A 72,089-nucleotide genomic window follows, 5' to 3' on the forward strand; every position below is an offset into this window, starting at 1 on the left:
TTTCACTAAACATTTAAGGATGAATAACACATTTGTAGATTGAAGACTCTTGACTATTATCCATGGAATGAGGGACATGTGGTTATATTTACATTCACATCACTCTCCATTATTAAATCAGACATAATTGAGAGCATATAAACTCAAATATTGACTGCAATGTCAGTACAGATATTTAATCTTTCCATCTAATTAAGGCTACCTAGCATAATTCAGCAAATGTATTTACTGTATTTTAAAGGATGCATATGTCACATTAGGGAAGATGTCTCAAGTATAGGAGCATCCAGATAATCATTAGTATGAAATTCTGAGAATTATGAAAGAAAAAGCGAGTGTTCCATCCAGGTGCAATATTCTAGAACATGTTTTATTCCATGAACCTGGTCATATATATCAGTATGGTCACTCAACTGGATGATTTGAAAGAATTCCAGAGTAAAAATTATTGATGGTCTTTCAGAATTTTACCTCACTAAAATTATGTGGTGAAAAACTCTAATCACATGCCCCTTGCGACAGAGGTATGTAAAAAGCCTCCAAGGGATATAGTTTTTGGAAAGGACTTCCTCATCTTTGCAAAGACAGAGTTCAGAAAGGATCCTCTGTTACTATTTTGAATCATTAGAAAAGGACAGATCGCTGGATAACAAGAGGAAAGGAAAATGTTGATGTTTTCTAACCCTTGTACATTATGTCTATAACTTACATAAATGGTAAAGCAGCTGTTGGTCCAGTGAAAGAAAAAAAAGCAGATGACCAGTGCCAAAATGGTGTGGGTTGCCTTAGTTTCTGGAGAGGAAACTGGGTAAAGACTTGTCCTATGGACATACTGGACTGTCTTGCGATGTGTGAAGAGCATTATCACCATGTACCCACTGGTCCAGATCATGATGAACAAACAGAGGAAATCTCGTGCAAACCATGCCCCCTAGAAAGGCAGCTGACTTAAGCTTATCAGGGTCTCTAGCCATACAGTAGTTCAGAGAATATGCTTGTTCTGCCCCAGAGATATTGTAAGAGGCCTTAACACGTTGGATGACCCGGACGTAAATCAGCATGTTGATGAGCCAAAAAAAAGAGAAAGCAGGAAAAATGTATGAGGAAACTTTGGATTTGAACCATGCCCACCTAGAGTTGCTGGGAATAATAATCACAGCCTGAAACATACTCAGGAAAGACATTGTACAGAGGGAAAGATCCCGACTGACTCTGTACATGTATAGAACTGCCTTACAACCTATGTCATACAGAAAATTTCTCAGTCCAAAGAAATGTACTATTTCTGGAATTCCACTAAAAAGAATCGTCATGACATTAGCTAAAATTAAATGGGTGCGTATCAAAACTATAGGCTTCTTCTTATGGGGTTGAAATATGAGGGTTTTGATGTGTAACAGGAACAGCAATGTATTCCCAATAAAACCAATCCCAAACTGAGCGATAAAGAATATTCCCAAAGTATCTTCTGAAGTTATTTTTTTCATTGGTTTCTTATACTTCGGATAGATCTTCCACAGCCTAAAAATAAACCCAAATATTTTGTAAACTTGATAGGAATAACAAGTGTCCGGACAGTACACAATGTATTATCACTCTCCACAGTTGGATATGATAATGCTCTACAACAGCATGCAGGAAATTAAGAATTCACTTTAAAGGCATGTTAAGTATTACTGGGAGGAGTATTACAGTTGAGATAAGGCACACTTTATTTATAAAAACATTAGTGTAATCTATTTCCTGCAAAATGATTGACTATCTTGGACAAATTTTTTCCATTGAAAATAATATTTTAAATTTATAAAGATTTTATTTAAGATTCTGTTAGAAAAGAACATAGCTTTATATTCTTTACCTAGGTTTGGAAGGGAAAAGGGAGGAGGGGAGGAAGAAGATCTGTATATTTTTTTAAGGACTACTTTTGCACGTGATGGTGACCATAAGAAATTCTGTGCATCATCATGTCAAATGAGAGGGCCCAAAGTGGAATTTTCACCCAATTCACAGCACAATTAGCCAAATTATCATAATTACTATTTTTCTTTTCCTACCAAATCCAAATGCTTATCTTTCTTATCAATTCTGAGAAAACCCAATGTTTTTGAACCATTCTTTAGGAGAGACAAGAACTCTGTTAGGACGTTTACATATTTATAGAAAAAGCAAATCACAAATATCCAGTTCTCTGCCTTATTTCTTTTAAAGGTTTATTCAAGGTTGTAATAACATATTCATGGTCAGAAAAAGTTTACATTCACTCTGATCAAGAAAATTTTTAAGAAAGTAAAATTTTTAACTTTTTTAAAAGATTCTATTTAAGTGTATATATCTAAGTATATATATATATAAAATATTCTAATTAAGTGTATATATTCTATTTAAGCATATATTTTATATACATTGTATTTTGATATATACTTTAAAAGTATCTTTATATAAATATACATAAAGTATATACATAAAGTATATGCATATTTTATATATATATACTTAAACATATATATATATATAATTTGACATTCATTTTGTCATTATTATTCATACACTAGAAAAAAATCCTAGCCCCAGAGTTACAGAAGACCATCTAGCTCCATAAAATCTTTTGTGGACCTTTTCCTTCACTCTCCCCCATTTCCAGTCCCATACATATGAATATCACATCAGCTCATAGGTCAGTGCACTGCATCCTCCATCTCTGCTCTGAAAACTCATTTCCTCTCTTTGCTCTACCCCGAAGTCACAGCTTTTCTTGACATTCCCTGAGATAGTGGAATATTTCTCTTCCATAACCCTTATACCATCAGTTCTGAAGTTAAGAATATCCTTTTTGATCTCCAGCATACTTCCAGATAATTCTCCATCACCCTAGCTTGGAAACATTTATTATCAATCTTTAGTATAAATAATTGACTTTGTGGCAATCGTCTCTGACCTCAAGTGACTCCCTTCCATAGCTGCTGTCTCACTGTGACACTCTCCAACTCAAATCCTGTCATGATATTGGTGATTGTAGTATTCATTCAGATAATATATCTGATAGAAACATCAGCTTCTCACTTTTCTGATTTCCTCTTTCCAACACTCTTGCCCCCATCTGGCTCATCCATTCTTTCCGCTGCGCTATACCAGAGATTAGCATTACCAATAATTCTAAACTCATTATATTTCACTTTCAAACTCTCATTCTAGCAGAAATTGGTATAACATTGTAAATAAATTATACTTTAATTGAAAATGAATAAATAAAGCATTTCACTCTCTTATTACCAGTTGTTACCAGCTTACTCTATCTTATTATTTGATTCAAAATTAATTTGACATCATCAGGAGATAGAAAATATTAATATCTTTATTCTCTATAGTTGTCTCACAGCCTTTCTTTACTCCTTACCCAGACTCTCATAATACTGCACTATAATCACTCCCTGCAAGAATAACTGATTAAATTGATTTTCGTTTTTCTAGTTTATAGTACTCACCATATAGTACTCACCAAAAATTTTTTAAATTAATTAAAACAAATATCCCACCAGTTTATGGGAACCTGCTCATATAAACAAGGCTAAAAACAAGCACCAAAAGACATTAACTGAACTTAGATCAAATTCCTCACTACTATGTTCAAATGAGATTTTATTTGTAGCCAGGAATCATGCAAAATTATTTCTGTAAATGAAAAAAGTGCATATATATATATTTCACAACTTTTAATAAAAACTAAATCCATTAATATGTCAAAACTATGATTTTACCTTTATGTAAGATAGCCAATATAAACATAGAACAAACATATAAATTATGGAAATGTATAATTCTCTCATAAATCAGAAATGTAAGCAGCATATCATTTGTAATTTTCCCATTTTTATTACATTATATCTCTGACCATATATGGTATAGACCAGAAAATTAAGAAATCTAAAAAGAAAAAAATATGATTGTTAGTACTCACTGGTGATAAGACTGTCTATACTTGAAATAATGATTTTTTGGTTGTCCTACAGTTTATTGAATTTGTGGTCCAGGGACTGAATCCTAGCTGGAGTTGTGACTTACGCTACAGGTGCAGCAATGTCTGGTACTTAACCCACTGCACTGGGCCAGGGAGCAAACCTGTATCCCTCCTGCTTCAGAGTCACCATTGATAACAACTGTGCCCCAGCAGGAACTCTTGAAAATAATGTTTAAACTTTGGAGCCAAGCATTATAATAGGTAACAGCACATTTTAAATTTAAAAAAAAATATTTCCTTAATTAGATATGTAATTTTACAAACTATAGGATTTACAAACACTAATACTATGAGATAACCTCAAAATTTTCAAGAATCTCTTCAACAAAATTATATGAATCAAATGAAATATGTTTAAAGAAATAGAAATATGTAGAACACATAAATCAGAATATACCCAGTATCATGAGGAGGCAAGACTCACTAATATTTAAAATTTAATGCAACATTCAACAAAATCTGAAACCTTTGTTGCATTGAACATGAAAAGTTGTTCCTAAAATTTTGTTTGTTGGATCAAAATAGCATGAAGATCCTAGACATACAAATAAGAAAAAACAAGGCAGTATATGGAGAGAAATTTTAAAATAAATGGTGGAGGAGGTTCAAGAGAATAAATGAGAAATAGAGTTGAATTCAAGAAACAATGTTTAAAAATGGGGAAAGAAAAAGGCAATAAATATGAAATATATGTGAAATTAGAAAGGCACAGGAAGATGAATGTAGTGACAGCAGAGCAGGAAAACCAGCCAAAGGAAATGAGGAGCAAAAAGAGGGTAAAAAAAAAACAATTGGGTACAGGCAATAAAATAAGGAAAATTGTGTAAATGAAAAAGATACAGGTGCAGAGTACAGATTATGAAGAGTAGAGAAGCTAAATAAGAAATTTTAAAAACTGGAGTTCCCTTTGTGGCTCAGCAGTTAACAAACCTGACTAGGACACATGCAGATGCAGGTTCAATCTCTGGCCTCACTCAGTGGGTTAAGGATCAGGCATTACCATGAACTGTGGTGTAGGTAGCAGATGCAACTTGGATCCCATGTTGCCGTGGCTGTGGTATAGGCCAGCAGCTGTAGCTGTGATTCAATCCCTACCCTGGGAACTTCCATATGCCATAGGTTCATCCTTAAAAAGCAAAAGAAAAAAGAAAAAGAAATAGAAAAGCTATTAGAATACATATGTCTGTCAGAATAAATTTAAATGTAAAGAATGGAAGGGAGTGTAGAAAACAAAAAAACCTTTTCCAGAGGCATTTGTTTTCTGAGTAAAGAATTACTCACTGAATAGATAAGATTGTTGGGGTCTGCTTGAACTCCCAGAGATAAAAATTATTTTAAACCAAAGTCATTTTAGAGTCAACAGATACAAAAAGAAGCCTTCTTGGAGTTTTCCTTACCTCTATAAAAGCAGAAACTTCTTTGAATGAAACTATTATCAACTCCGTTCAATAAGAGAGTTTTATAGACTTGAAAAAGATGGAAAATACTACTCATCCATGCATAAATATTGACTTTAACAAACTATTCTATCTATTGTTTGTTCCCTTATGTTCGTTCTCCATTTCTTCTTCCCATAGAAGCCTCTTATCTCTCCTACATTTTCTTTGTAACATTAGGTATAAAAGCTTCTAATTTTAGTCATTTGCTATGTACTTCTGTGAACTCTCATATGTATACGAATAAATTTGGGGTTTTTTTTTTCTCATGTTATTCTGTCATATGTCAGTTTAATTACAAGCCCCCATATAGAAATATCAGAGCTTAAAGTAAAAGTGTTTTCTCCCCAAAAGCATCAATGAGAAAACTTAAGATTCAAAAAAGATAAAAACTTGTACACTTCACATATCAGAAATCACTTACAAGTGAGGGGAATAGAATGAAAAAGCAATGGAAATAGAAAAATATCCACAAGAAAATAAACAAAAGACCAAGTAAATGGAGAGAAAGCTTTTTACATTATATGGAATCAAATGAAATGAATTAAAAATCAAAGCACCAAATCAACACAAAAGGTTGTGAAAATAGAAATAGGGTGAATTAAGTGAACTTGGAAAGCAAAAAGGTTAAAACACTAATAATACAAGCAGGGAGTTCCCATAGTGGCGCAGTGGTTAACGAATCCAACTAGGAACCATAAGGTTGCGGGCTCAGTCCCTGGCCTTGCTCAGTGGGTTAAGGATCTGGTGTTGCCATGAGCTGTGGTGTGGGTCGCAGACGCAGCTTGGATCCTGAGTTGCTGTGGTGTAGGCCAGCGGCTACAGCTCCGATTAGACCCCCAGCCTGGGAACCTCCATATGCTGCAGGAGCAGCCCTAAAGAAGGCAAAAAGACAAAAAAGAAGAAAAAAAACACTAATAATACAAACAAAAGACAAGTGAGGAGGAAACTGCAATACTTGGAGAAAAAAAGAAAAATATGGAATATTAAAAAATAGAATATTGTAAAAATAATTTTAGACTAAAAAGTTAATAGATAAATGGATAAAAGTAATTAAATTGGATGGGGAAACATTTTAATACTGGAAGATGGAAAAATGAAAAATTAAATAACTGATGAATAAATTGGATAAGAATAATAAGGCAATGAAATTTTAAAAATACAGTCTCAAAAGCAATACAATAAGGACAAAAAATGACACGATGCAATCACAGAAAGTATAGAGTTATTAAGGTTATAAACAATTATTAAAAAGTTGGTAAAATTATGGAGATTCCTCAGAAAACTCAAAATAGAACTACCTTTTGATCCAGCAATCTCACTCCTGGGCATCTATCCAGAGAAAACCATGACTCACAAAGACGCATGTACTCCGATGTTCACTGCAGCACTATTTGCCATAGCCAACACACGGAAACAACCTAAATGTCCATCAACAGAAGAGTCAATCCAGAAGATGTGGTACATATACACAATGGAATATTACTCAGCCTTTAAAAGGAATGAAATACTGGCATTTTTAGCAACATGGATGGACCTAGAAATTATCATGCTAAGTGAAGTCAGCCATACCATGAGACACCAACATCAAATGCTTTCACTGACATGTGGAATCTGAAAAAAGGACAGACTGAACTTCTTTGCAGAACAGATGCTGACACACAGACATTGAAAAACTTTTGGTCTCCAGAGGAGACAGTTTGGGGGGTGGGGGGATGTGCTTGGGTTGTGGGATGGAAATTCTGTGAAATTAGATTGTGATGATCATTATACAACTACAGGTGTGATAAATTCATTGAATAAAAAAATTGATAAATTAAAAAAGAAGTTGGTAAATTAAAAATAAAACAAATATCAATATAAGAAGTAAGTTTTAAAACTACAAAGTTAAAGAAAAATAATTACCATTAGAGCAATGAGAATTATAGATGAAGAGAAAAGATAGAGGAAAGACAACAGAATAAAAACAGAAAATAAAAGAGAGAAAACAGAAAAGAGAGATTAGAGAAATTGAATAGAAAACAAATGACAAGGTAGAGTATGGGTGTCTGAACACAGTGAGAAAAGACTTTAAGTGGAGGTAAAGTGTTTAGCACAAGAATTTCAAAACAAAAAATAATTGGGGAAAATAAATTATTGCAAAAAAATGGAAAGTTCTCTCCCTTCATGTAAAAACGAGCAGCAGGCAGGAATGCGACTTACTGAATCTGATCCTTCAGTGTTCAGAGCACACCTCTGAAGGGCTGCAGCTGAATGCGGGGAGGTTCCTGGTTCAGAGTTAAAGGAGGTAGACTTCCCCATGGACTGTAAATAGGTTCCTGCAGGGTGAACTCTGATTTGTCTAGAGAAATAACAAATTACTCTTAGTTGGAGATGGTGCTCTGGATAAACTTATGAGTGTTTTTAATTAAAATCACCACCTGAGGTCACAAATATCTCTTCCTAAATCTTATTAAAAGTGATTCTATAGAGAGCTATATCAGCAGATGATACACTCAGAGTATTAATTATATCAATTGCTAGAAAACAAAAGTTTTGTATTGCTGTAATGAAAGTAGTGCCATCCAGAGAGGAATTTCTTTCTTCTGAGGCTGCTATTGATGCTATTTATCCATAACCTATATTGGAGCATCTGATTCTCCATTGATTTAATTTAAAAGGACTATAAATGTTAGCATCCAGTGTTAAAAAATCAAAACTGAATTTTAATTGAATATTAATATATAGTAAGTGCTACAATGAATACAAATTAATGATTTAAGTAATTTTATCTATGGCTTTTATTCTTTCTTTTTGAAATTTGTATAGATATCAAAATGTTATATTTTGTAGTAAACCAATGAGCCTGTAGGTGACCTTAAATTAAGGATTTCCAAGGCCATTTCCCAGGTTCCAGAAACAGCTGCAGTCATGCAGTAGACAGTTTTTCCCAAGCTCAAAGATCACAGATCAAGAATCTTTGCTTTAATCCTGAGAAACAAAAACCAAGCAGGAGGCATAACTCTCCCAGACTTCAGGCAATATTACAAAGCCACAGTCATCAAAACAGTGTGGTACTGGTATCAAAACAGACAGACAGACCAATGGAACAGAATAGAGAACCCAGAAATAAACCCTGACACCTATAGTCAATTAATCTTTGACAAGGGAGGCAAGAACATAAAATGGGAAAAAGAAAGTCTATTCAGCAAGCATTGCTGGGAAACCTGGACAGCTGCATGCAAAGCAATGAAACTAGAACACACCCTCACACCATGCACACAAATAAACTCCAAATGGCTGAAAGACTTAAATATACGACAGGACACCATCAAACTCCTAGAAGAGAACACAGGCAAAAAACACTCTCTGACATCAACCTCATGAATATTTTCTCAGGTCAGTCTCCCAAGGCAATAGAAATAAGAGCAAAAATAAACCCATGGGACCTAATCAAACTGACCAGCTTTTGCACAGCAAAGGAAACCCAAAAGAAAACAAAAAGACAACTTTCAGAATGGGAGAAAATAGTTTCAAATGATGCAACCGACAAGGGCTTAATCTCTAGAATATATAAACAACTTATACAACTCAACAGCAAAAAAGCCAATCAATCAATGGAAAAGTGGGCAAAAGACCTGAATAGACATTTCTCCAAAGAAGATATACAGATGGCCAACAAACACATGAAAAAATGCTCAACATTTCTGATTATAAGAGAAAGGCAAATCAAAACTACCATGAGATACCACCTCACACCAGTCAGAATGGCCATCATTAATAAATCCACAAATAGCAAGTGCTGGAGGGGGTGTGGAGAAAAGGGAACCCTCCTACACTGTTGGTGGGAATGTAAACTGCTACAGCCACTATGGAGAACAGTTTGGAGATCCCTTAGAAATCTATACATAGAACTTCCATATGACCCCACAATCCCACTCTTGGGCATCTATCCAGACAAAACTCTACTTAAAAGAGACACATGCACCCGCATGTTCATTGCAGCACTATTCACAATAGCCAGGACATGGAAACAACCCAAATGTCCATCAACAGAGGACTGGATTCGGAAGATGTGGTATGTATACACAATGGAATATGACTCAGCCATAAAAAAGAACAAAATAATGCCATTTATAGCAACATGGATGGAGCTAGAGAATCTCATCCTGAGTGAAATGAGCCAGAAAGACAAAGACAAATACCATAGGATATCACTTATAACTGGAATCTAATATCCAGCACAAATGAACATCTCCTCAGAAAAGAAAATCATGGACTTAGAGAAGAGACTTGTGGCTGCCTGATGGGAGGGGGAGGGAGTGGGAGGGATGGGGAGCTTGGGCTTATCAGACACAACTTAGAATAGATTTACAAGGAGATCCTGCTGAATAGCATTGAGAACTTTGTCTAGATACTCATGTTGCAACAGAAGAAAGGCTGGGGGAAAAATGTAATTGTAATGTATACATGTAAGGATAACCTGACCCCCTTGCTGGGAAAATAAAAAAAAAATAAAAATAATAAAAAAAAAGAATCTTTGCTTGCACCCAACCAAACTGCCAAGCTTTTACACAACAAAGGAAACCATTAAAAAAAGACAACTTACAGAATGGAAGAAAATGTGTCAAATGATGCAACTGACAAGGGCTTAATCTCTAAAATATACAAACAATTTATACAGCTCAACAGCAAAAAAGCTAACAACCCAATGGAAAAATGGGCAACAGACCTGAACAGACATTTCTCCAAAGATAGACAGATGGCCAACAAGCACATGAAAAAATGCTCAACATCACTGATTATTAGAGAAATGCAAATCAAAACTACCATGAGGTACCACCTCACACCAGTAAGAAAGGCATCATTAATAATCCCACAAATAACAAATGCTGGATGGGGTGTGGAGAAAAGGGAACCCTCCTGCACTGTTGGTGGGAATGCAACTTGGTACAACCACTATGGATAATAGTATGGGGGTATCTTAGAAAACTATACATAAAAATACCATATGACCCAGCAGTCCCACTCTTGGGCATATGTCCAGAAAAAACTTTCCTTGAAAAAGATACATGAACCTGCATGTTCATTGCAGCACTATTCACAATAGCTAGGTCATGGAAACAACTTAAATGTTCATAAACAGATGAATGGATTAATAAGATGTGGTATATATACACAATGGAATATTACTCAGCCATAAGAAAAGAAGAAAATAATGCCATTTGCAGAAACATGGATGGAACTAGAGACTCTCATACTAAGTGAAGCTAAGTCAGAAAGAGAAAGACAAATACCGTATGATATCACTTAAGTCTGGAATCTAATATAGGACACAAATGAACCTTTCCACAGAAAAGAAACTCATGGACTTAGAGAACAGGCTTGTGGTTGCCAAGAAGGAGGGGGAGGGAGAGGGATGGACTGGGAATTTGGGGTTAATAGATACAAACTATTGCGTTTGGAAGGGCTAAGCAATGAGATCCTGCTATATAGCACTGGGAATTGTATCTAGTCACTTATAGTGGTGCATGATAATGTGAGAAAAAGAGTGTATACATGTATGTGTGACTGGGTCAACTAACTGCAGTAGAAAACTGACAGAACACTGTAAACCAGATATAATGGAAAAAATAAAAATAATTATTTTTTAAAAACTAGATTTTAAAAATAAGCAAAAAAAAAGAATCTTTGCTCTCACCTCTCCCCCACCTTTATAAGACCCTCTTTAAGACAAACTTTTAACTTTTATTGTTAATATTTTTCTTTCTTTTTGAATTTAATTACATATTTATTTATTTATTAGGAGTATAATTGATTTTGTGTTGTGTTAGTTCCATGTGTACGGCAGAGTGACTCAGTTATACACATATTTATATATCTATTTTTTCAGATTATTTTCCCTTATAGGTTATTACAAAATGTTGAGTATAATTCCCTGTGCTAAGTAGATCCTTGCTGGTTATCTATTTATATATAGTGGTGCGTATGTGTTAATCCCAAACTCCAGTTTATCCCTCCCTCTCTTTTTCCCTTCAGTAATCATAAATTTGTTTTCTACGTCTGGGGGTCTGTTTCTGTTTTGTAAAAGTTCACCGGTATTATTTTAAGATTCCACATACAAGGGATATTACATGATATTTGTCTTTGTCTAGCTTACTTGGTATGATCATCTCTAGGTCCATCTATGTTGCAGCAAATGGCACTGTTTTATTCTTTTCAATTGCTGAAATATAAATACACCATACCTCCCTTATCTGTTCATTTGTCAATGGACATTTAGGCTGTTTCCATGTTTTTGCTATTGTAGATGGTGTGGCAATAAACATTGAGGTGCATGTATCTTTTTGAATTATGGTTTTTTCCAGATATACGCCCAGGAGTTAATATTGCAGGATCATATGTAGCTCCTTTTTCACATTTATTTAATGTTTTAATGAACTATGCCTGTCTCTATCCTTCTTCCTCTCACTGAGTCTCCATTGTGGGCTTTTTTTCCATCCTGTGTCTTGCTCAATTAACCCTAAATTTCTCAGCAGGTCAAGCACAAGTCCCCTTATGTCAGTTTATGAAACCTTGGCCATGTTAACTGATCTGACTATTGGTTGTCTAGATAGTACAAAAGAACCTGAACTGGTCCTCATTTCTGCCTGTTGAACACCTGGTGGACTAAATACAAAATATGGATAAATGACAGGGTATGGATCCACAAGTAATAAACAATTGTTCTGCTGCTGCTTCTTATGGTGAGTTATTTGAGCATTGGAAAATGTCTCTGGAAGCTAAAGGATTGTCCCTTGACCAGATAAAAACAATAAATGAAAAAAAAAATTCTCTTTGCATTGAAAGAAAACATGACACTGGACCTTTCCTGGGTTACATAACAGGACACCATTGCAATCGAACTCTGTGGTTTGATTCCACAAGTGGCATCTTCAAACCTCTCAAGGAGGTTGTAATTCCAGTACTGTGCTTTTTGATACAAATGTCCACCAAATCAAAAATATTTGGATGGCTTGCAGGCCACTCTTGAATAACTTCATGTATTGCATCTGCTTGTCTGATTAAGCTGCCAAATAACACAAACTACATTGGTTGGGACAAAATTCTGGACTTACTCAGCTAGGAGATATAACCAAGGTTTATAGCTGCCAAAACCAGAAGCCAGGCTCCTATACCAGCTATTTCCCAACCTGTTCTTCTCTCACAAATTGACAGAAGCACATAGAAAATAGAGTTATGTGGCTAGTAAAATACCGTTGGCACAGGTCATGAAATATTCCACAGTCAAGATTATATGTTCCTCTCTAACCTTCTTTGTAAACAATATTCGTGTTTTTATTTTATGTGGAAAATATATATATATAAGCTTTGCATGTATATCATCAGGACGATGTGGACTTGGATACCTGATTTCTTCTGCCACTAACCCATGCCTCCACAGTGACCCAAGTCACTGAAGTTGGATTCTTAACCCTCTGCACCATAGTGGGAACACCAAGGTTTCCTTCTTTTTTAAGGCTGAATGATATTCCAGTAGAGATATACACCATATTTTTTTTCACTCATCTGTTAATGGACATTGGTGTTGATGAAATTTCTTGATTATCAGAAGAAAACTGATGTGCAGCCATCTATTTGAAATACTGCTTTCAATCCTTTGGGTATGTGGAAGTAGAATTGCCAGATTGTAGAGTAATTCTATTTTCAGTTTCTTGAGGAACCACCATATTCTTTCCAATAGAGGTAGCACCTTTTCATATTCTTACCCAACAATGTATAATTCTCCCTCCCAACACATTTTTATTTTCTATTTTTTGATAGTAGCCATCTTAATTCATTGGGGTGATATCTCATTTGGGGCTTTGATTTGCATTTCTTTAATGTTATATTCAGCATCTTTTCATATCCCTGGTGGCCATTTGTGTATGATTTTTAGAGAAATGTATAATCAGGTCATTTCCCATTTTAAAAATCTATTATTTTTGTTGTTAAGTTGTAAAATGTAATACATTCTAGATGTTAACCCATATCATACATATGACTTGCATATATTTTCTCCTATTTAAAGGTTGCCATTTCATTTTTTGAAACTGTTTTCTGATGCAGGGAAGTTTTTTAAGTTTGACGCAATTCTATTTGTCTGTTTGTGCAATGTTTTCTTTTGTATGTGGTCTAATATCCAAACATTCATTGCCAAATCAAATGTCATGAAAGTTTTCTTCAATGTTTCTTCTAGGAATTTTAGAGTTTGGGGACTTATGTATAAGTATTTACTCTCTGATGAGTCTGGCTAAAAGTTCATCTATTTTGTTTTTTAAAAATTAGCTTTTCATTTCATTGATCTTTTCTATTGTCTTCTTTGTATCTATCATTTAATTCTGCTCTGATTTTTATATCTTTCATTCTATTAACTTTGGAACTTGTTTGTTCTTCTCTCTGTAATTTCTTTAGATGTAACTTTATGTTGTTTAATTTATACTTTTCTTCTTTCCTAAGGTAAGATTATATTGCTATAAACTTCCCCCTAAGAACCACTTTTGTTACATCCCATAGTTTTTTCTTATTAAAGTATAGTTGATTTACAAAGTTGTGCCAAATGCTGTGGTACGGCAAAGTGACTCAGTCATACATATATATATATATACATACATTCTTTTTTATATTAGCTTCCATCATAGTGTATCCCAGGAGACTGGATATATCGCCCCATGCTATATAGTAGCACCTGATTGCTTATCCATTGTAAATGTAATAATTTGCATCTACTAATCCAAAACTCCCAGTTCATCCTAATCCCTCCCTCCTCACCCTTGACAACCATAAATCTGTTCTCTGTGAGTCAGTTTCTGTTTTGCAGATGTGTTCATTTGTATCATATTTTAGATTCCCCATATGAATGATATCATATGGTATTTTTTTTCTCTTTCTGACTTACCTAGTATGAGAACCTCTAGTTGCATCCATGTTGCTGCAAATGCCATTATTTCATTCTTTTTTATGGTTGAGTAGTATTGTATTTTATATATGTATCATTAATCTGTCAATGGACATTTAGGTAGTTTCCATGTCTAGGCTATTGGGAATACCCAATATTGTAATGAACATTGGGAAGCCCGTGTCTTTTTGAATAAAAGTTTTGTCTGGACTTATTAATGGTGGCCATTCTGACTGGTGTGAGGTGGTACCTTATGGTAGTTTTGATTTATATTTCTCTAGTAATCAGTGACTTTGAGCATTTTTTCATGTGCTTGTTGGCCATCTGTCTATCTTCTTTGGAGTAACGTGTATTCATGTCTTTTGCCCATTTTTCCATTGGGTTGTTGGCTTTTTTGCTTTTGAGTTGTGTAAGTTGATTTTATATTCTTGTTTGTATGTTTTAGAGATTAAGCGTTTGTCTGTTGATAATGTGAGAAAAAGGAAAGTATACATGTATATGTAACTGGGTCACCTTGCTGTAGAATAGAAAATTGACAGAACACTGTAAACCAGCAATAATGGAAAAAATAAAAATCACTATGCAAATTTTTTTAAAAAGTTTTGTCCAGATATATGCCCAAGAGTGGGAATGCTGGATCATATGGCAGTTCTATATTCAGTTTTCTGAGGAACCTCCATATTTTTCTCCTATCAACAGTGTAGGAGGGGGTCCATATTCTCAGCACCCTCTCCAGCATTTGCTGTTTGTAGACTCTGTGATGATAGCTATTGTAACTGGTGTAAGGTGGTACCTCACTGTAGTTTTGGTTTCAATTTCTCTAATAATTAATGACGTTTCTCATATGCCTAGTGGCCATCCATATGTCTTCTTTGGAGAAATGTCTATTTAGGTCTTCTGCCCATTTTCAATTAGGTACCTTGGTTTTGTTTTGTTGAATTGTATGAGTTGTTTGTATATTTAAGAGATTAAGCCCTTGTTGGTTGCGTCATTTGCAACAATTTTCTCCCATTTCATAGATTGCCTTTTCATTTTGTTTATGGTTTCCTTTGTTGTGCAAAAGCTTATAAGTTTGATTAGACCCCATTGGTTTATTTTTGTTTTATTTCATCCTTGAAAGACTGACCTAGGGAAACATTTATATGGTTTACATCAGAGAATGTTTGCCTAGGTTCTCTTCTGGGAGTAATATGGTGTTATATCTTATGTTTATTTTGGGGTATAGTGTGGGGGTGTCTGTTTCATTGATTTGCATGCAGCTATCCAGTTTTCCCAGCACCAATTACTCAAGAAACTTTTTCCCATTTTATATTCTTGCCTCCTTTGTTAAAGACTAATTGACCATAGTTGTCTGGATTTATTTCTGGGTTCTATATTCTGTTCCATTGATCCATATATCAGTTTTTGTACCAATACTACATTCTTTTGATTACTGTACAATGTAGTATTGTCTGAAATCTGAGAAAGTTATGCCTCCTGCTTTGTTTTCTTTTGCCTCAGGATTCCTTTGGCAATTCTGGGGCTTTTATGATTCCATTTAAATTTTTGGATTAATGGAGTTCCCATCGTGGCTCAGTGGTTAACGAACCCGACGAGTATCCATGAGGACATGGGTTCAATCCCTGGCCTCGCTCAGTAGATTAAGAATCCGGTATTGCCATAAGCTGTGGTGTAGGTCTCAAACACAGCTCGGGTCCTGCATTGCTGTGGCTGTGGTGTAGGCCAGCGGCTACAGTTCCAATTGAACCCCTAGCCTGGGAACCTCCATATGCCATGGGTGTGGCCCTAAAAAGACAAAAGACAAAAAAAAATTTTTTAATTAAAAAAAATAAAAAATAAAAAAATAAATTTTTGGATTATTTATTCTAGTTCTGTGGAAAATGTCATGGGTGGTTAATTTTACAATGACCACATTAAATCTGTAGATTGCTTTGGATAGTATGGTTATTTCATTTATTTATTTATTTTTACTTATTGCATTCTTTTGTGTTTATTAGCTTCTTAATTTCCATGATGTACAGTATGGTTATTTTAATAATATTAATTCTAATCCAGGAGCATGGGGTATATTCCCATTTCTTTGAATTCTCTTTGATTTCATTGATTAATGTTTTATAGTTCTCAGAATGCAAGTCTTTTACCACCTTGGTCAGGTTTATTCGGGGGGGGAGGATTTGGTGCAATTTTAAAAGATATTTATTTACATTCTTTTCTGATATTTCATTGTTAGTATACAAAAATGCAACAAATTTCTAAACATTAATCTTATATCTTGCCCCTTTGCTGAAGTCACTTATCATATTAAGTAGTTTTCAGGTGGAGTCCCTAGGTTTTTCTGTATATAGTGTTATGTTATCTCCATATACTGATAATTTTACCTTTTCCCTTCCAATCTGGACAATTTTTATTTTTTTTATTGTATGATTTCTATGCCCAGGACTTCCAATACTATGGTGAGTAAAAGTGGTGAGAATGGGCATTCCTATCTTATTCCAGATTTTAGCAGAACGGCTTTCAGCTTTTCTAAATTAAGTATTATTTTTCATTATGGTTTTCTCATAAATGGCTTTTATTACATTGAGATATGTTCCTTCCATATCCACTTTGTAAAAGTTTTTATCATTAATGGATGTTGAATTTTGTCAAATGTTTTTCCTGCACCTATTTAGATTATCATGAGGTTTTGAATTTTCTTTTGTTCATATGCTGTTATATATTGATTAACATTAAGGATTGTTGAACAATAAGGATTGTTGAACAATAAGGATTGTTGAACAATCCTTATGAATTTGGGATGAATCCCACTTGGTCATGGTGTATGATCTTTTTTATGTGTTGTCGAATTTGGTTTGCTAAAATCTGGTTGAGAATTTTTGCATCTATATTCATCATATGTATTAGCTTATAGGGTTTTATTTTGGTAATATCTTTGTCCGCTTTGGGTGTTAAGGTAATGGTGGCTTAATAGAATGTCTTTAGGAGTATTCATTCACCTTTGATCTTTTGCAAGATTTAAGGATTGCTATAACTTCTTTGTATGATTAGTATAGTTCCCCTGTGAAGCCACAGGGGAGTGTTTTATTACATATTCAATTTAATTATAGGGAGTGTTTTATTACATATTCAATTTCACTTTTGTCGATCAGTCTGTTCAAATCACCTATTTCTTCTTCTTGATTCAATTTTGGTAGGCTATATGTTCTTAAAAAGTTGTCCATTTCTTCTAGGTTGTCAAATTTGTTGGCATGTTCATAATATTCTCTTATGGTTTTTTGTATTTCTGAAGTATACATTGAGATTTCTCCCTTTTCATTTCTTATTTTGTTTACTTGGGTTCTCTCTCTCTGCTTCCTGGGGTGTCTGTCCAAAGCTTTGCCAATTTTATTTACCCTTTCAAAGAACCAATTCATGGTTTTATTGATTTTTTTCTATTTTTATAATCTCTTTTATTTATTTCCTCTCTGATCTTTATTATTTTCTTCCTTCTACCGATTTTAGGTTTTGTTTGTTCTTTCTTTTCTTACTCTTTTAGGTGGTAGATTAAGCTGTTGACAAGAATTTTCTTGTTTTTTGAGGATGGTCTGTATCACTATGAAGTTCCCTATAAGCACTGCTTTTGCAGCATCCTGTATATTTTCTATCATTGTGTTTTTAGTCTTTTCTCCAAAGGTATTTTTAAATTTCCATTTTGATTTTCATATTGACCCATTGGTTATTTAGGAGCATGTTGATTAGTCACCATGTAGTCAGTTTTTTTCTCATTTCTTTTCCTGAGGATGATTTGCAGTTTCAAGCCACTGTAGTAAGAGAAGATACTTGAAATAATTTCTACAGTCAAATTTGAGGTTAGTTTTGTGCCCCACTATGTGCTCAACCATAGAGAATGTTCCATGTGCACTTGAGAAGAATGTGTATTCTAAGTTTCTCGGGATGTGATGTCCTGAAAATGTAAATTAAGTATAACTGTTCTATTGGATCATATATGATCTCTGTTGCCTTATTAATTTTCTGTCTAGAAGATATGTAAATTGATGTAAGTAGGGTGTTAAAGACTCTAACTATTATTGTATTTCCATCAATTTCTGTTTTTAGGTATGTTAGTATTTGCTGTATATATTTTGGTGCTACTATATTAGGGGCATAGGTATTGACAAGTGTAGTACCTCTTCTTGAACTTATCCATTATAATTAAATAGTGTCCTTTATGTTTCTTTATGGCTTTTGTTTTAAGGTCTATTTTGTCTGAGTATTGTGATTCCTGCTTTGATGTCATTTCCATTCATATTTAATATCTTTTTCCATCCCACTACTTTCAGTCAATGTGTATTTGCCTTAAGGTGGGTGTCTTGTAGGCATCATATTGTAGGCTCTTGTTTTTTATCAAGTTTGCTCTCTATGTCTTTTTATTACAGCATTCAGTCCACCAACATTTAATGTCATTATTCATACATATGTTTTACTCATACATATGTAATTATTCATACATATGTTTAAACCTTGTTTTACAGGCGATTCTATGTTTATTCTTTGTTCCTTTCTTTTTCTTTTTGTGCTATGATGATTTCCTTTTATTGTATGCTATGTCCTCTTCTTTTGGGTTTTTGTGAATCCATTGTTTGTTTTTATTTCTGTTGCCATATTTTCAAGTATGTTGACCTCTTCCTATATCTGCTTGCTTTAGACTGATAGACATATAAGTTCAACACATTTTTAAAGGAATCTATATTTTATTACTCTATTTCTGCACATTTTAAAACTTTGATATCCTTTCTTACATCTTTACGTTTGTCCTTTTGCTGTTCCTTGTGTTTACCATCACTTTAACAAATAGGTTTTTTCATTTTCATCTGTATACTGGCTTAAGTGATAACTTTCCAATTGTGATTTCCTCCATCCTATATCTTCTTACTTCTTTCCTCTTTAGAGGACCCCATTCAATTTCTTTTAGGATAGGTATATAATTGCTATATTCTTTTAGTATTTCCTTACCTTAGAAATACTCTATTTACCCTTCTATTTTTTAATTTTTATAGTTATAGTTGATGTACAAAGTTCTGTCAATGCTGCTATAAAATGGCACAGATATATATGTGATTTGCATTTCTCTAATAATTAGTGATACTGAGCATTTTTTTCATGTGCCTGTTGGTCATATGTATGTTTCTTTGGAGAAATATCTATTAAGGTTTTCTGCCAATTTTTCAACTGAGTTGTTTGTTTTGCTGTTGAGTTTGCATGTGTTCTTTGTATATTTTGGAGACTGAGCCCTTGTCAGTTGCATCATTTGAAAACATTTTCTCCCATTCCAGAGGTTGCCCTTTTTTTGGTAGTGGTGGTTTCCTTTGCTGTGCAGAAGCTTGTAAGTTAGATCAGATACCACTGGTTTGTTTTTGTTTTCAATTCTATTGCTTTGTGAGACTGAACTAACAAACATTTGTAAGTTGATGTAGGAGCATATTTTATCTAGGTTCTCTTCTAGGAATTTTGTGGTGTCTTGTCTTATGTTTAAGTACTTAAGCCATTTTGAGTTTCATTTTGTGCATGGTGTGAGGGTGTGTTCTAATTTCATTGATTTACATGCAGGTGTCCAGGTGTCCACTTGCTGAAGAAATTTTTTCCAATTTTATATTCTCTCTTCCTTTGTCTAACATTAATTGACCAGAGGTGTCTAGGTTTATTTCTGGTTCTCCATTCTTTTCCATTGTTCTGTATGTCTGTTTTAGTACAAGTACCACACTGTCTTGATTTCTGTGGCTTTGTAATATTGTCTGGAGTATGGGAGGGTTACACCTCCTGCTTGGTTTTTGTTCCTCAGGATTGCTTTGGCAATTCTGGGTCTTTTATGTTTCATATAAGTTTTTGGATTATTTTTTGTAGTTCTGCGAAAAATGTCATGGGTAATTTGATAGGGATTGCATTGAATATGTATATTGCTTTTGGTAGTATGGCCATTTTAATTGTATTAATTCTTACAATCCAGGAGTTTGGAATATCTTTCCATTCTTTTGAATCCTCTATAATTCCTGTGATTAATGTTTTATTTTTCTCAGCATATGTCTTTAACCTCCTTGGTCAGTTTTATTCCCAGGTATTTAATTTTTAGGGTGTGATTTTCAAAGGTATTGTATTTTTATATTCCTTTTCTAATATTTAATTAATAGTATACAGAAATGAAACCAATTTCTGGATGTTAATTTTGTATCCTTCTACTTTGCTGAATTTGTTGATCAGTTCAATTAGTTTTTATGTGGCATCCTTAAGGTTTTGATACATAGTATCATATGATCTGCATAGAGTGAAAAATTTACCTCTTCCCTTCCATATTGGATATACTTTATTCCTTTGTTGGCTGGTTGCTGTAGCTAGGATTTCCAATACTATGCTGAATAAAAGTGGTGAGAGTGGGCATCCTTGTCTTGTTCCAGATTTTAGCAGGAAGTCTTTCAGCTTCTCTACATTGAGTATTATATTGGCTGTGGGTTTGTAATATATGGATTTTATTATGTTAATGTATGTTACCTCTATACCCATTTTGGTAAGAGTTTTTATCATGAATGGATATTGGATTTAGTCACATGTTTTTTCTGCTTTTATTGAAATGAACTATAATTACCTTTTGTGGGAGTATCTTTGGTGATGGTGGCTTCATAGACTCTTTGGGAGTGTTCCTACCTGTTCAATCTTTTGAAAAAGTTTAAGGAGGATGGGCATAAGTTCTTTTTTGTGTGTTTGATAGAATTCAACTATGAAGCCCTCTAGTCCTGGACTTTTGTTTGTAGGAACTGCTTTTGTTACATATTCAATTTCATTTCTAGTGCTCAGTGTTTTCAATTGATCTATTTCATTCTGATTCTGTTTTGGTGGACTATAAGCCTCTAGAAATTTGTCTGTTTCTTGTAGGTATTCAAAATTGTTGGCATACAATTGTTCATAGTATTCTCTTATGTTTTTTTATTTCTGCAGTATCTGTTGAGATTTCTCCTTTTTCATTTCTTATTTTGCTTATGTCAATTCTTTCTCTCCTCTTCTTGGTAAATCTTGCCAGAGGTCTTTCAATTTTGTTTGTCATTACAAAGAACCAGATCTTGGTTTTATTGATTTTTTTCTATCATATTTTGAATCTCTATTTTATTGATTTCCTCTATGATCTTTATGATTTCCTTCCTTCTGCTGACTTTGGGTTTTGTTTTTTCCTCTATTACTAATTATTTTAGGTGGTATGTTAAGTTGTTGATTTGAGATGTTTCTTCTTTTCTAATGAAGGCCTGTTTCACTATGAACTTCCACTTAAACACTGCTTTTGCAGCACCAATGGATTTTGATTTTATTAATGATTTTGTTTTATATTATATTTGATTTATAGTGTTCTGTCAATTTTGTACTGTACAGCAAAATAAGCCAGTCACACATACATATATACATTCTTTTTCTCACACTAACCTCCATCATGCTCCATTGTAAGTGACTAGATATAGCTACCAGTGCCATACAACATGATCTCATTGCTTTTCCATTCCAAATACAATAGTTTGCTTCTATTAACCCCATCTATCTAATTTTGGGGGGTGATATTTTAAAAGGTATTGTATCATCTCAATAGATGCAGAAAAAGCCCTTTAAAAAATCCGACATCTATTCATGATAAAAACTTACCAGGAGTTCACGTTGTGTCACAGTGGACACAGATCTGACTAGGCACCATGAGGTTGCAGGTTCAACTCTGGCCTCACTCAGTGGGTTAAGGATCTGGCATTGCCCTGAGCTGTGATGAAGTTTGCAGATGCAGCTCGAATCGGGTGTTGCTGTGGCTGTGGTGTGGGCTGGTAGCTACAGCTCTGATTCAACCCCTACTGTGGCAACATCCATATGCTGCAGGTATGGCCCTAAAAAGCAAATATAGATAGATAGATAGATAGATAGATAGATAGATAGATAGATAGATAGATATAGATATAGATATATGAACTCGTACCAAAGTGGGTATAGAGGGAACAAAACTTAACATTATTAAAGCCATTAATGACAAACACACAGCAAATACTATACTTAATGGAGAAAAGCTGAAAGCCTTCCCACTAAGAACTGGAACAGGACAAGTATGCCCATTCTTACCACTTTTATTCAACATAGTATTGAAAGCCACAGCAAACTGACAAAAAAAAATAAAAGATATCCAAATTGAAAGAGAAGAGGTAAAATTGTCCCTGTATGCAAATGGCATGATACTATATATAGAAAACCCTATGGACTCCACACAAAAACTACTCAAACTGATCAACAAATTCAGGAAAGTGACAGCATACAAGATAAACATTCAGAAATCGTTTGCATGTGTGTATACTAACAACAAATATTAGAGAAAGAATACAAAAATGCAATACCTTTTAAAAATGCACCTCAAAAAGTCAAATACCTGGAAATAAACCTGACCAAGGAAGTGAAAGAATTATATGCTGAGATCTATAAAACACTCATCAAGGAAATTAAAGAGGATTCAAAGAAATGGAAAAATATTCCATACTCCTTGATAGGAAAAACTAATATTATAAAAATTGCCATACTACCCAAAACAATCTACAGATTCAATACAATCCCTATTACAAGACCCATGATATTTTTTTTAATTTCAAGACTGGCTATATTTTTAAATATTAAACTACAAGTAAACTTAAAAAAAAATACAACTCCTTATGAGGTCAGAACAAAGAAGATTAATTTAAATAATTCCTCAGTATGACATACGTATTGGTATTCTAATGTATATCTGACCTTTATAGCAAAGGTCAGATGGCCTAATTTTGAATAAAATATTTGTTCATAAACCTGGAGCTCTACAATTACATTTTTAGTTATATATGCAGTCTGCTTCACATTTTTTTTAAATAGTTAAGGCTTTTTTTTTTTTGCAGGATCTCCTTGTAAATTTATTCTTTTTTTGTAATTTATTTTTTTTCCCACTGTACAGCAAGGGGGTCAGGTTATCCTTACATGTATACATTTTTCCCCACCCTTTGTTCTGTTGCAACAAGAGTATCTAAACATAGTTCTCAATGCTACTAAGCAGGATCTCCTTGTAAATCTATTCTAAGTTGTGTCTGATAAGCCCCAGCTCCCCATCCCTCCCACTCCCTCCCTCTACCATCAGGCAGCCACAAGTCTTTTCTCCAAGTCCATGATTTTCTTTTCTAAGGAGATGTTCATTTGTGCTGGATATTAGATTCCAGTTATAAGTGATATCATATGGTATTTGTCTTTGTCTTTCTGACTCATTTCACTCAGTGTGAGAGTCTCTAGTTCCATCCATGTTGCTGCAAATGGCATTATGTCGTTCTTTTTTATGGCTGAGTCATATTCCATTGTGTATATATACCAGCTCTTCCGAATCCAATCATCTGTCGATGGACATTTGGGTTGTTTCCATGTCCTGGCTATTGTGAATAGTGCTGCAATTAACATGCGGGTGCATGTGTCTCTTTTAAGTAGAGTTTTGTCCAGATACATGCCCAGGAGTTGGATTTCTGGGTCATATGGAAGTTCTATGTATAGATTTCTAAGGTATCTCCAAAACTATTCTCCATAGTGGCTGTACCAGTTTACATTCCCACCAACAGTGCAGGAGGGTTCCCTTTCTCCACACCCCATCCAGCACTTGTTATTTGTGGACTTCTTTTTTTTGTTGTTACTATGTTTTTATTTTTTTTATTTTTTTTATTTTCCCACTGTACAGCAAGGGGGTCAGGTTATCCTTACATGTATACATTACAATTACATTTTTCCCCCACCTTTTGTTCTGTTGAAACATGAGTATCTAGACATAGTTCTCAATGCTACTCAGCAGGATCTCCTTGTAAATCTATTCTAAGTTGTGTCTGATAAGCCCAAGCTCCCGATCCCTCCCACTCCCTCCCCCTCCCCCTCCCATCAGGCAGCCACAAGTCTCTTCTCCAAGTCCATGATTTTCTTTTCTGAGGAGATGTTCATTTGTGATGGATATTAGATTCCAGTTATGAGTGATATCATACGGTATTTGTCTTTGTCTTTCTGGCTCATTTCACTCAGTAGGAGATTCTCTGGTTCCATCCATGTTGCTATAAATGGCATTATGTCATTCTTTTTTATGGCTGAGTCATATTCTATTGTGTATATATACCAGCTCTTCCGAATCCAATCATCTGTCGATGGACATTTGGGTTGTTTCCATATCTTGGCTGTTGTGAATAGTGCTGCAATGAACATGCGGGTGCATGTGTCTCTTTTAAGTAGAGTTTTGTCTGGATAGATGCCCAAGAGTGGGATTGTGGGGTCATATGGAAGTTCTATGGATAGATTTCTAAGGTATCTCCAAACTGTTCTCCATAGTGGCTGTACCAGTTTACATTCCCACCAACAGTGCAGGAGGGTTCCCTTTTCTCCACACCCCATCCAGCACTTGTTATTTGTGGACTTATTAATGATGGCCATTCTGACTGGTGTGAGGTGGTATCTCATGGTAGTTTTGATTTGCCTTTCTCTTATAATCAGAAATGTTGAGCATTTTTTCATGTGTTTGTTGGCCATCTGTATATCTTCTTTGGAGAAATGTCTATTCAGGTCTGTTGCCCATTTTTCCATTGATTGATTGGCTTTTTTGCTGTTGGGTTATATAAGTTGTTATATATTCTAGAGATTAAGTCCTTGTCGGTTGCATCATTTGAAACTATTTTCTCCCATTCTGAAAGTTGTCTTTTTGTTTTCTTTTGGGTTTCCTTTGCTGTGCAAAAGCTTTTCAGTTTGATTAGGTCCCATGGGTTTATTTTTGCTCTTATTTCTATTGCCTTGGGAGACTGACCTGAGAAAATATTCATGATGTTGATGTCAGAGAGTGTTTTGCCTATGTTTTCTTCTGGGAGTTTGATGGTGTCTTGTCTGATATTTGTCTTTCAGCCATTTAGAGTTTATTTTTGTGCATGGTGTGAGGGTGTGTTCTAGTTTCATTGCTTTGCATGCAGCTGTCCAGGTTTCCCAGCAATGCTTGCTGAATAGACTTTCTTTTTCCCATTTGATGTTCTTGCCTCCCTTGTCAAAGATTAATTGACTATAGGTGTCAGGGTTTATTTCCGGGTTCTCTATTTTGTTCCATTGGTCTGTCTGTCCGTTTTGATACCAGTACCACACTGTTTTGATGACTGTGGCTTTGTAATATTTCTTGAAGTCTGGGAAAGTTATGCCTCCTGCTTTGTTTTTGTTTCTCAGGATTGCTTTGACGATTCTGGGTCTTTTGTTGTTCCATATAAATTTTGGAATTTTGGATTGTTTGTTGTAGTTTTGTGAAAAATGTCATGGGTAATTTGATAGGGATTGCATTGAATCTGTAGATTGCTTTGGATAGTATGGCCATTTTTACAATATTGATTTTCCCAATCCAGGAACATGGAATATCTTTCCATTTCTTTACATCTTCTTTGATTTCTTTGATTATAGTTTTATAGTTCTCAGCATATAAGTCCTTTCTCCTTGGTCAGGTGTATTCCGAGGTATTTGATTTTGTGAGGTGCAATTTTAAAAGGTATTGTATTTTTGTATTCCTTTTCTAATATTTCATCGCTGGTATACAGAAATGCAACTGGCTTCTGAATGTTAATCTTATATCCTGCTACTTTGCTGAATTTGTTGATCAGGTTGAGTAGTTTTGGGGCTGAGTCCTTAGGGTTTTCTATGTATAGTATCATGTCGTCTGCATACAGTGACAGTTTTTTCTCTTCTCTTCCTATATGGATGCCTTTTATTTCTTTTGTTTGTCTAATTGCTGTGGTTAGGACTTCCAAAATTAAGTTGAAGAGCAGTGGTGAGAGTGGGCATCCCTGTCTTGTTCCAGATTTGAGTGAGAAGGTTTTCAGTTTTTCCCCATTGAGTATTATATTTGCCGTGGGTTTAAGACCCATGACATTTTTCACAGAATTAGAACAAATAATCCAAAAAGTTGTTAAAAGAGCCATAAAAGACCCAGAATTGCCAAAGCAATCCTGAGGAACCAAAACCAAGCAGGAGGCATAACTCTCCCAGACTTCAGGCAATATTACAAAACTACATTAATCAATTCAGTGTTGTACTGGTACCAAAACAAACAGACAGACCACTGGAACAGAGTAGAGAATACAGAAATAAACCCAGACACCTGTGTTCAATTAATCTTCAGCAAATGAGGCAAGAATATAAAATGGGAAAGAGTCTTTTTAGCAAGTGCTTCTAGGAAAACTGGACAGCCACATGTAAATCAATGAAACTTGAATACACTCTCACACCATGCACAAAAATAAACTAAAAATGGCTTAGAAACTTCAACATAAGACAAGACACAATCAAACTCCTAGAAGAGAACATAGGCAAAACATTCTCTGACATCAACCTTACAAATATTTTCTTAGGTCAGTCTCCCAAGGTATCAGAAATTAAAGCAAAAATAAACCAATGGGACCTAATCACACTCAAAAGATTTTGCACAGCAAAGAAAACCATTTAAAAAAAGGACAATGTATGGAATGGAAAAAATAGTTTCAAATGATGCAACTGACAAGAGCTTAATCTCTAAAATATACAAACAATTTATACAATTCCACATCAAACAACCCAATTTAAAAATGGGCAAATGATCTGAATAGACATTTCTCCAAAGAAGATAGACAGGTAGCCAACAAGCACATGAAAAAATGCTAAATGTTACTGATTACTAGAGAAATGCAAATCAAAACTACTATCAGGTAGCATCTCACACCATTCAGAATGGCCATCATTAACAAGTCCACAAATAAGAAATTCTGGATGGGGTGTGAAGAAAGGGGAACCCTCCTACACTGTTGGTGGGAATGTAAATTGGAACAACCACTATAGAAAAGAGTATGGAGGTATCTCAGAAAACTATACATAGAACTACCATATGACCCAGCAATCCCACTCTTGGGCATATATCCGGACAAAACTTTCCTTGAAAAAGACAAATGCACCTGCATGTTCACTGCAGCACTATTCACAATAGCCAAGACATGGAAATAACCTAAATATCCATTGACAGATGAATGGATTAAGAATATATGGTATATATACACAATGGACTACTACAGAGCCATAAAAAAGAACACAATAATGCCGTTTGCAGCAACGTAAATGGAACTAGAGACTCTCATAGTAAAGTCAGAAAGAGAAAGACAAATCCCATATGATTTGACTTATATTGGGAATCTAATATATGGTACAAATAAACATTTCCATAGAAAAGAAAACTCATGGACTTGGAGAACTGGCCTGTGGTTTCCAAGGGGCAGGGGGAAGGAGGAGGTTGGAATGTGAATCTGGGGTTAATAGATGCAAACTATTATATTTGGAATGGATAAGCAATGAGATAATGCTGTATAGCACAGGGAACTATATCTAGTCACTTATGATGGAGCATGATAGATGATAATGTGAGAAAAAAGAGTATATATATGTATGGGTGACAGGGTCACTTTGCTGTACAGTGAAAACTTGACAAAAAGCTATAAACCAACTCAAATGGAAAAAATAGAAATCATTTTAAAAATATAAAAAATAGGGGAGATTGGATTAAGATGGGGGAATAGAAGGACTGGAGCTCATCTTCTGTCATAAAAACAACAAAATTACAACCAAATGCTGGACAACCTTCAACCAAATGACTGGGAACTTTCAAAAAGATATCCTACTCTGGAAGATAAAGATGATCCCACTTCAAGAGGTAGGAGGGGTGATTACATGATAAAAGCAACCCCATACACATCAGATGGGCAGCCAACAGACTGTACAGTAACTGTATCACAGAGACTCACCTACAGGTGTGAGAGTTCTGAGCCACACATCAGGTTCCCACACCTAAGGAGCTGGCATTGGGAGAAAGCCCCTGAAGCGTCTGGCAATGAAGGCCAGTGGGGCTTGTATGCAGGAGCTCCATGAGACTGGGGGAAATGAAGAACCCATTCTTAAAAGGTGAACACAGTTTTTCATGTGCACTGGGTCCCAGGGAAAAGCAGAGACTCCATTGGAATCAGGGCTGGACCTGACTGCAGTTCTTGAAGCATCTCCTGGGAAAACAGGAGGTGACTATGGCTCTTTGTGGGGGAAGAACATTGGAGGTAAAGGTCTAGGGATTATTCATTAATGTGTGTTCCTCTGGAGGTGGCCATTTGGGGAAAATCTGACCACACCCATCAGGGCTGAGGAGTCCCAGGTCAAACAATAATCCAGGTGGGATCACAGCCCCATCCATCAGTAACCAGGCTGCCTAAAGAACCCCCAGGCACTCGGCCTCCTCTAATCACACCCAGAGACAAAGCCCCAGCCACCAGAGGGACAGGAATAAGCCCCACTTACCAGTAGGCAAGCAAGAGTCTCTCCCAATGGGAAGCCTACAGAAGTCCCTGTACCAACTTCAGCCACAAAGGAGGCGGACATCAGAAGTAAGAGAGGCTACAACTCTGTTGTCTGCAAAAAGGAAACCACACCAAAAACCTATACAAAATGATAAGGCAGAGAACTATAATTAAGCTAAGGGAGCAAGAAAAAACTACAGTAAAACAGCTAAGTGATACGGAGATTATTAGCCTCCAGGAAAAAGACTTTAGACTGTTGATGCTGAAGATGATGCAAGAGACTGGAAATAAACTGGAGGCAAATATTGATAATTTACAGCAAGTTTGAGAAAAGACATACAAGATTTAAAGCTTAAGCAAGCAGAGATGTGAAATACAGTACCTGAGATAAAAAATTCATTAAAGCAACAAACAGCAGAATACAGGAGGCAGAAGAATGAATAAGAAAGGTAAGGGACAGACTAGTGAAAATCACCGATACAGAACAGAAAAGATTGAAAATAAACAAAGACAGTCTAAGAGATTTCTGGGACATTATTTGCATCAACATCCATATTATAGGGGTGCCAGAAGAAGAGAGAGAGAATGGGACAGAAAAAAATATTCAAAGAGATAATAGCTGAACACTTCCCTAACATGGGAAAGGAGTCATTCACTCAAATCCAGGAAGCACAACGAGCACCATATAAAATAAACCCAAGGAGGAACACCTTGAGGCACATATTAATCAAAATGACCAAAATTAAGACAAAGAGAAAATATTGAAAGCAGCTAGGGAAAAGAAACAAGTAACATACAAGAGAACCCTGATAAGGTTATCAGCAGATTTTTTAGCAGAAACTGCAGGCCAGAAGGGAGTGGCATGATATATTTAATTCGATGAAAGGAAAAAACCTCCAAACAAGACGACTTGACCCAGCAAAGCTCTCATTCAGAATTGAAGGAGAAATCAAAAGCTTTACAGACTAGCAAAAGCTAAGAGAATTCAGCAACACCAAACCAGCTTTACAGCAAATACTAAAGGAAATTCTAGGCAGAAAAGAAAAGGCCACAACTAGGAACAATGATACTATAAATGACAAGGATCACCAGTAAAGACATATAGAGAGTAAAGGTAGGAATTCATCCACCCATAAATATGCTACCAAAATTAGAAAACGTGATAAGAGGAATGTACAAATGAAGAACACTAGAGAGCAACTTGCAATTAAGAGACACACAACTTAAAACAATCATGTATATAAAGACTCCTTCAGCATAACTGAAAACCAAAAATCTACAATTTATACACACACGAATAAGAAAAATCAACTCAAATACAACAATAAAGATATCATCCAATCACAAGAGGAGAGAACAAGAGGAGGGAAGAAAAAAGAGCAACAACTACAAATCCAAAACAGTCAATAAAATGGCAATAAAAACATACATATCAATAATTACCTTAAATGTAAATGGACTAACTGCCCCAACCAAAAGACACAGACTGGCTCAATGGATATAAAAACAATACTCATATAGATGCTATCTTCAAGATACCCAATTCACTTCTAGGAACACATACAAATTGAAAGTGAGAAGATGGAAGAAAATATTATACACAAATGGGAATCAAAAGAAAGGTGGAGTAGCAATACTCAAATCAGACAAAATAGATCTTAAAGAATGTTAAAAGAGACAAAGAAGGACATTAAATAATGATCAAAGGATCAATCCAAGAAGAAGATATAACAATTGTAAATAAATATGCACCCAACATAGGATTGCCTCAATACATAGGGCAACTGCTAACAACCTTAAAAGGAGAAATCAAGACGAAATAGAAAAGATGAATGGACCAATAACAAGTTCTGAAACTGAAACTCTCATTATAAAATTCCCACAAACAAAAGTGCAGAACCAGATAGCTTCACAGGCGAATTGCATTAAATATTTAGAGGACTTCCCATCATGGCACAGTGGAATGAATCCGACTAGGAACCATGAGGTTGTGGGTTCAATCCCTGGCCTTGCTCAGTGGGTTAAAGGTCTGGCATTGCCATGAGCTGTGGTGTAGGTCACAGACACAGCTCAGATCCTGCTTTGCTGTAGCTGTGGTGCAGGCCAGCAGCTGTAGCTCCAATTCGACCCACAGCCTTCTGAAACCATTCCAAAAAAATTGCAGAGGAAGGGACATGTCCAAACTCATTCTATGATGCCACCATCACCCTGATACCAAACCAAAGATACTGCAAAAAAAGAAAATTACAGGCCAATTTCACTGATGAATATAGAAACAAAAATCCTCAACAAAATACTAGCAAACCACATCCAACAATACATTAAAAGGATTGTGCAAAATGATCAAGTGGGACTTATCCCAGGGATGCAAGTGTTCTTCAATATCCACAAATCAATCAGTGAGATACACCACATTAACAAGCTGAAGAATAAAAACCATATGATCCTCTCAATAGACACGGAAAAAGCCTTTGACAAAATCCAACACCCATTTCTGATAAAAACCCTTCAGAACATGGGCATAGAGGGAACCTACCCCAACATAATAAAGGCCATATATGACAAACCCAGAGCTAACATCATTCTCAATGGTGAAAAGCTGAAAAAATTCCTGCTGAGATCAGGAACAAGACAAGGATGTCCACTCTCGTCACCACTCTTCAACATAGTTTTGGAAGTCCTAGCCACAGCAATCAGAGAAATAAAAGAGATAAAAGGAATCCGAATTGGAAAGGAAGTGAAGCAAATATGTGCAGATGACATGATACTATACCTAGAGAATCCTAAAGACTACCAGAAACCTGTTAGAGTTTGCCATTTCATCAATGAATTTGGCAAAGTCGCAGGATACAGAATTAATACACAGAAATCAACTGCATTTCTATATACTAACAATGAAAGATCAGAAAGAGAAATTAAGGAAGCAATCCCATTTACCACAGCATCCAAAAGAATTAAATATCTAGGAGTAAACCTACTTAAAGAGACAAAAGACCTGTACTCTGGAAACTATAAGACACTGATGAAAGAAATCAAAGATGACACAAATAGATGGAAAGACATACAATGCTCGTGGATCAGAGGAGTTAATATTATCAAAATGACTATACTACCCAAGGCAATCTACAGATTCAATGCAATCCCTATCAAATTACCAAGGACATTTCTCACAGAACTTGAACAAAATATGTTAAAATTTGTTTGGAAGCACAAAAGACCCAGAATAGCCAAAGACATCCTGAAAAAGAAAAATGGAGCTGGAGGAATCAGGCTCCCTGACTTTGGACTACACTACAAAGCTACAGTCATCAAAACTGTATGCTACTGGCACAAAGATAGAAATTTAGATCAGTGGAAAAGGATAGAAAGCCCAGAATTAAACCCACATACCAACAGCCAACTCTTCTATGACAAAGGAGGCAAGAATATACAATGGAGAAAAGACAGCCTATTCAATAAGTGGTGCTGGGAAAACTGGACAGTCACATGTAAAAGAATGAAATTAGAACACCTCTAACACCATACACAAAAATAAACTCGAAATGGATTAAAGACCTAGATAGAAGACCAGACACTATAAAACTCTTAGAGGAAAACATAGGCCAAACACTCTCTGACATAAACAACAGCAACATCTTCTCAGATCCACCCCTTAGAGTAATGACAATAAAAACAAAAATAAACAAATGGGACTTAAACTTAAAAGTTTCTGCACAGCAAAGGAAACCCTAAACAAAACAAAAAGACAACCCACAGAATGGGAAAAAATATTTGAAAATGAATCAATTTACAAGGGATTAATCTCCAATATTTATAAACACTTTCTGCAGCTCAATACTAAAAAACAAACAACCCCATCAAAAAATGGGCAGAAGAGCTAAACAGACAATTCTCCAAAGAAGACATATGGATAGCCACAAAACTCATGAAAAGATGTTCAACATCACTCATTGTTAGGGAAATGAAAAGCAAAACCACTATGAGGTACCACCTTACACCAGCCAGAATGGCCATTGTCAAAAAGTCTACAAACAATAAGTGCTGGAGAGGGGGTGGAGAAAAAGGAACCCTAGTACACTGTTGGTAGGAAAGTAAATTGGTACAACACTGTGGAAAGCAGTATGGAGATTCCTCAGAAAACTAAAAATAGAACTACCATTTGATCCAGCAATCCCACTCCTGTTGCAAGACATGTTTCCTTGAAAACTCCATCTTGTCCTTCTTTACTTTATCCCATCTTCTTGTCTTACTTATCCCATCTTCCTGCTTTGAAAAACAGTCACAGTGCTGGTAAATGACTTAAGTTTAAGAGCAAAGACCTAAAGGCATAAGTGACTTAAGCTTAAGAACTGTTGTGTGCCTAGAGGTCAGAGTAAGAGCTTAACCCTTTACCACCTAAGTGGCTTTCTAAATACTAAAAGAACTTATATAATAGTAAACAAACACTGTATCATCCACCCATAGCCACTCCTCACTTGATCTCATCTAAAGAGCACAATAAAAGCAGTGTGGTTTCTTGAGGCAGGGCGCTCTTGGTCCCTGAGACCTTGAGTTCCCCAGCTCCCACCTTTACCTAAGATAAATGTCTCTGTGTCTTGTTTTATGTTAACTATTTTTCCTTAAGTTCCACAGCACCCGTTCTCCAGCCCCATCCTGCTGAGCTGGCCCCGGCACACTCCTGGGCATCTATCCAAATATAGCAAAGACATATGTACTCCAATGTTCATTGCAGTACTATTTGCAATAGTCCAGACATGGAAACAACCTGGATGTCCATCAACAAAGGAGTGGATAAAGAAGATGTGGTACATATACACAATGGTATATTACTCAGCCTTTAAAAGGAACAAAATAGTGGCATTTTTAGCAACATGGATGGACCTAGAAATTATCATGCTGAGTGAAGTCAGACATACAATGAGACGCCAACATCAAAGGCTTTCACTGACATGTGGAATCTGAAAAAAAAGGACACAATGAACTTCTTTGCAGAACAGATACTGACTCACAGACTTTGAAAAACTTATGGTTTACAAAGGAGACAGTAAGGGGGGTGGGGGATGCACTGGGGGTGTGGGATGGAAATACTATATAACTGGATTGTGATGATCATTGTACAACTATAAATGTAATAAATTCATTGAGTAATAAAAAAAGAAAAAGAAAAAAGAACACTAAGAACTTCTTTGCAGAACAAATACTGACTAACAGACTTTGAAAAACTTACAGTTTCCAGATAAGACAGGTTGGGGGGATGGGCTAGGGGTTTGGGATTTAAATGCTAAAATTGGGTTGTGATGATCATTGCAAAATTATAAATTAATAAAATTAATTGTGTAACTAAAAAACAAGAAATATAAAAATGTTCCAAACAGAATTTACAGAGTTAAATAATACAATACATGAACTGAAAAATATCCTAGAATGGTTCAACACTATACTGAATAAAGTAGAACAAGAAATCAATTACTTGGAATACAGAGGAATGGAACTCACTAAAACAGAGCAGCCAAAGGAAAAAAATAAGAAAAGGTAGAGATATTTTAAGGGACTTTGGGGGCAACATCAAGTCAAATAACCTTTGCCTTAGAGGGGTCCCAACAGTAGAAAAGAGAAAGCCAGAAATTTTCTTTGAAGGGAGTTCCCATTGTGGCTCAGTGGTTAATGAATCCGACTAGGAACCATGAGGTTGCGGGTTCAATCCCTGGCCTTGCTCAGTGGGTTAAGGGTCCGGCGTTGCCGTGAGCTGTGGTGTAGGTCACAGATGCAGCTTGGATCCCACGTTGCTGTGGCTCTGGTGTAGGCCGGTGACTACAGCTCTGATTAGACCCCTAGCCTGGGAACCTCCACATGCCACGTGAAAGGCCCTAGAAAAGGCAAAAAAAAAAAAAGAAATTTTCTTTGAAGAAATAAAGGCTGAAAACTTCCTTATTCTACAGAATGATAGAAACATCCATTTTCAGGAAGTCTAGAGAGTTCCAAATAAGATGAGCCCAAAGAGACCCACGCCAGAACTTATTATGCTAAAATGTTAAAAGTTAGATAATTTTAAATGGAGCAAGAGAGAACAGCAGTGAAGATTGCAGAGTAGAAAGATCCTGAGCTCACTCTTATGAGCACACCAAAATCATAACTATCTGAAAAATTAAAAGAAAAGAAAAAAATCACGTCTCTCTGCAGAAAAATCATCAGTGAAAAAAAACTGGAACCTACCAAAAAGTATCTTCTACAATTTAGGACATAAAGAAGGAAATGCAGGGAGTTCCCGTTGTGGCTCAGTGGGTTAAGGACCTGATGTTGTCTCTGTGAGGATGTGGGTTTGATCCCTGACCTTCCTTTGTGGGTTAAGGAGCCAGCATTGCTCTAAACTGTGGCATAGGTTGCAGATGCAGCTTGTATCTTGTTTTGCTATGACTGTGGTGTAAGCCACAGGTACAGCTCCCATTCAACCCCTGGCCCAGGAACTGCCATTGGCCACAGGTGCAGCCATAAAAAGAAGGGGGGAAGGAACTACACTAACACAGGTAGGAGAGTGCATTTGTGTTATAATCAAATCCCATACCCCCTGAGTGGGCAACCCACAAACTGGAGGTTAATTTTATTTCAGAAGTTCTCCCATGGGAATGAGAGTCCTTTGCCCCCATTATCAGGCTCCCCAGCCTGGGGTTCCAACACTGGGAAGATAAACTGCCAGAGCATTTGAATTTGAAGACCAGTAGGGATTAACTTCAGGAACCACACAGGACTGAGAGAAAAAGAGACATCACTCTGAAAGCGCATACACAAAATCTCATGTGCACTGGGACCCTGAGCAAAAGCAGTAATTTTATAGGAGACTAGGCTAGACCTACCTACTGATCTTGGGGAATCTTCTGTAGGGGTGGGGTGGGGGAGCAGGGACTTACCCTGAAGGCATAGACACTGATATCAGACATATTGGGGAACATTCAGCTGCCCAAACACTTCCGGCAGCTGACATCTTGGATCATTAGTGTCAAGACCTGGCACCACCCAACAGCCTGTAGGATCCAGTGCTGGGATAACTCAGATCAAACAACTAACTGGGTGGGGACACAGCCCCACCCATCAGCACAGGTTCTGACAAAAGTCTAAAGAGCTTACAGCTGTTTCTGGACAAGACCCTAGACACAGCCCAAACTAAAAGAAGACCCAGACCCAGCTCCACCCACAATGGACAGGCACCAATCCTTCCTACCAGAAGGCACAAGCCTCTAGACAACACTCATCTACCAGGGGGCAGACACCAGAAGCAAGAAAACTATGATTACACAAGGCAGAACAAACCTTATCCTGGCATGAGCTGGGCCACCCACCAGTAAGCCATCTCCTGCCCCAGGCACCCCCTAAGATTCCTCAACCAGCCACCTCGTGACCAGGCCCTGCTAAACAGAAGCTAGTAGCATATGCACAAAGCAGGGACTAGCAACTAACCAGACTTGGGGCCAACAAAGCATGCCAAACTGCCCACATAGTCCAAACATCCAACACAAGGGCACATGCATCCCTATTAAGAGGAACCCCCTAGAGCATATAGCTTGGATGACAAAGGGGGAATGCACTGCTGGGATGCATAGGGGCCCTGCTATAGAGCACAATTTTTCCAAGATCAAAGATGTTACTAACATGTTATATGTATAAAAACACAAATAGCAACTTACACAGAATGAGGTGGCAGAGCAATATGTTCTAGATGAGGGAACAAGATAAAATCTCCAAAGAACTAAGTGAAGTGGATGTATGCAATCTGCTCAAAAAGGAATTCAGAGAAGTGATCATAAAGATGATCAAAGAACTCAAGAGAAGAATGGATGCACGGACCAAGAAATTTGAAGTTTTCACAATAGGATTAGAATATATAAAGCACTAAACAGAGATGAGGACTATGATAACTGAAATGAAAAATACACTAGTTGTAATGTATACATGTAAGGATAACCTGACCCCCTTGCTGTACAGTGGGAAAATAAAAAAATATTTAGAAAAAAAAATAAATAAAACATAGTTTGAGCACAAAAAGGAAAAGAAAAATACACTAGAAGTCAATTGTAGATGAAACGATACAAGTTAGTGAGCTAGAAGTCAGAGTAATGGAAATCAAGGCTGCTAAACAGAAAAAAGAGTTAAGAGAAAAGAGCACAGTTTAAGAGAATTCTAGGAGACCAAGAAAACTAATGTTCTCATTATATTAGTCCCAGAAGGAGAAGAGAGAGAAAAGGGGTCAGAGAAAATACTTGAAGAGATGAAAGCTGAAAACCTCCATAACCTGGAGAAAGAAACAGTCACCAACTCCAAGAAGTGCAGAACCCTAGACACACTGTAAACAAAATAACCAAAATTAAAATAGAGGCTACTAAAAACAGCAAGGGAGAAGCAACAAATAACATACAAGGGAACTCCCTTATGGCTACCAGTTGATTTTTTCAGCAGAAACTCTGCAGACCAGATGGGAGTGGTATGATTTATTTAAAGTGATGAAAGGGGAAAAACTGCAATCTTCAATATCCAGAAAGGTCCTCATTCAGATTTTATGGCAAAATCAAAAGCCTTACAAACAAACAAAAGCTAATAGAATTCAGCACCACCAAACCAGCTTTACAACAAGTGTTAAAGAAAATTCTCTAGGGAAAAAAAAGGCAAAACTAGAAACAAGAAAATTATGAAAAAAAAGTCACTGGTACAGGCAAACATACAGTAAAGGTAGAAAATCATAAAGAGTAGGGAGATAAAAATACAAAAGTCTTTGAGGAGAGTCACCACAGTTTCCTGCTTCAACAATGCCTGGGAGGAATCTGGCACTTGTCCCCACCACCATTGGGTGCTCAGAGGCAGCCCTCAGCACATCTTCATCGTGCCCTTGGAATTCCCCAATACCCTCGCTGCCACTGCCTCTTCTCAGCCAGAGGCCATGATGACCACATCCCCTTGCAGACACACCAGAACTAACATCAGGACTAAGAGACCATCATCTGATCATCAGCCTGGAGCTCTATGCCTCCTACATCTACCTGTTCATGTCATACTACTTTAACCACAATGATGTGGCCTTGAAGAGCTTTGCCAAATCCTTTCTTCACCAATCTTGTGAGGAGAGGGAACATGCTGAGACACTGGTAAACCTGCAGAACCAACAAGGTGGCCAAATCTTCCTTCAGCATATCAAGAAAGCAGATCATGATGCCTGTGAGAATGGAAAGAATACAATGGAATGTGTACTACACTTGGAAAAAAGTGTAAATAAGTCACAACAGAAAATGCACAAACTGGCCACTGGTAAATATGACCCCCATTTAAGTGACTTCATTGAGAATCACTATCAGAATGAGCAAGTGAAATATATCAAAGAATTGGGTGAGCACATAACCAACTTTCACAAGATGGAAGCCTCCAAATCTGGCATGGCAAAGTATCTCTTTGACAAGAAAACCCTGGGGAAAAGTGATATTGAGAAATAAGACTTTGGCTGGCTTCCTGTAGAAACAGAGGTGACTTCCTTGGTCACCAAGGCAGTGAAAGCATCTTTGGGTTACCTTTACCTTTTCTATAAGTTATACTAAAATATCTACTTAAGTTCTTTCTTTAATACTTGTCCTTCAAATAAAATAATTTGGTATCCCCCCCCAAAAAAAAAAAGACAAATGTAGTAAAACAATTTGTATCCAGGAGTTCCTGTCATGGCTCAGTGGTAAACGAACCCAACTAGGATCCATAAGAATGCAGGTTCGATCCCTGGCTTTGCTCAGTGGGTTGGGGATCTGACATTGCCTCAAGCTGTGGTGTAGGTCACAGATGCAGCTCAGATCTGGCATTGCTGTGGCTGTGGCATAGGCAGGCAGCTGTAGCTCCAATTGGATCCCTAGACCAGGAACTTCCATATGCTGCAGGTGCAGCCCTAAAAAAAAAAAAAAATTGTATCCAAAACAAGCAGCTTAAATTTTGATATGCAAAACAATTAGATGTAAAATATGTTAAAAACAGTAATCACAAGGAGAGGAGAGTACAAATGCTGGGTATTTAAAATGCATTTGAGGAAAAGTCTCTTTTCTTCACCACATTTTCCTTCTCTCAAAAGAAATAAAGAAAACATCAGTTAAAGCAATAGATTTATCAGAGACAAGCTAGCAGATTAGAAGAACTCAAGCTCAACTCCTCTCAAAGAAACATCAAAATTACAACTACTGAACAACCATCTATAAAATAGGCTGGAAACTACTAAAAAACATATCCTACAACAAAAGACAAAGAAGAAGCCACATTGAGATGGTGGGAGGGGTGCTTTCATGATATAAGCTATCCCATACCTACCAGGTAGGTAACCAACAGACTGGAAAATAACTATATCACAGAGGCTCTCCAACAGGAGTGAGAGTTCTGAATCCTACATCAGGTTCCCCAGCTTGGGGGTTTGGCATTGGGAGGAGGAGACTCCAGAGCATTTGGCATTGAAGCCCAGTGTGACTTGAGCACAGGAGTCCCTGGGACTGAGAGAAATAGAGACTCCATTCTTGGAGGGGACACAGGGTTATATGTGCACTGAGTCCCAGGGTAAAGAATGGACTCCATAAGAACCTGGGTCAGGAGTTCCCATCATGGCTCAGCAGAAACAAATCTAGGCTATTATCCATGAGGACACAGGTTCAATCCCTGGCCTTGCTCAGTGGGTTAAGGATCTGGTGTTGCTATGAGCTGTGGTGTACGTCACAGACACAGCTCAGACCCCACAATGCTGTGGCTATGGTGTAGGCCAGCAGCTATAGCTCAAATTTGACTCCTAGCCTGGGAACTTCCATGTGCCATATGTGTGGCCCTAAAAAGACAAAAAAAAGAAACTTCAAGTCTTAGATGGTCCCATGGAATAGCAGGGGCTGGCTATGGCTTACTGTGGGGGTAGGACATTGGAGGTAGAAGTCCCTGGGAATAATCATCACTGTGAGTTGCTCTAGAAGGTGCCATTTTGGAAAAACCTGGCCCCCACCCATCAGGACTGAAGCCCCAGTCCAAAAAACACATGGGGTAGGCACAAAGCCCCACCCATCAGCAAAGAGGCTGCCTAAAGTCCTCCCAGGCACAGAGGTGCCTCTAGTCACACCCAGAAACAAACCCCACCCCACCATAGGAACAAGACTCAGCTCCACCTACCACTGGGCAGGAAAAAGTCCCTCACATCAGGAAGCATGCACCAAGCCCCTGTATCAACTTCACCCACAAGGGGGAAGACATCAGAAGCAAGAGAGGCTACAACCCTGATGCCTGCAGAAAGGAATCTGCACAGAAAGACAAAATGAAATGGCAAAGAAATATAATCCAGACAAAGGAACAAGACAAAACCCTGGAAGAAGAGCTAAGTGAGTGGAGATAGGAAACCTAATTGAAAAAGAATTTGGAGTAATGATAGTAAGGATGATCCAAGATCTTGGGGGGAAATGAAGGCAAAGATCAATACACTGTAAGAAATGCTTAAGCAAAAAATAAGAGAAGATTTAAAGGATAAACAAGCAGAGATGAACACAATAACCAAAATGAAAAATTCACTATAATGAATCAATAGTAGAATACAGAAGGCAGAAGAATGAATAAGTGAGGTAGAATACAGACTGATGGAAATCACAGACATGGAGCAGAATAAAGAAAAAAGAATGAAAAAAAGGAGGACAGTCTAAGAGAACTCTTGAACAACATTAACTGCACCAACATTGGCATGATAGAGGTGCTAGAATAAGAAGAGAGAAAAAAAGGGCTAGAGAAAATATGAGATAATAGCCAAAATTTCCCTAACATGGGACAGGAATTATTCATTTCAGGAAGCACAATGGAAAACATATAGAATAAACCCAAGGATGAACACCCAAAAACAGATATTATACTGACAAAAAATAAAGAGAAATATTGAATGCAGCTAGGGAAAGGAAACAAATATTGTACAAATATTGTACCCCCATATGCCTATCAGCTGATTTTCAGCAGAAATTCTGCAGGCCAGAAGGGAGTGGCATGATAAAGTGATGAAAGGAAAAAACCTACAACCAAGAGCTCTACCCAGAAAGGCTCTCATTCAGATTTGAAGGAGAAATCAAAAGATTTACAGACAAGCAAAAGCTAAGAGAATTCAGCACCACAAACCACCTTTACAACAATACTAAGGGAACTTCTCTAGCTGGAAAAGAAAAAGCCACAACTAGAGATAAGAAAACTACAAAAGCCATCGAGAGGGCTGGCAAGTTGGTGGAAGAGTAAGAGGATGTGCTCACTCTCTCCCAAAAACACATCAAAAAAACACATCTACATGTAAAAGGATTTGCACAGAACATCAACTGAATGTTGGCAGAGCATAAACCTCCAAAAAGGGCAGGAAACTCTTGACAGAACTGTGTAGAACAAAAGAAAAAATAGAGAGAGAGAGTAAAGGAATCAGGACGGGTCTAACACTCCCCTGAGGGAGTTGTGAAAGAGAAAAGGAACCTGTACCCTGGGAAGACACCTGACCAAATGGAAAGATCAGCTGAGTCAGATGGAACTCCAAGAAGCTGAGAAAAGCACAGCAGCAGGTCTGAGATCCAAAAAGCAGTGTGAGAGATGCACAGACCATCCGAACCACTGACACAGACACTGCAGACTGAGACATTCGGTGGGGACAGGGCACTGAGACTTAGGCTCTGGAGGTCAGTCCTGGGGAGCTGGCTAGGGTTGGTGGTGTAGAGACAGCCTAAGGGACTAGGGAGCAGTGCACTGCTGAGGGAGTGAGTGGTACTCTAAAGCTGGGGAGTGGAAAGCCAAGGCAGAGGGAAATGGGAGAAGGTCCAGTCTGCAGGAGAGGCAAGGCGCCACTGTTGGGACAGGGAGAGGAGGAGGGGCAGGTCAACAGAGAAAACTCCTTGGGCCCCAGTGTGCACACTTGCCCACTGGATCACAGAGAGCTGAGTGCACCTTCCCGGTGACTGTGCTCCACACACGCAGATCTGGCCCTGCCTGCATACATGTGAGCTCCTGGCACCTGCGCCCATCACGTGCTGATTTAGCTGCGCCCTCACGAATCAGGCCCTGTAGGCACCCCTGCACAATCCCAGTGCCTGCACCCAGCCCATGGGGATCCAGCCACACCCGCACAGATCTGGCCATGTAGGCACCCTTGCAGGCTCCCAGCACCCAAGCCCAGCCCCTATGGATCCAGCCCTGCCTGCACGGACCTGGCCCTGCCAACACACTAGAGTGCTCTCGGCACATATGCCCAGCCCACATTGATCCAGCCTGCCAGCACCTTCGCATACTCCCAGTGCCCATGCCCTTCCCTCATGAAGCCAGCCCCACCAGATGACCCTGGACTGTGCCAAAATTCAAAGAAAAAGAAAAACACAAGCACAATGAAGAAGCACAGAACCCATTCCCAGCTATGGAGAATGCACCTAAAGCAATCAACAATGAAACAGACCTCTGCAGTGTGACAGACATTGAGTTCAAAAGGGAGATAGTGAAAATACTGAAGGAATTAAGAGAAGATATGAACAGTAATGCAGATTCCCTCAGAAAGGACCTAGAAAATATAGAGAGGAGTCAGATAAACTAGAAAATTCATTTACAGAGATACAAACCAAGCTAAAGGCAATAAAGACCAGAATGAATAATGCAGAGGAAAGAATTAGTGACATGGAAGACAGAATAATGGAAATCACCCAAACAGGACAGCAGACATAAAATCAAGTGAAAAAAACATGAAAAAGCAAACATGTTTTTCAAATGAAAAAACATGAAAGCAATATCAGAGACCTATGGGATAATATAAAGTGGGCCAATCTATGCATAATAGGAATTCCAGAAGGGGAAGAAAAGGAAAAGGGGATTGAAAATATATTTGAAGAAATTATGGCTGAAAACTTTCCAAATCTAAAGGATACTGATATCAAGATACAGAAAACACAGAGGGCTCAAACAAGTTGAACCCAAACAGGCCCACACAAAGACATATTTTAATAAAAATGGCAAAAGTTAAAGATAAAGAGAGGCTCCTAAAGACAGCAAGAGAAAGGCAAAAAGTTAATTATAAGGGAACCCCCATGAGGCTATCAGCTGATTTCTCTACAGAAATACTACAGGCCAGAAGGGACTGGCAAAATATATTTAAAGCGCTGAAAGGAAAAAATATGCAACCTAGAATACTCTATCCAGAAAGAATATCATTTAAAATAGAAGGGGAAATAAAGAGTTTCTCCAGCAAACAAAAGCTAAATGAGTACAGCAAGACGAAACCCATTCTAAAAGAAATATTGAAAGGGCTTCTCTAAATTAAAAAAAAAAAAAAGGAAGCGCTAGGATGGAGGAAACCACAATTGAAAAGCAGTCACCTAAATAAACCAGCATACAGTTCCAGACATGAAGATGTTAAAAAAAAAAAAAAGGCATCAAAACCATGCAATGTAGGTAAGGGAAGTAAGAAAAATAGATTCTTTTTTTATCTTAATGATGTGCTTGAGCCTATACGATTTTTCAGGCTGAAGTAAGCAGATATAGGAAGGTGTTAACATACTTAAAAAACAGGGCAACCACAAATCAAAACTAAACATTACGTTCACAAAAAATGAAAAAAAATACTCAAATATAAAATAAATGGCAACCATCCAACCAAAAAGGAAAAGAAGAAAAGAGATACATAGAGTCAACCGGAAAACAAGGCTTAAAATGGCAATAAATAAATATTTATCAATAATCACCTTAAATGTCAATGGACTGAATGCTCCAATCAAAAGACACAGAGTGGCTGATTGGATAGAAAAGTAAAAACCTTCAATCTGCTTCCTACAAGAAATTCACCTTAGGACAAAGGACACATATAGATTGAAAGTGAGGGGATGGGAAAAGATATTTCATGACAATGGACAAGACAGGAAAGCAGGAGTTGCAATACTCATATCAGACAAAATAGACTTTAAAACAAAGGCCATAAAGAAAGACAAAGAAGGACACTATTTAATGGTTAAAGTATCCATTCAAGAAGAGGATATCACAGGAGTTCCCGTCATGGCACAGTGGTTAACAGATCCGACTAGGAAACATGAGGTTGCGGGTTTGATCCCTGCCCTTGCTCAGTGGGTTAAGGATCTGGCATTGCCATGAGCTGTGGTGTAGTTTGCAGATGCAGCTCAAATCCCATGTTCCTGCGGCTCCGGTGTAGGCCAGCAGCTACAGCTCTGGTTAGACACCTCGCCTGGGAACCTCTATGTGCCATGGGAGTGGCCCTAGAAAAGGCAAAAAGACAAAAAAAAAAGAAGAGGATATTATAATCATCAATATATATGCCCCTACTATAGGGACACCCAGATACCTCCAACAAATACTAACAGACATAAAAGGAGAAATCGATGGGAATACAATCATAGTAGGAGACTTTTAACACCCCACTCACATCAATGGACAGATCTTCTAGACAGAAAATCAATAAAGCCACAGAGATTCTAAAGGAAACAATAGAAAAGTTAGACTTAATCGATATTTTCAGGACATTACATCCAAAAAAATCAGAAGACATATTCTTCTTAAGGGCACATGGAATATTCTCAAGAATTGATCACATACTGGGGCAAAAAGCTAACCTCAACAAATTTAAGAGTGTAAAAATTATTTCAAGTATCTTCTCTGACCACAATGGCCTGAAACTATAAATCAACCACAGGGAAAGAAATGGAGACTGAAAAACATGCTAATAAAAAACCATTGGGGGAAATTCCCATCCTGGCTCAGTGGTTAAGGAATCGAACTAGGAACCATGAGGTTGCAGGTTTGATCCCTGGCCTTGCTCAGTGGGTTAAGGATCCAGCATTGCTGTGAGCTGTGTTGTAGGTACAGATTCGGCTTGGATCTGGCATTGCTGTGGCTCTGGCATAGGCCGGCAGCTGTAGCTCCAACTGGACCCCCAGCCTGGGAACCTCCATATGCTGCGGGTGCAGCCCTAGAAGAAACAAAAAAAAATGGGTTAATGAGGAAATCAAGAAGGAAATTTTAAAAATACCTGGAGACAAATGATAACAAAAACACAACCACTCAAAATCTATGGGACGCTGCAAAAGCAGTGATCAGAGGGAAGTTCATAGCAATACAGGCCTTCCTCAAAAAAGAAGAAAAATCTCAAATTACAACTTAACCCACCAACTAAATGAATTAGAAAAAGAAGAACAAGAAAAGCCTAAAGTAAGCAGAAGGAAGGAAATCATAAAGATCAAAGAGGAAATCAATAAAATAGAGATTCAAAAACAATAGAGAAAATCAATCAATCGAAGAACTGGTTCTTTGAAAAGGTAAACAAAATTGACAAAGCTCTGGCTAGACTCACCAAGAAGAGGAGAGAAAAAACCCAAATAAACAAACTAAGAAATGAAAAAGGAGATGTCACAACGGATACTATGGAAATACCAAAAAAAAAAAAGTACATGAATAGTATAAACAATTATATGCCAACAAATTTAACAACCTAGAAGAAATGGAAAACTTCCTAGAGTCTTACAGCCTGCCAAAACTGAATCAAGAAGAAATAGATCAACTGAACAGACCAATCACTAGAAATGAAATTGAACATGTCATAAAAACACTCCCTACTAATAAAGGTCCAGGACCAAATGGCTTCACAGACTAATTCTACCAAACATTCAAAGAGGAACTTATACCCATTCTCCTTAAACTGTTTCAAAAGGTTGAAGAAGACAGAACACTCCCAAAGATATTCTACAATGCCACATCACCCTAATTCCAAAATCAGACAAAGATACCACCAAAAAAGAAAACTGTAGGCCAATATTTTTGATGAACATAAACGCAAAATTTCTCAACAAAATTTTAACCTACTGAATCCAACAACTAGCAAAAATATCATACACCATGACTAACTGGGATTCGTCCCAGGTTCACAAGGATGGTTCAACATATGCACGTCAATCAACATCATACACCACATTAACAAAAGAAAATCCAAAAACCATACGATCATCTCAAGAGATGCAGAAAAAGCATTTGACAAAGTCCAACATCCATTCATGATCAAAACTCTTACCAAAGTGGCTATAGAGGGACATTCCTGAACACAACCAAAGCCATTTATGACAAACCCACAGCAAATATAATACTCATTGGAGAAAAGCTGAAAGCCTTCCCACTAAAATCTGGAACAAGACAGGGATGCGCACTCTCACCATTGCTATTCAACATAGTATTGGAAGTCCTAGCCACAGCAATCAGACAAACAAAAGAAATTAAAGGCATCCAAATAGGAAAAGAAGAGGTAAGACTGTCACTGTATGCAGATGACATGATACTATATATAGAAAACCCTAAGGACTCAACCCCAAAACTACTCAAACTGATCAACAAATTCAGCAAAGTAGCAGGATACAAGATTAACTTTCAGAAATCAGTCACATTTCTGTATACTAACAATGAAATATTAGAAAAGGAATACAGAGGAGTTCCCATCGTGGCGCAGTGGTTAACGAATCTGACTAGGAACCATGAGGTTGCGGGTTCGGTCCCTGCCCTTGCTCAGTGGGTTAACGATCTGGCGTTGCCGTGAGCTGTGGTGTAGGTCGCAGACGCGGCTCGGATTCCTCGTTGCTGTGAGTCTGGCATAGGCGGGTGGCTACAGCTCCAATTCGAACCCTAGCCTGGGAACCTCCATATGCCGCGGGAGCAGCCCAAGAAATAGCAAAAAGACAAAAAAGAAAAGGAATACAGAAATACAATACTTTTTTTTTAATTGCATCCAGAAAAAATCAAATACCTGGGAATACACCTGGCCAAGGAGATAAAAGACTTATATGCCAAGAACTAAAAAATATTAATCAAAGAAATTAAAGAAGATGTACAGAAATGGAAAGATACTCCCTGCTCCAGGGTTGGAAAAATTAATATTATAAAAATGGCCATCCTACACAAAGCAATCTACAGATTCAATACAATCCCTATCAAATTACCAATGACATTTTTCACAGAACTACAACAAACAATCCAAAAATTATATGGAGCAACAAAAGACCCAGAATTTCCAAAGCAATCCTGAGAAACAAAATCCAAGCAGGGGGCATAACTCTCCCAGACTTCAGGCAATATTAAAAAGCCACAGTCATCAAGACAGTGTGGTACTGGTACTAAAACAGACATACAAACCAATGGAACAGAATAGAGAACTCAGAAATAAACCCTGACACCTGTGGTCAATTAGTCTTTGACAAAGGAGGCAATAACATAAAATTGGGAAAAGACAGTCTTTTCAACAAGTATTGCTGGGAAACCTGGACAGCTGCATGCAAAGCAATGAAACTAGAACACACCCTCACACCATGCACAAAAATAAACTCTAAATGGCTGAAAGACTTCAATATAAGACAAGACACCATCAAACTCCCAGAAGAGAACATAGGCAAAACACTCTCTGACATCAACCTCATGAATATTTTCTTAGGTCAGTCTCCCAAAGCAACAGAAATCAAAGCAAAAATAAACCCATGGGACCTAATCAAACTGAAAAGCTTTTGCACAGCAAAGGAAACCCAAAAGAAAACAAAGAGACAACTTATAGAATGGCAGAAAATAGTATCAAATAATGCAACTAATAGGGCTTAATCTCTAGAATATGCAAGCAACTTATACAACTCAATAGCAAAAAAGCCAACAACCCAATGGAAATATGGGCAAAAGACATGAATAGACATTACTCCAAAGAGGATATACAGATGGCAAACAAGCATATGAAAAAAGGTTCCACATCCCTGATTATTACAGAAAAGCAAATCAAAACTACCATGAGATACCACCTCATACCGGTTAGAATAGCCATCATTCATAAGTCCACAAATAACAAATGCTGGATGGGGTGTGGAGAAAAGGGAACCCTCCTGCACTGTTGGTTGGAATGTAAGCTGGTACAACCACTATGGAGAACAGTATGAAGATACCTCAGAAATCTATGCATAGAAATACCATATAACCCAGCAATCCCACTCTTGGGCATATATCCGGACAAAACTTTCCTTGAAAAAGACACATGCACTTGCATGTTCATTGCAGCCCTATTCACAATAGCAAAGACATTAAAACAACTCAAATGTCCATCAACAGATGATTGGATTAGGAAGATGTGTTATACATACACAATGGCATACTACTCAGCCATAAAGAAGAACAAAATAATGCCATTTACAGCAACATGAATGGAACTAGAGACTCTCATCCTGAGTGAAGTAAGTTAGAAAGAGGAAGACAAATACCAGATGATATCACTCATATCTGGAATCTAATATAAGGCACAAATGAACCTTTACACAGAGAAGAAAATCATGGACTTGGAGAAGAGACCTGTGGTTGTCCAGGGGGAGGGAGCAGGGTGGATTGGGAGCTTGGGGTGAATGGCTGCAAACTATTGCCTTTGGAATGGATTAGCAATGAGAGCCTGCTGTATAGCACTGGGAACTCTATCTAGTCACTTTGATGGAACATGATAATGTGAGAAAAAAGAATGTATACATGTATGTGTGACTGGGTCACCTTGCTGTACAGCAGAAAATTGACAGAATACTGTAAACCATTTATAATGGAAAAAATAAAAATCAATATTAACACAATAAAATTAAATTTAAAAATGATCCAGAGTAGCCATAAGCTGTGGTGTAGGTCTCAGATGCAGCTCTGATATGGTGTTGCCATGGCTGTGCCATAGGTCTCAACTGGAGCTCCAATTTGACCTCTAGCCCAGAAACTTCCATATGACTCAGGTGCAGGCATAAAAATAATACTAATAATAAAATAAAAGTTGTTTTTTGAAAAAGTCAACAAAATTGATAGGCTTAGCCAGATTCATCAAGAAAAAAAGGAGAAGATTCAGAGTTCCTGTCATGGCGCAGCAGAAATGAATCTGACTAGGAACCATGAGGATGCAGATTTGATCCCTGGCCTTGCTCAGTGGGTTAAGGATCTGGCGGTGCCATGAGCTGTGGTGTAGGCCAGCAGCTACAGCTCCAATTAGACCCCTAGCCTGGGAACCTCCATATGCAGGTGCAGCCCTAAAAAAAAAGAAAAAAGGGAGAAGATTCAAATCAATAAAATTAGAAATAAAAAAGAAGTCACAATGGACATCGCAGAAACAAAAGGCTCATAAGAGACAACTACAAGCAACTACATGCCAAGAAAACAGACAACCTATAAGAAATAGACAAATTCTTAGAAAGGCACAATCTTCCAAGACTAAACCAGGAAGAAATAGAAAAGAATAACAGAACAATCATAAGTACTGAAATTGAAACTGTGATTTAAAAACTTCCAACAGGGGAGTTCCTGTCGTGGTGCAGTGGTTAACGAATCTGACTAGGAACCATGAGGTTGCGGGTTCGGTCCCTGCCCTTGCTCAGTGGGTTAAGGGTCCGGCGTTGCCGTGAGCTGTGGTGTAGGTTGCAGACGCGGCTCGGATCCCGCGTTGCTATGGCTCTGGCGTAGGCGGGTGGCTACAGCTCCGATTAGACCCCTAGCCTGGGAACCTCCATATGCCGCGGGAGCGGCCCAAGAAATGGCAAAAAGACAAAAAAAAATAAAATAAAAAATAAAAAAAATAAAAACTTCCAACAAACAAATGTCCAGGATTGGAGGGCTTCACAGGTAAAAGCTTTCAAAAATTTAGAGAAGTGTTAACACCTATCCTTCTGTAACTATTCCAAAAAATGCAGAGGAACTTTCCCAAACTCATTCTATGAGGCCACCATCACCCTGATACCAGAACCAGACAAAAATACCACAAAAAAAGAAAATTACAAGAGTTCCTATTGTCACTCAGTGATTATGAACCCAACTAGTATCCATGAGGATCTGGCATTGCTTTGGCTGTGGTGTAGGCTGGCATCTGCAGTTCCAATTTGACCCCTAGCCTGGGAACTTCCGTGTTCCGTGGATGCGGCCCGAAAAAGACAAAAAAAAATGGATGTTTGTACACATACAACTGAATTGCTTTGTTGTACAGCAGAAATTATCACAACGTTGTAAGTCACTATACGTCAAAAAAACTTTAAAAAAATGAAAAGAATTGAGTTATCATCACAAGGAAAATTTTTCTATTTCTTTAATTTTGTATCTATATAAGATGATGGGTGTTCACTAAACTTACTGTGATAATCATCTCATGATGTATGTAAGTCAAATCATTATACTGTACATCTTAAGCTTATACAGAGTTTATGTCAATTATATCAATAAAAGCGGAGGAAAAAAAGTTTAATCTTTAAAAATGTTGGAAGGTCACAAAAGATCTTGTTTGCAGAACAGAAAGAGACTCGTAGACTTTGAAAACAAACTTATTGTTACCAAAGTGGACAGGTAGGGGGAGGTATGAACTGGGGATTCAGGATTGGCATAGGCACACTGTGATATACGGAATGACTGGCCAACGGGGACCTGCTATATAGCACAGAGAACTCTATCCAATATTCTGTGATCATCTATATAGGGAAAGAATCTGAAAAAGAAGGATGTGTGTACATGTATAAGGGAATCACTTCATCGTAGAGCAGAAATTATCACAACACTGTTAAATCAACTATTCTTTAATAAACCATTAATAGGGAAAAAATAAAATGCATTTGGAATTAAAAGATCAGCAACTTAAAACAATCATGTACGGATAGAGATTGCTTGGATCGGAGCTACACCTGCCAGCCTACATCACAGCCATAGCAATGCAGGATCCAAGCCGAATCTGTGACCTACACCACAGCTCACGGCAATGCTGGATCCTTAACCCACTGAGCAAGGCCAGGAATCAAACCCACAACCTTATGGTTACCAGTCAGATTTGTTTCTGCTGTACCACAACAGGAACTCCATGTTATCACCACTAGTTCTATTGTCTAGTCTCAAACTCCATCATGTGGATTTTGGTGACAACCTCCAAAATGGGTCCCTCGATTATACCTTTAATTCACTACACTCTAAAATCAACAGAACAGTGAGATGATTCTGTGAAAATAGGAAAATCATGTCACAACCTGCAAAATTTATTTAATGTCCAGCCATGCCTCACAGAATAAAAGCCAAAACCTTTTAGTGGCTTACAAAACCTGGCATGACCTGCCTATTGATCCCTTCCCACTGACTTCACATCACACCATTTGCCAACCTCAGGTAATGTGTCCCATCTCTATTCCTGGAGTTTTCCTTTCCCAGATTCCCTGAGGCCCATTCCCTCATCTCCTTCAAGGCTTTGCTCAAATCTTACCTCTTAAATAGGACCTTTCCTGACCACTCCATTCAAAATACAAATCCTCTTGCCTTCACCACTAAAACTTTTTATCCTGCATTTATTTTCTAACATGCTAAATATTATTCTCATTTTACTGAAAATATGATCTCAATTAAAGCATTACCTGATCAGATCCCACTTTGCTATGTCTAAGGCATAAGCTGGTGGCTACAGCTCCAATTAGACCCCTGGCCTAGAAACTTCCATATGCCGCAGGTGAGGCCCTAGAAAGACAAAAAAAAAAAAAAAAAAGCATTACCTGAGTCTCTTTTGTTCACTGATGCATGGCCAAAAGCTGAAGAGCTTATAGATACTATTAAGCCATGTGAATTATTGATGACTTTTAAACCTTGGACATGGAAAATTGGACACTAGGTAGAAACTTATCAAATGATTAATTGAGATAAGTAAGTTACCTCCAAGTCTGAAGTATTGGGGTTTAGTCCATGTGTGTATTAACAATAGAGATATACTAGAGGCATATGAGTAGGAAAGAATTTCTTTTTTCCCCCCACAAGTCACATCATTAGCATAGGACCAAAATCTGTTAAGCTCAGATCTTAACAGGAACTCAATAGTTCTGCTGATTTTTTTTTTTTACAAAAATATCTGAGAATCAGTGTTTATCTCATTGGCCTGGGCACTACATGTATTTTGGCTTCATTTGGGTTTTTTTTTTTTATTCAGACAGATTGGTTTATTTCAAGATGTAGTATCTGAACTCTACCAAATTATTTTTTAAAATTAAAAGTATAGATAAAATTGCCTATACTATCAAGTTGTATGCTTTATAGCTCTTACCTATGTATTAGGTATTCAATTAAAAATTCAATTTTGGGAGTTCCCGTCGTGGCGCAGTGGTTAACGAATCCGACTAGGAACCATGAGGTTGCGGGTTCGGTCCCTGCCCTTGCTCAGTGGGTTAACGATCCGGCGTTGCCGTGAGCTGTGGTGTAGGTTGCAGACGCTGCTCGGATCCCGCGTTGCTGTGGCTCTGGTGTGGGTGTAGGCTGGCAGCTACAGCTCTGATTAGACCCCTAGCCTGGGAACCTCCATATGCCGCGGGAGCAGCCCAAGAAATGGCAAAAGAAAAAAAATTCAATTTTGGTTCACTAACCTCAGATACACTAGCATTTATATTTCATTTTATTTAATTAAATGGAGACTTGGATGCTCCAACATAAATTATGTATCAAAAGACGCCTCAGAAGAAATTACTCTCTCTATCGCTGTACTTCAACTAGTGAAATAAAAATTCTTTTGTTTTTTAGCAAATGAAAACAATTAACACCCTGAGTTTACATTCTCCTCTAGTATTTCTGAAATCTGTATAAACACTCATGAAAGTAAGGAAGAGGTATTTGTGGCCTCAGGTAGCGACTTTAGTTAAAAACCCTTCCAAATTTATCGAGTACCCTCCACAACTCAGAGAATAATTTGCTATTTATCTGGGCAAATCACAAAGTTCACTGTGCACAAAATATGACTCCTATAACTCTAGAACCAGGCACCCACTTGCATCCAGCTGCAGTTTATCAGAGGAAGCCCCTGAACATTAGTAAGGGCTCAGACACAGTAAGTCCCCTCCCTGTCTGCAACTCTTTTTTTTTTTTTTTCTTCGCCTTTTCTAGGGCCGCTCACGTGGCAGATTGAGGTTCCCAGGCTAGGGGTCGAATGGGAGCTGTAGCCGCCGGCCCACACCAGAGCCACAGCAACGCAGGATCCGAGCCACGTCTGTGACCTACACCACAGCTCATGGCAACACCGGATCCTCAACCCACTGAGCAGGGCTAGGGACCGAACCCGCAACCTCATGGTTCCCAGTCGGACTCGCCAACCACTGCGCCACTACAGGAACTCCATTTTTTTTTTTTTTTTTGCAACTCCTGCACAAAGAGAAATGGCCAGTCTTTGCAAGAACAGGCTTTCCCCAGTCTTTTCTTGCTTTGAAATTCTTATGCTAAAAGCTTTGCCTCTACTTAAATGTAAGCCTCCTCTCTCTGTCTTCCTATGCCACATTCCTTTATGCTTTTTTTCATCTCATTTGTTTTCTACTCCATTTCTCTCATCTCCATTTTTTGCTACTCCCTTTATTCTGCTGTTTTCTCCCTTTCATTTCTCTTCATCTGTAGTTATCATTGCTCTGATAAATATTATTTTTCCTTTCACTTTATATACGTCAAACACTTCTTATATTGATATTTGTTTTATTTTTAATTCATCAAACTCTTAATAAGTATTTATATCTTTCCTAACTTTCCACCTTCTTTGATTGTTATCAATTCTCATTTAAGCCCTCAATTTTTTTTTTTTTTGGCTGTGCCCATTTTCATACAAAAATTCCTAGGCCAGGGATCAAACCCATGCCAGAGGAGTCACCTGAGCCACAGTAGTCACAATGCCTGATCCTTAACCAGTAGGCCACCAGGGAACTCCACCCTTTATTTATTGCTTTTGAGACTTTAAATTCACCTTGAAGTCTTTCCTGCTTCTCCTCTTATCCCTTAGTTATGATAGTCCCTCTCTCTTCTGTGCCATCATTCCACTTTAATTGTATATATTTTATTCCTTCCTTTCATTCTTTAACATAGTTTTACATAATTTTTTCATTCTCCTATAATGTTCTTTCTAATATTACTAGCCATCTTTTTGTGTCATTCATATGTATTGTTTACTCAAATATGTCCTAATTTTTTTGTAATTTAAAAATTTTAGTAATTTTATTTTCACTCTGATTCTTTCCTATGTATTTTTCTCTTTATGTACAATCCTTCTAAATTCCTTTTGTGAGATCCAATTAACAAGTGGTTAAAACAATAAGGGAACTATATTTTGTGGCATACAGTTTGGAAAAAAAAATTTTTTTTTAAAGAAAATTTACTATAAAAATTTCAGGGGAAGTTCCCGTTGTGGCTCAGTGTTTAACAAATCTGACTAGGAACCATGCAGTTTCAGGTTCGATTCCTGGCCTGGCTCAGTGGGTTAAGGATCCGGCGTTGCTGTGAGCTATGGTGTAAGTCGCAGACATGGCTTGGATCCAGCATTTCTGTGGCTGTGGCAAAGGCTGCCGGCTACAGCTCCGATTAGACCCCTTGCCTGGGAATATCCATGTGCCGAGGGTGTGGTCCTAGAAAAGACAAAAGAAAAAAAAAAAGTCCAATTCTTTCCAATGTTCATGTAATACTATATATATACATATATATAAATTAAATGTAGTAGTCCTGAGTATAGGTTTATAAACAAATTTTTTTTTGTCTTTTTCAGAGCTGTACCTGCGGCATATGGAGGTTCCCAGGCTAGGGGTCAAATTGGAGCTACAGCTGCCAGCCTATGCCAGACCCACAGCAACCCCAGATCTAAGCCACGTCTGTGACCTACACCACAGCTCATGGCAATGCCGGATCCTAACCCACTGAGGGAGGTCAGGGATTGAACGCACAACCTCATGGTTCCTAGTCAGATTTGTTTCCACTGTACCACAACAGGAACTCCTATAAACTAATTTTTAAATGAATGCTAATTTTCTTATAGATGCTTTACTAATTTAATTTTCATACAATTCTTAATTATACAAGTTTGTATAAATTTAGTATATTTATCAAGGGTGCACCCAAACAGAACTAACGAAGAATCATTTCAGAACACGTCATAAGCAAATAAAAATTACACAAGCACACACAGCATAAAATATATTACATTAGGTCAACCTTTAATTGGAGGTTTAGAATTGAAGTATATGTTCAGCAAGTATAAGGAATGATATAAAATATTAAATTCATACTCCATAAAGTCAAATTATGAAAACATGAAAATATTTCATGTAATCAGCCAATAATTACACCAAGTCAGAATTAATATTCTTTACAACTATTAATAATAGTAATAAAGAATTTTGTCAACTTAATAAGCCAGAATGGTCATTTCTTTTAAAGCAATACAGGAAAATATGAGATATCTGAAATGGTCTCAGAACATCACTTTAGGGAAGGGAAAACTGACCTAGAAATGAACAAGAGAAGCAAGGAGAAAGTTCCCCCAGCTTCATGACTTTACCTGTGAAGTAGTGAGAGAGTACCAGCCGCCCTCTCAGACAGTTGCAGATGCAGAATCACCAGGGTTGGGGTGGAGGACCAAGAAGGACCGGGATCCAAGAATTTCTGGAAGAGTCTGGGAGCAAACAAGAAAGCTTGAAGACCTGGGGACTTCACTGATGACTGATAACTCAGCCCAAGGAGCTCTGTTCTACCAGTGGATAATATTGCTTCTCTCATATGTATAAAAACATATCTATATTTCTTTTCATGTCTTCCTCCCCTACCTGTTCAAGTTCATCTTCTTGGTGCATCCTCCTTCTTACACCTGTGAAAACTTTACTTTTGTTCTATTTCTTATCTTTTGCATTAATCATCATTAGTTGTCTGCTGTTCATCTATTCATGTTATCAAGTTGAGGTGACCCACCCCATCATTGGTTTCTTCCATACCATTTCCTAAGACTTTGTATTTTTCCTTTTGAATAGTCTGACTCACGAATAGATATTTAAGTCCTGTTCCCTCTTTTCTTCTTCATCCCTAAAGTACGCTTTTGTCTCCTCTATCATCTTAACATTTCATTGTCTTGTGTTTTTTTTAGTATAGTGGCCTTACAATGTTGTGTTAGTTTCATGTGTACAGCAAAGTGATTCAGTTATGCATAAACATATATTCACTCTTTTTCAGGCTCTTTTCCCATCCAGATTATTACAGAATATTGAGTAAAGTTCCCTGTGCTATACAATAGGTCCTTGTTGGCTATCTATTTTACATATAGTAGTGTGTATGCATTAATCCCAAACTCCTAATTTATCTCTCCTACCCCCTTGTTTCCCTTTTGGTAACTTTAAGCTTGATTTCAAAATCTGTGAGTCGGCTTCTGTTTTGTAAATAAATTCCTTTGAATCATTTTTACTAGATTCCACATATAAGCAATATCATATATTTGTCTTTGTCTGATTTACTTCACTTAGTATGATAATCTCTAGGTCCATCCATGTTGCTGCAAGTGGCATTGTTTCATTCTTTTTGTGGCTGAGTAATATCCCATTGCTTATATGTATTACACCTTCTTTATCTATTCATCTGCCAATGAAAATTGAGGTTGCTTCCATGTCTTCACTATTGTAAGTAGTGCTGCAATGAACATTGGGGTACATGACTCTTTTCAAATTATGAGTTTCCCCAAATATATATCCAGGAGTGGGATTGCTGGATCATATGGCAGTTCTATATTTAAAGAATCTCCATACTGTTCTCCAAAGTCGTGGTACCAATATACATTCCCAACAGTGTAGGAGAGTTCCCTTTTCTCCACACCCTCTCCAGCATTTACTATTTGTAGACTTTTTGATGATGGCTATTCTGATGGCTGTGAGGTGATATCTCATTGTAGTTTTGATTTACATTTCTCTAATAATTAGTGGAGTTGAGCATCTTTTCATGAGCCTTTTGGCCATATGTATATATCATGTAGATCTTCTGCCCATTTTTTGATTGGATTAATTGTTTTTTTGATATAGAGCTGCATGAGCTGTTTGTGTACTTTGGAGATTAATCCCTTATGGGTCGCTTCATTCAGGAAGATTTTCTCCAATTTTGTGGGTTGTCTTTTCATTTTTGTTTAAGGTTTCCTTTTGCTGTGCAAAAGCTTTTAAGTTTAATTAGGTCCCATTTGTTTATTTTTATTTTTATGTTCATAAATATAGGAGATGTATCCAAAAAGATATTGCTGCATCTTATGGCAAAAGGTATTCAACCTATGTTTTCCTCTAAAATTTTTATAGTGTTCGGTCTTACTTTTTTTTTTTTGTCTTTTTGCTATTTCTTTGGGCCGCTCCCACGGCATATGGAGGTTCCCATGCTAGGGGTCGAATCGGAGCTGTAGCCACCGGCCTACGCCAGAGCCACAGCAACACGGGATCTGAGCCGCGTCTGCGACCTACACCACAGCTCACAGCAACGCCAGATCGTTAACCCACTGAGCAAGGGCAGGGACCGAACCCGCAACCTCATGGTTCCTAGTCGGATTCGTTAACCACTGCGCCACGACGGGAACTCCCGGTCTTACTTCTAGATCTAATCCATTTTGAGTTTATTTTGTGTATGGTGTTAGAGAATGTTCTAATTTCATTCTTTTACATGTAGCTGTCCAGTTTTCCCAGCACCACTTAATGAAGAGACTCTTGTCTTCTTTGTCATAGAATAATTGACTACAGGTGTGTGTTTATTTCTGGGCTTTCTATCCTATTCCAGTGATCTATATTTCTTTCAAACAATACCATGTTGTTTTGATGACTGTAGCTTTGTAGTATAGTCTTAATTCTAGGATCCTGATTCCTCCAGCTCCATTTTTCTTTGTCAGGATTTTTTAGGCTATTTGTGTTCTTTTGTTTCCATACAGAGTTTAAAATTTTTTGGAGTTCCCATCGTGGCACAGTGGTTAACGAATCCAACTAGGAACCATGAGGTTGCAGGTTAGATCCCTGGCCTTGCTCAGTGGGTGGAGGATCTAGCACTGCTGTGAGCTGTGGTGTAGGTCGCAGACACGGCTCGGATCTGGCATTGCTGTGGCTCTGGCATAGGCCAGTGGCTACAGCTCCGATTAGACCCCTAAACTGGGAACCTCCATATGCCATGGGAGCAGCCCTAGAAAAAGGCAAAAAAAAAAAAAAAGACAGCGTTTAAAATTTTTTGTTCTTGTTCTGTGAAAAATTAATTGCCTTATATTGCTTATTCAACTCACTCACTAATTATTCAGTTTTTCATTTTGCCACCTTCCAGTATTTAAACGTTTGCCGCTTTTTCCAAATGTACAATTTTCTTGACTCATTTATTAAGTTTTTCAGTCTAAAAGCATATAGAAAATTTTTCTGTTTTAATAACTTCCAGAAATATTTTCTTTCATTTTTCTCCTTTTATAACAACCTTCTTTTGTTTCTGTAGTAAGAGTACTTGTTTTATTTTTTTCTATTTCTGTCATGCCCAGGTACAATTTTTTCCTCTTCTTTCTCTATTTTCACAGTTCTTTTTGTTGATTTGGTCTTTTGGTTTTTAATTCATTCTCTAGTTTCTTCCATACACTGTAATAACTTCTTCTCCTTTCATATCACTTTATTTATTTTATTGTCCTTATATCTTTATTCTCCACTGCTTTAAATCATATTTCTTACTTGTAAGTGCTTTCTGATATTTAAGTTCTAGGAATGTATATCCTTTTGAGCTTTAGGATTTCTTGTTGATCATGTTGGGGAAAAAATTCTTTTTTTCTACTCTCTTGCATTTGTGTATGGTAGCCTGCAAAATGAACCAGCAAAAGATAGATTAACAGAGAAAAAAAGTGAGCCAAAATGTATTCATAGGCATATGGCAACTCACAAAATAAGTAGTTGGTAAATGGGCTAAAATTAGATGCTTATATACCTAACTTCAGAAAGGAAATGTAGAGGGGACAAGAAGTTGCATGGGAAGAACAAATGGGTTTCTAGGCAACCAAATAGGACATTGAAAAGTTTGTGATAATCATTGTTTATGTAAGTACAAGTGGTATTTTCCCTGTGTTCATGGGCCATAAAACTCCCCCAGAGATGGGAATTCATGACAGTTTTATTCCCAGAGGTTTCTGCCTTTTGATAACGGAAGTTTCAAGAAGGCTTCTTTCTACATATTTTGAATCTCAAATGCCTGCATTTTCAAATAATCTTCATATTAACTCTGAGAGTCCAAGTGCATTTCTTTAATCTCATCTATATGTTCACATAGAAATCTTTTACTAAGAGGAGTTCCTGCTGTGGCACAGTGGATTAAAGGATCCAGCATGCCGCAGCTATGTATAGATCACAACTGTGGATCAGATCTGATCCCTGGCCCAGGAACTCTACATCCTCTCGGGAAGCCAAAAAAGAGGGAAAAAGTTGCTTACTAAGAAAACAAGTGCAGATTTCCCATCATGGCTCAGTGGTAATGAACACAACTAGTATCCATGAGGACTCAGGTTTGATCCCTGGCCTTGCTCAGTGGGTCAAGGATCTGGCATTGCAATGAGCTGTGGTGTAGGTCACAGATATGGCTCAGATCCCACATTGCTGGTGTAGGCCAGCAGCTACAGCTCCAATTCAACACCTAGCCTGGGAAGTTCCATGTGCCATGGGTTATGCCCTCAAAAAAAATAAATATGAAAAAGAAAACAAATGCTTCTGGAAAACTATTCTTTTTTCTTGCCTTCCTAGAAACTCCCATTTCTTGCCTTCAAATTTATTCTGACAGCTATATATTGTAATATTTTTTCTATTTTTTTTTACTCTTCACTTCCTCCATAATCCTTTCATTGCATGTGCCATTTTTTTGTGGGGGGTTGCACTCATGGCATGTGAAAGTTCTCAGGCCAGGGATCAAACCCACACCAAAGTAGTGACCAGAGCCACTGCAGTGACAGCACTGAATCCTTAACGTGCTGAGCTACATGGGAACGCCAACATGTGGCTGTATAGAGAGTGGGGTACATGACTGTGGCATGCAGAATTTCCCAGGTTAGGAATCAAACCTGCACTACAGTATATTTGTGCATTTTAAATTTGAACAATTTACCTTCCTCCCTGTCACTTGCATGTTTCCCTTCTGCCACCTAATTCTATTTACTTGATTATCTGGCTGGGATAGAACCACATTCATCCTTCAATTCCATTTCTGGTTTTACTTGTACCTTCATATGCATTGTCCCTCTCTTTACTTCCACTGATTGAGCATTGTCACCTGATTTTAATTCTCTTTCTCATTTACTTTTATTTTTCCTGTTCCACTTATTTTCTCATTTATTTTATACATTTGCTCCATATACTGCCTTATTTTTCCTGTTCATATGTCTAGGCATCTCTTGCTTCTTTGATCTAACAAATAAAAGTTTGGAAACAACTTGTCAGGCTCAATCTAACAAAAGGCTTTAAATTTTGTGGAAATTATACTAAATTTCAAGTGTTGGTGAAAAGGGGCTCTTTACAATATTGAACATTCTGGTTTATAACTGTTCCACTTGGTACTACTTATTTCTGTCTTTCTTAACACCTCTCAATTGTTTAATAATATCCTATCCAAAAAATTCTTGCAAAAAATTTGAGGTTATCTCATAGTATTATTGTTACTGTACATTCTACATTTTCAAAAATTACATTGTCAAAAGAAATAACTTTTAGGGAGTTCCCATTGTGGTGCAGCGGAAACAAATCTGACTAGGAACCATGAGGTTGCAGGTTTGATCCCTGGCCTCACTCAGTGGGTTAAGGATCCAGCATTGCCAAGAGCTGTGCTGTAGGTTGCAGACGCAGCTTGGATCCTGCATTATTGTGGCTGTGGCATAGGCTGGCAGTTGTAGTTCCAATTCGACCCCTAGCCTGGGACGCTCTGTATGCCACAGGTGTGGCCCTAAAAAGCAAAAAAAAAAGGAAGAAAGAAAGAAAGAAAATTTTAAAAATAATAAACTGTGTTATCTAACACACTGAGCTAGTTTGAAAATTATATTCTAAATAGAAATATCATCAGTGAACAATGACTATCATGTTTTTTGTGTTTTGGAATGCTTATTCTTTTTCTTCTTATTCTTTACCACATATGCTGGGAACTAAAATGCGGTTGGTTGGTTTGTTTTTGTCTTTTTAGGGCCAACCCCACCACATATGGAGGTTCCCAGGCTAGGGGTCCAATTGGAGCTACAGCTGCCAGCCTACACCAGAGCCACAGCAATGCAGGATCTGAGCTGCATTTGCAATCCACACCACAGCTCATGGCAATGCCTGATCCTTAATCCCAGTGAGGCCAGGGATCAAACCTGCAACCTCATTGTTCCTAGTCAGATTCATTTCCACTGCACCACAATGGGAACTCCATAAAATGCATTTTTAAATGGGAACATAATAGAGTTTCTTTGTTCATTTGGGGGTTTTTATTGTTGCACCCATGGCATGTGGAATTTCCCAGGCAAGGGATTGAACCCATTCCACAGTAGCAACGCAAGCTTTGCAGTGACAATGCCAGATCCTTAACCTGCTGTTCCATAAGGGAACTCTGGGAACATGATAGTTGATACGCTTCTTACATTTCTGATTTATAAGAGGATAATATTTTGTTTCATAAATTTGTTTGTTAGTTCTATATATTAGATACCTTGGATAAAGTTAAACTCTCCTTTATAATTATAGTATAGTGAGGTTTTTTAATCATAAATGAATGTTAGATATAGATGAATGTAACTTTCTCTTTATCAGAAATGATTGTGTGCAGTTTCTGTCCAGAAATAGATGTTCAGTGGAGGTTATTAGTGTGGAATTTGATGTAATTTCAGTTACCATATTCATGTTTTTTTGTTTTACTACCATCTAGTTTACTGAATAGGAAGCCATGAACTAGGCAGAATATTAGGTTTAACTGGAGTTGGGTTTTATATAGTAAGGACTGTACAGTATAAAAAAAAATCAAAGCAATGCGGAGTTCCCGTCGTGGCGCAGTGGTTAACGAATCCGACTAGGAACCATGAGGTTGCGGGTTTGGTCCCTGCCCTTGCTCAGTGGGTTAACGATCCGGCGTTGCCGTGAGCTGTGGTGTAGGTTGCAGACGCGGCTCGGATCCCGCGTTGCTGTGGCTCTGGCGTAGGCCGGTGGCTACAGCTCCGATTCAACCCCTAGCCTGGGAATCTCCATATGCCGCGGGAGCGGCCCAAGAAATAGCAACAACAACAGCAATAACAACAACAACAAAGATCAAAGCAATGGAATCAGCTACTTTGCAAGGAATGATTATAATAGTGGATCATGAAGTTTTGGGTAAGGAAGAGAAAGAGGCTGAGAGGATTATGGAGAAAAAAGATCAATGTTTTCCAGATTCTGATAATTTCAAAGTAATTTTGAAGTCAGAGATTTAGGTAAGTATAAGCTGTGTTTTATCTGATAATAGGAGAATGAGATACTTGAAAGTGAAATTAATGAGTTCATTATTATTGGTAATGACAACTTCTGGTATATAAAATAGGGGAAGAGCAGATGGGATGGGGCAAGAGTGTTAAAAGAGAAGAGACAGCAAATGTGAGAGGCTGAGGGTATTGAACAGAATCATTTGCATGGACACTATAATCACCAACACTATGACAGGAATTGAGCTGGAGAGTATCACAGTGAGTCCAGAGCTAGAGTGGAGTGACATTGGGTCAGCAAGTTATTTCCAAAAGAACAGTGGTGGATGTTGTGTTGTAGACTACTGACAAGTGTTTCAAAGCTGGAGTGATGGAGAATTATCTGAAAGTATGCTGGGAATCAAAGAGGACATTTCCACCTTTAGGCCTGGTGGTGTAAGGTGAATGGGAGTGAAAAATTCTCTAGTTGGGAGAGTTGCAAGAGAATCTGTGACTTCATAGTAGAGCAAGAAGTTGAAGGGAGTTGTCAGAGCAGAGATGGAAGATGCAGTGAGTTGACCTATGAGCTTATCTACTATATATTGGGTGCATTAGAAGAAACCGAAAGTGTGAAAGGGAAGAGTGAAAGAAAGGGTCTGAAAAAGGAATTTACAGTGTCAGACAGTCCCGTGTGACTCTGGACATGGGATCTTCTGGTGAATAGAAATAACCATAATGTATGTCATTACAGTGGAAATATAATACGCACTGAAATACCTTAACTTTTGTTTACAAAAGAAGGAAGATTTATATTCAAAAATTTCAAATGGGAGTTGCTGTTATGGCTCAGCATTAACAAACCTGACTAGTATTCATGAGGATGCAGGTTCCATTCCTGGCCCTGCTCAGTGGGTTAAGGATCCAGTGTTGCAGTGAGTTGTGGTGTGGGCCACAGACGCCTGTAGAACTAATTCTTAATTTTCTGATATTATTACAAAGTCTTTGCACATCTTGCTGCAGAGAGTGATCATAAATTGTGTACTGTCCATACAGTCCTGTATTTCTATCAAGTTTACAAACAATTTGGGTTTCTTTTTAGACTGTGAAGGAGTCTGTCCAGAGCAAAGAAGGAAAATGAAAATAATAGTTTCAAATGATACTATTTTGGGAATACTCTTTCTCTATTTGAGATTGGTTTTATAGGGAACACATTTCTACTCATGTTAGACATCAACACCTATGTATTTCAACCCCCTACAAAGAAACCTGTAGATTTGATTTTCACTCATTTAAATTTAGCTAATGTCATGGTAATTATTTTCAGTGGGGTTCCAGAAATAATATGTTCCTTTGGAGTAAGAAATTTTCTGAATGACATTGGTTGAAAGGCAATGCTGTACATGTACAGAGTCACTGAGGGCCTTTCCCTCTGTACAACCTCATTCTTGAGTATATTCAGGCCATAATAATCACTCCCAGAAACTCTAGGTGGGCATGGCTCAAACCCAAAATTTCCACATACATTTTTCCTGCCCTCTTTTTTTCTGGATCAACATGCTGATCTACATCCAGGTCATTATAAGCATTGTGGCAACCTGCAATACCTCTGAAGTAAGACAGTTATTCTCTCTGATATACTATAATGAAAGAAAATGTTATTGGCTTGAGAAAGCTGCCTTTGTAGGGGCAACAAGTGTAAGGGATTTCTTCTGTGTGTTCCTCATGATCTGGACTAGTATGTACATGGTAACACTCCCCTTCATAAATCCAAGACAGTCAGCTTATTTATAGGACCAGCCTCTGCCCACAAACCTCTCCTGAAACCAACATGCCACCCACATGGTCCTGGCATTTGTCAGCTTCTTTTTTTTTCTTTTACTGGACTAACAGCTGCCTTAACATTTATGTAAGTTACAGAAATAATGTAAAGAGGTTGGAGACCATCGCTATTTTTATCTCCTCTTGTTATCCATCAATCTGTCCTTTTCTGCTGATCAAAAACAATAATAGATGATCCTCTCTGAACTGTGTCTGGATGAAACAATGCTCTTCACAATGCTCAGTATCTTGAACACCTTCAGATAATTCTCTAAGGCAAAGCCCACGTGATTAGAATTTCTCATTGCAAAAGTTTAGTAAGATAAAATCTTTAAAAAGCATTAATAATTTTTACATTGAGAGTTTCTTCAACCATCCAGCTTAGTGAACATACTAAGATAAAAGACCAGGCTCATGGAATAAAACATATTAAAGACAGTTGCTTGTGAATGGGGAAACTCTTGTACATTTCCTAGAATGATTTTTCAAACCACAGAAATACAGAGGATCATAAGAGACAGCAAATTGGATAGCCTAGGAGAAATGGATAAATTTGTAGAAACATACAACCTACCAGCTCTGAATCAGGAAGAAATAGAAAATTTGAATAGACCAATAACAGAGAAGGAGATTGAATCAATAATCCAAAATCTCCCAACAAAGAAAAGCCTTTGGCCAGATGGCTTCATGGATAAATTTTACCAAACATTTTAAAAACTAATGCTATATGCACACCGTGTTATATAGAATAACTGGCCAAAGGACACCTGCTGCATAGCAGAGAACTCTCCCCAATGTTCTGTGATAATATACATGGGAAAAGAATCTGAAAAAGAAAAAAAAACACAAATACTATCAGACAATTTGAGTAAGAACACTTAAAACAGGTTATGTTGTACAGATAATATAACTTAATAACATTCAAAAATAGATATAGAAATGTCACTGCACACCAAAAATAATTAAGAACATGTACTTTTTGATGAAACTGATGCATCAAAGTTGAGGGGATCATTTGTTGAGGGAAAAAAAAAACTAACACCAATCCTTCTCAAATTCTCCCAAAAAAAAATTGAAGAGGAAATATCTTATGAGTTCAGCATTACCTTGAGTCTGTTGGAAATTAAGATAACTCTGGCTCGGGTTGTCAGTGTCAGAAAGTGAGACATGTGGACAAGAAGAAATCTCGACAAGTCTCTTTACTTCTGCAGAAGGGCACAGGTACTCCAAAAAGCATGCACACTGAACAAAGGACCCTCCCCTATTTATCCCTAACACAGGTGATTACCTGTCCCCTTCCCATTGGTCAGGTCAGGGTGCATATTCTTCCTGGTTGGCTAATTGAAACAAATTTTTGCTGGGAAAAGAGGTAAAAAGGAGGGGGTCACAGGGGCATTTCAGCTGAAACCAGAGCAAAATGGATTAACTGAGATTTCCTTTGATAGAAAAGACATTATGTTACTTTCCACGATACCAAAGCCAGATAAGGACAAAATAAGACATGAAAACTATAGGTCAATATCTCCAATAAATATAGATGCAAAAATTCTCAACACAACACTAGCAAATTGAATATAGCAGCACAGAAAAAGGAATGTAAACTGTGATCAAGTGGGATTTATCCCTGAAATGAAAGGATGGTTCAGCCTGTGCAAATCAGTGTGATATTGCACATTAATAGAATGAAAGACAAATACAATTCTACACACCCAAAAAAATAAAACTGTTAGGCCTTATAAAGGAATTCAGGATACAAAATCAACATATAAAAAGCAGTTCGGAATTCCCTTCGTGGCTCAGCTGTTAACCAATCCGACTGGTATCCATGAGGATTCAGATTTGATCCCTGGCCTTGCTCAGTAGGTTAAGTATACAGCGTAGCTGTGAGCTGTGGTGTAGGTCACAGATGTGGCTTGGATCCCATGATTCTGTAGCTGTAGTGTAGGGCTGCAGCTAGAGCTCCAATTCAACCCCTAGTCTGAGAATTCCCATATACCACAGGTGCAGCCCTAAAAAGACAAAAAATAAAAATAAAAAGCAGTTACATTCTATACACTAAAAATGAACTATTTGAAAAAGAAATAGTAAACAATTCCTTTTACAATAGCATCGCTTATATTTGAAATCTAAAAAAGTTGAACTCAGAACCAAAGACTAGATTGGTGATTCCAAGGACAAGGGGAAAGAGGGTAGAAAAATGTTGGTCGAAGAGTACAAATTTTCTGTTGAAGAGTTACGTGAGGGAGGGGATTAAGATGGCAGAATAGAAGGACTACAACTCAACTTCTCTTCTAAAAACAACAAAATTCACACACAAAAAACTGAGCATTCTTCACCCAAATGGACCAGAAACCTTAAAAAAGATATCCTACTCCAGAAGAAAAAGAGGAGGACACATCAAGAGGTAGGAGGGGCAATTTCACCATATAAACAACCACATACCTCCTGGGTAGGAAGCTCCACAGACTGGAAACTAACTGGTTCACAGAGACTCACCTACAGGAGTGAGAGTTCTGAGCCCCACATCAAACACTCATGTGTGGGGATCTGGCACTGGGAGAAAGAGCCCCTGGAGAATCTGGCATTGAAGGCCAGTGGGGCTTGTGCACAGGAGCTCCACGGGACTGGAGGAAATGGAGACCCCCATTCTTAAAAGGTGCACACAGACTTTCACATACACTGGGTCCCAGGGCAAAGCAAAATCTCCAAGGGAATCTGGGTCAAACCTGACTGCAGTTCTTGGAGGACATCCTGGGAAAACAGGGGTGAACATGGCTTGTTGTGAGGGAAGGACATTGAAAGCAAAGCTCTTGGGAATATTCAGCAGACTTGCCCTTCTCTGGAGGTGGCAATTTTGGGAAAATCTGGCCCCACCCATCAGTCAGCACTGAGAAGCCCAAGGGCAAACAACAATCCAGGTGGGATCACAGCCACATCCTTCAGTAAACAGGCTACCTAAAGACCCCTCAGGCACACAGCTGCCTCTAATCCCATCCAGAGACTAAGCCCCACCCACCAGAGGGATCAGAATAGGCTCCACCCACCAGCGGGCAGGCATCAGCCCCTCCCATCAGGAAACCTACAGCAAGCCCCCCATACCAACTTGAGCCACAGGAGGGCAGACACCAGAAGTAACAGAGGCTACAACTCTATTATCTATAAAAAGGTCACCACACCAAAAACCTATAAAAATGAAAAGACAGAGAACTATAACTCAAATGAGGGAGAAAGGAAAAACCCCAGAAAATCAGCTAAGTGATTCTCAGCCTCCAGGAAAAAGACTTTAGACTGTGGATGTTAAAGATGATGCAAGACATTGGAAATAAACTAGAGGCAAAGATGGATAACTTACAGGAAACACTGGGCAAAGAGATACAAGATATAAAACTTAAGCAAGGAGTTCCCGTCGTGGCGCAGTGGTTAACGAATCCGACTAGGAACCATGAGGTTGCGGGTTCGGTCCCTGCCCTTGCTCAGTGGGTTAACGATCCGGCGTTGCCATGAGCTGTGGTGTAGGTTGCAGACGCGGCTCGGATCCCGCGTTGCTGTGGCTCTGGCATAGGCCAGTGGCTACAGCTCCGATTCGACCCCTAGCCTGGGAACCTCCATATGCCACGAGAGTGGCCCAAGAAACAGCAAAAAGACAGAAAAAAAAAAACTTAAGCAAGAAGAGATGCAAAATACAATAACTGAAATAAAAAATTCACTAGATGCGGGGAGCCGAGAAAATACAGGGACTCAAAACAAGGACATTGCCTGATGGCAAAAAAAAAACCTGAAGGCAGGTTCCTAACCAAGGAAGGGAGCTCACCTGAACATTACAAGCCAAAGTTGAGCTTCCGGTCAGGAAAAAAAGCTCACCTGAACGGTGCATGCAGAAGGTGGGCCTCTGGTCAGGATGAAAGCCTGCCTGCAAGGTACAAGCCGAGGGCAGGCCTCAGGTTATACAGCTCTCATTTTGATGTTGATGGGGAAGAATGGGGCTTTCCTGGGAAAACAATTTCCATGCTTGCACTGGAAAACATGGATTGTTTCTCAGGTGACCTAGTCTTTCCTGATGTTTTATTGGTTATCAGTTTTCCTCAGCCTTTCCTGATTATTTACTTATTATTCTTATTTTCCATTCTTATTTTCCTGAGGTGATTTGTGATTTCACAAAGTTACAACAATAATATAATAAGAATTTCACCCTGAAAGACTTTCCCCTATTTAAATCCAACTTAGTTAAAACATAGTGTTTATCTATTAACTAGTTATACAGTAAATTTTAGAATTAGGATTTTAATGAGGTCCATAGAAGTTAGCCATATACTATCCAAAAAACCTAGCTGTGAGTTTTGCCTTTGATTTTAAAAGCTTTTAAGTGATAGCTAGTTTAATTAAGTTGGTTTATATTTACTTACACTATCTCCCTGCCACAACGCTTTGAAGATAAGCACCAGTCTACAAACAAGGTTTGTGAGTGCCAAATTTTTGTGTCTATGGCCTCTTCAAAGTACTCACTAAGTTTAGTTAAGATAGAGTTCTTAAAACAGGATCTATAGCTGCTATACCATGTAATAGTTAACCAATGCACTTTTAACACTGGGATGTAATCTGTAGTGAAAAACTGTCTATATAATCAACTACATATGCCAATAAAATTTAAGTAGTCCAGCACCCTTAAAGAAGGGAAAAAGAGGCTGTCTCCAATGCAAAAGCCAACGTCCATCCATCTTCTTCGGGAAAGTATACATTCCCTGGCCGCCAGAGCTGGCCTCCAGCAACAGCTAGAAGGAGCTAACAGCAGAATACAGGAGGCAGAAGAATGAATAAGTGAGGTGGAGGACAGATTAGAGGAAATTATGGGTGCAGAACAGAAAAGAGAAAAAAGATTGAAAACAAATGAAGAGAATCTCAGAGAACTCTGGGACAATGTTAAACACACCAACATCTGTATTATAGGGGTGCCAGAAGGAGAAGAGAGAAAGAGGGAGACTCAAAAAATATTCCAAGAGATAATAGCCAAAAACTTCCCTCACATGGGAAATGAACCACCCATTCAAATACAGGAAGCACAATGAGTACCATATAAAATAAACCCCAGACTTATCAGACACAACTTAGAATAGATTTACAAGGAGATCCTGCTGAGTAGCATTGAGAACTTTGTCTAGATACTCATGTTGCAACAGAACAAAGGGTGGGGAAAAAATGTAATTGTAATATATACATGTAAGGATAACTTGATCCCCTTGCTGTACAGTGGGAAAAGAAAGAAAGAAAGAAAGAAAGAAAGAAGAAAGAAAGAAAGAAAGAAAGAAAGAAGAAAGAAGAAAGAAAGAAAGAAAGAGAAAGGAAAGGAAAGGAAAGGAAAGAAAAGAAAAGAAAATATACATGTACTCCAGTGTTCACTGCAGCTCTGTATACAATATCCAAGACATGGAAGCAACCTAAATGTCCATCAACAGAGGAGTGGATCAAGAAGATGCGGTACATATACACAATGGATATTACTCAGCCATTAAAAGGAAAGAAATACCAGCATTTTTAGCAACATGGATGGGCCTGGAAATTATCATGCTAAATGAAGTTAGACAGTGAACACATGTCATATGCTATCACTTATATGCAGAATCTTAAAAAAGGATACAATGAACTTCTTTGCAGGACAGATACTGACTCATAGACTTTGGAAAACTTATGGTTAACAAAGGAGACAGGTTGTGGGGCTGGAGGGATAGGCAGGGCATTTAGATGGAAATGCTGTAAAATTGGGTTGTGATGATTGTTGTGCCACTATAAATATAATAAAATTCATTTAGTCAAAAATAAATAAATAAATAAAATAAACCCAAGGAGGAATGCCCTGAGACACATATTAATCAAACTGACCAAAATTAAAGACAAAGAGAAAATATTGAAAGCAGCTAGGGGAAAGAAACAAATAACATACAAGAGAACCCCAATAAGGTCATCAGCAGATTTTTCAACAGAAACTCTGCAGGCCAGAAGGGAGTAGCATGATATACTTAACACAATGAAAGGAAAAAACATCCAACCAAGATTACTCTACCCAGCAAGGCTCTCATTCAGATTTGAAGGAGAAATCAAAACCTTCACATATAAGCAAAAGCTGAGAGAATTCAGCAACACTAAACCAGCCTTACAACAAATACTAAAGGAACTTCTCTAGGCAGAAAAGAACAAGAGAAGAAGGAAAGAAAAAAGAGCAGCAAAAACAAATCCAAAGTAATTAATAAAATGGCAATAAGAACATACATATCAATAATTACCTTAAATGTGAATGGACTAAATGCCCCAGCCAAAAGACATAGACTGGCTGAATGGATACAAAAACAACACCCATATATATGCTGTCTTCAAGAGACCCACTTCACTTCTAGGGACACATACAATTTGAAAGTGAGAGGATGGAAGAAAATATTTCACGCAAACGGGGATCAAAAGAAAGTTGAAGTAGCAATACTCATATTAGACAAAATAGACTTTAAAATAAAGGCTATTTTAAGGGACAAAGAAGGACATTACATAATGATCAAAAGATCAATCCAAGAAGATGATATAACAATTTCATATCTATGCACCCAAAATAGGTTCACCACAATATATAAGGCAACTGCTAACAACCTTAAAAGGAGAAATCAACAATAACACAATCATTGTCGGGGACTTTAACAACCCACTTACAGCAATGGACAGATCAACCAGACAGAAAATCAATAAGGAAATACAGGCCCTGAATGATGCACTAAACCAGATGGACTTAATAGATATTTATAGGACATTCCACCCAAAAGCAACAGAATACACATTCTTCTCAAGTGCACAAGGAACATTCTCTAAGATGGATCACATCCTGGGCTATAAGTCCAACCTCAGCAACTTAAGAAAATTAAAATCATATCAAGCATCTTTTCCGACCACAATGCTATATGACTGGAAATCAAGAACAAGAAAAAAACTGCAAAAAACACAAACACATAGAGACTAAACAACATGCTACTAAACAACCAATGGATCACTGAAGAAATCAAAGAGGAAATTAAAAAATACCTAGAAGCAAATGACAATGAAGATACGACACTCCAAAACCTATGGGATGCAGCAAAAGCTGTTCTAAGAGGAAAGTTTATAGCAATACAAGCCCACCTCAGGAAACAAGAAAAAGCTCAAAGAAACAAGCTAACTTTATATCTAAAGCAGCTCAAGAGAGAAGAACAGACAAGACCTAATGTTAGCATAAGGAAAGAAATCATAATGATCAGAGCAGAAATCAATGAACTAGAAACAAAGAAAACCATAGGAAAGATCAATGAAATGAAAAGCTGGTTCTCTGAAAAGATCAACAAAATTGAGAAACCCCTAGCCAGACTTATCAAGCAAAAAAGAGAGAGGACTCAGATCAATAAAATTAGAAGTGAAAAAGGGGAAGTAACAACGGACATCACAGAAATACAAATGATCCTAAGAGACTACTATATGCAACTATATGCCAATAAAATGGAAAACCTAGAAGAAATGGGCAAATTCTTAGAAAAGTACAATCTTCCTAGACTAAACCAAGATGAAATAGAAAAGATGAATGGACCAATCACAAGAACTGAAATTGAAACTGTGATTTAAAAACTTCCAACAAACAAAAGTCCAGGACCAGATGGCTTCACAGGCGAATTCTATCAAACATTTAGAGAAGAGCTAACACCTCTCCTTCTGAAACTATTTCAAAAAAATTACAGAGGAAGGGATACTCCCAAACTCATTCTATCAGTCCACCATCACCCTGGTACCAAAACCAGACAAAGATTCCACAAAAAAAGAAAACTACAGGCCAATTTCACTGATGAACGTCGATGCAAAAATTCTCAATAAAATACTAGCAAACCGCATCCAACAATACATTAAAAGGATTGTGCAAAATGATCAAGTGGGACTTATCCCAGGGATGCAAGTGTTCTTCAATATCCACAAATCAATCAGTGTGATACACCACATTAACAGACTGAAGAATAAAAACCATAAGATCCTCTCAATAGACACGGAAAAAGCCTTTGACAAAATCCAATACCATTTCTGATAAAAACCCTTCAGAAAGTGGGCATAATGGGAACCTACCTCAACATAAAAAAGGCCATATATGAAAAACCCACAACGAACATCATTCTCAATGGTGAAAAGATGAAAGAATTCCTGCTGAGATCAGGAACAAGGCAAGGATGTCCACTCTCACCACTACTCTTCAACATAGTTCTGGAAGTCCTAGCCACAGCAATCAGAGAAGTAAAAGAAATAAAAGGAATCCAAATTGGCAAGGAAGAAGTAAACCTATCACTATTTACAGAGGACATGATACTATACCTAG

General features: G+C 37.6%; 1 protein-coding gene across 1 annotated transcript; it reads left to right on the top strand.

Moving 5' to 3' along the window:
- Positions 1–29,164: 29,164 nt before the first annotated feature.
- On the top strand, positions 29,165–38,201 carry LOC125124593 (ferritin heavy chain-like). The gene is made up of 2 exons (XM_047774659.1): positions 29,165–29,177; positions 37,678–38,201. The coding sequence occupies exons 1-2, from the start codon at positions 29,165–29,167 to the stop codon at positions 38,199–38,201; spliced, it is 537 nt and encodes a 178-aa protein (XP_047630615.1).
- Positions 38,202–72,089: the final 33,888 nt, after the last annotated feature.

The sequence above is a fragment of the Phacochoerus africanus genome, chromosome 4, assembly GCF_016906955.1.
Source record: "Phacochoerus africanus isolate WHEZ1 chromosome 4, ROS_Pafr_v1, whole genome shotgun sequence".
Taxonomy (NCBI): domain Eukaryota; kingdom Metazoa; phylum Chordata; class Mammalia; order Artiodactyla; family Suidae; genus Phacochoerus; species Phacochoerus africanus.